At 38.9% G+C, this 64,226-nt stretch overlaps 1 protein-coding gene and 1 non-coding gene across 3 annotated transcripts; one reads left to right on the top strand and one right to left on the bottom strand.

Annotated features, from left to right (window-relative positions):
* Nucleotides 1–23,809: 23,809 nt before the first annotated feature.
* On the top strand, nt 23,810–24,008 carry LOC115032081 (U2 spliceosomal RNA). The gene has a single exon (XR_003837715.1). It is a non-coding gene; the product is annotated as a U2 spliceosomal RNA (small nuclear RNA).
* A 23,836-nt stretch (nt 24,009–47,844) lies between these two features.
* LOC110301631 (olfactory receptor 8B8-like) lies at nt 47,845–54,156 on the bottom strand. Of its 2 annotated transcripts, XM_085828246.1 has the most exons (2): nt 54,143–54,156; nt 47,845–48,781 (listed from the first exon to the last, which is right to left on the bottom strand). In XM_085828246.1, the coding sequence occupies exons 1-2, from the start codon at nt 54,154–54,156 to the stop codon at nt 47,845–47,847; spliced, it is 951 nt and encodes a 316-aa protein (XP_085684372.1). The 2 variants fall into 2 exon arrangements, with proteins under 2 accessions (XP_085684372.1, XP_021027838.1); XM_021172179.2 differs by lacking the exon at nt 54,143–54,156 and having other exon boundaries at nt 47,845–48,786.
* Between the last annotated feature and the right edge of the window lie 10,070 nt (nt 54,157–64,226).

Here is a 64,226-nt window from a genome sequence, read left to right as displayed (position 1 = left end):
GCCCTATAAGTTAGGAATCATCACTCTCTTCTATACCTATTATCCTTAGGTTTGGTCTTCTCGTGTCCTGGATTTTCTGGATGTTTTGGGTTAGGACTTTTTTGGTTTTTGCATTTTCTTTGACTGCTGTGTCAACGTTTTCTATGGAATCTTCTGCTCCTGAGATTCTCTCTTCCATCTCTTGTATTCTGTTGGTGATGCTTGCATCTATGGTTCCTGATCTCTTTCCTAGGTTATCTAACTACAGGGTTGTCTCCACTTGTGGTTTCTTTATTGTTTCTAGTTCCATTTTTAGATCCTGGGTGGTTTTGTTCCTTTCCTTTGCCTGTTTGATTGTATTTTCCTATAATTTTTAAGGAATTTTTTTGTGTTTCCTTTTTAAGGACTTCTAGCTGTTTAGCTGTGTTCTCCTGTATTTCTTTAAGGGAGATATTTATGTCCTTCTTAATGTCCTCTATCATCATCATGACAAGTGATTTTAGATCTGAATCTTGTTTTTCCAGTGCATTGGGGTAACCAGGACTTACTATGGTGGGAGAATTGGGTTCTGATGATGCCAAGTAACGTTGGTTTCTGTTGCTTATGTTCTTATGCTTGGCTCCTGCCATCTGGCTATCTCTAGTGCTACCTGCCCTGGCTATGTCTGACTGGAGCTTGTCCTTCCTATGATCCTGGTTGTGTCAGAACTCCTCCAAGTCAAGCTGTCTCTGTGATCCTGTGATTCTGTGATCCTGTGATCCTAAGATTCTGGGTGTGTTTAAGCTCCTGAGAGTCAAGCTGCCTTTGGGACCTTGAGATCCTGGTGTGACTAACCTCCTGGGATCCTGGGATCCTCTGATCCTAGGTATGTTAGAGCACCTGGGAGTGGAGTTGTCTCTGGGTGTTGTGGGGCTGGCTGTGGAGTTTCGCCCAAGGTCTGCTCAAGGCTCCAGCCCAGACAGACCGGCCTGTTCAGGTGTTTTGTGCCTACAATTTGTCTACATGTTTAGTCCGTTATCATTGACATCACCAACTTAGAATTTAAATTTTTACCCATAGAAGGAGATACAGAGACAAAGTTTGGAGCTGAGACAGAAGGAAGGACCATCCAGCGACTGCCCCATCTGGGGATCCATCCCATAAACAACCACCAAACCCAAACACTATTGCATATGCCAGCAAGGTTTTCCTGACAGGACCCTGATATAGCTATCTCTTGTCAGGCTGTTTCAGTGCCTGGCAAATACAGAAGTGGATGCTCACAGTCATATATTGGATGGAACACAGGGTCCCCAATGAAGGAGCTAAAGGGGTCTGCAACCCTATAGGAGGAACAACAATATGAACTAACCAGTAGCCCCCAGAGCTTGTGTCTCTAGTTGTATATGTAGCAGAGGATGGCCTAGTCAGCCATCAGTGGGAGAAAAGGCCCTTGGTCTTGCGAAGATTATATGCCCCAGTACAGGGGAATGCCAGGGCCAGAAAGCCGGAGTGGGTAGATTAGGGATCAGGGCGGGGGGGGGGAAGTAATAGGGGACTTTCAGAGAAGAAACTAGGAAAGGGGATAGCATTTGATGTGTAAATGAAGAAAATATCTAATGAAAAAAGAATTTGAATTTTTTCTTTTTTTCAGTTTTCTCAATGTTTGTTTAAATGTATTTGAAGTTCTAAGTTGACTTCAGTCATTCATTCTTGCTCTCCCTCTCCTTTCTCTTCTTCTCTTCCTCTTTCTTTCATCCTCTCTTTCCTTTCTTACTCCTGACCTCCTCTTGCTCTCAGCACTGTCCCAGGGCCTTGAACATATCACACAAACATTCTGGAATTGACAAGAATTATTGTAAAATGTCTCTAATAATATTTGGTTGTATATTTCATGTCCTGATGTCCATTGTGTCAAAACTTAACATACTACTCCAAACGTTCAATGATTGGGATTTGTTCCTCATTTTTTTCTACAATTACTTTTTTGAGATATGATACATACTTGGATATATTTATAAGGAAAAGTATGATTCTATGATGCATGCATGCAGAGCATAGTAACCAAATTAAGGTGCTTACAAGTGTTCCCATCACCAACATTTCTATATTCAGGGAATATATCACATGCTTTTACCCTAACTAGTAGTTACCCTATTAAGCTCTAGCAAACCATCACCAATCCTCCTACTTGTGTGTTTTGGTCCTTGTGCAACATCTTCCCACCCCTCTTCTCTTCTGTGCCTCCCAGTCTCTGATAACTGCTACTCGATGCTGGCCTTCTATAAGATTGGTTTTTCAATTTAATGAGTAAAAACGTGGAGCTTGTCTTCCTATGAATGTATTCTTTTATTTAACATAATGACCTCTATTTCCACCATATTGCCCTAACTATGGATTTGATGATTGTGTGATCGAATTGTATTCTGATTATATTTTTCTTATTCATCTAAGGAATGATGGAGACCTTGGTTATTATATAGCCATTATGAATGGTGCTATAGTAAACAATAAAGACAGATATCTCTTTGATACAATAATTTTAGTCTTTGGGCTGCTTACCCAGTAATGGGATTGCTGAATCATATGGTGATTTTATTTTTAGTTTTTAAAAAAAAATCTCCATAATGTTTCCCATAATTTTTTTCAGGAAAAAAAGCTGTTTCCCATTTAGTTATGATTCATTTTTAAATATACATAATTAAATTTCTCATCACCTAGTTTAACTTTTCTGTCTCTTAACTGGCATGTTTAGATTATTTGTATTTATAATTGTTGAGCAAGCACCACAATCTTGCTATTTGTTTTCTATTTATCCCATCTTGTCTGATTTTGGTTACTTTTTCTCCCTTCTTTTCATGTCTTCTTTTAGTTTTGTTTAGTACTTTGTTTTATCCTTTTAGTTATTATCTAATCTTACTAGTTGTTACTCATAGTTTTAGAGATGTAACTTCATCTTAACAAGCTTTATTTTGAGATAGCATTGTGGCCAACTATGCATGTGTGACATTACTTCCATTTCCCCTTCCATCTTTTGTGCTATTTATTGTTCTCCATCATATTATAAACACTGATGGGGGCTCTAACTTTTTTCTTTACACTGAATTTTCTTTTTAAGACTGTTCTATATGAAATGAACACTAGTATTTTATGTTTAAGTACTTTAGAGTACTCATAATCTGTACTGCTCAGATAGACGACTTCAGGAAGCGTGGGGTGAGGTCACTTGTAAAGTAAAACACATTATGCTGATCCCCATCTAGCTTCAAATGAATGACACTCAAACTATGATTTATTTATTAGGCTCTGCACTGGTGGATGACCCCTAATCTAATTCTCTAACCCTAGACTGGCTACTTCACTCACTCTGCCCCCCAAATGCTTGCTGTTTGAATCTTCCTGGGTTATTTCTGCTCCAGCAGTCTGATGTTATGAGGAGGCATTTCACTCTGGCATGTGCTGCTGGTCCATCATGACTAATGGCGACCTCCTTTCTCTGCATCATCTCCTCCATAATGCTCCTTCTTTCCCTTTCTCTTTTCTCCTTCTTCTTGTAGCCCCTACCTGCAACCCTCCAGCCAGGTAACTGAAAACCCACCTTTCTCTATTCCCTCTAGCAATTGTCTGTTGCCAGCTTTATTTAACCAGTAGTTTTAAATTGGGAAGTAAGTTTTGCACAAAAGATTGTGTATGTAAGAATTCGCTCATTTGGGGGCAATCAGATCTTGGGGTACAAAATTTAGCATATGAATACAAGCATCACCAGACCAACCCCCAACAGTCACCCTTATTTAAAAAGACTTGATGATCAGTCACATTTACAACAATGTAGCTTCTCCTTCCGACAGACTGACAGTAAAGCAGGCAGAACATTAAAGACCAATGTGAGACTTAAGATATTTAAGGATCTGGCAGCTGTACCATCAGCCTTGCCAGTCAGGTGGTTGTTTAAGCTTCCTTTAAATCCCTTATTTCCTCTGACAGATGGTGTAACCTGTCTTGTCTTAGTATCCACTTCTCAGAGGACCTGGACCAACGCAAATTGTATCAACTGTGACACAATGAAAAACAATAAGACAAGGACTGGAGACTGAACCATTCTCAGCTGGGTGAAAAGATTGTCATACAGACTCACAAGCTGGGTAAAGACAGTGGCTGGCACTCTACAACATACTCAATAAAGATTTCTTGAGACAACAAAGAATTATGACACGGTAGACACAAATGCTGTTTAAGGTACAACTTGCACTTTTGAAAATAATACCCTTAGAGACAAAGGAGCTGAATGATTAGTACTGGCTTGTCTGCCAAACAAAAAATGAAAACTGATTCACCATTACTATTAGCTATTAATAAAAAGTAAATTTCTAGAGTCTGGATGTTGGTATTCTGTCTAATCTCCACCCCCACAGTTCCTGGCAGCAGCCAGGTATGCTCCTCCCGACAGTTACTTGGCAATAGCCAGGTAGGCATGACCGTATAAAAGGGGCTTCTTGGCTTCTCTTCTCTCTCTTATGCTCTTGCCTCTCTCTTACCTCTTGCCCACTTGATCCCCACTCCCTTGTCCCATCTCTCCACGTGACCATGTCCAGCCTCTACTTCTCATATACTCTCTCCTTCTCTTTGCCTTTCTCTGCTACCCTCTTAACTCCCTCCCAATTCCCTAAATAAACTCTGTTCTATACTATACCGGTGTATGTGTGGTCCCTCAGGGGGAAGGGATGCCTTGGCATGGGTCCACTGTGGTAACCCCTTCCCCCACACCATGCCAGAACATATTCTTATAGCTCTTTCTCTTTTTATGATCACAACACTGAATGTTTCTCTGAGAGACTACAAAAAGTTCTTTACTTCCTACCTGAGCAATAGGCTGAGATTTAATAATTAGAGTTGAAAAGTTCAAAAGATGTTTTATTTTTCCCCCTTTCCTAATAAAAACATCAAGGTACACATAATTATACTCATAATTTACCTAGCAACCATTGACATATTAATGCCTCATATAGAGATGTTTAACATCCAAATATCAGAGTTTATCATTCTATTTCTGTGACTTATGAAATTTTTATCCTTTCTAGGGCATTTGGGGGATATCACGGAGATGTGTAATAATGTGGGGCAAGCACTTTACAAACAGTGATTTCTCCAAATACCACAATCATGAAATTGTCTATTGATACGTATGATAAAGGCACATGCAGGTTCCTATTAGCTTAGGAAATTTTATTTTAGTTAACAACAACAAAAAAAAATAGACAAAGTCAGTCTAAACTAAGAATATATAAAAATAAATAATCAAACATGATAGTTGGTAACCTAATTTTAAAAAAATAGTAAATCAACTTTGAACAGAAGTACTCTCTGAGCTGTTGGTCAGGGAGGCTTTTGAGGCCTACCAAACAATTCCTACTGCTGATGATTGCCCACTAGAAGAACTAGATGGTAAGACCCTACTGCTGAAGGCACCAAACATTTTTTCTTAAAGGTTATAGAGAAATGTAGGAACTGAGTTGGAAATCCTTATCCCTGATGGCTAGGTTCAGAGTGTCAGGAGGTAGTTATATGGAGTACTGAAGGAGAATGGTCATAAAGTCTTAACCAGTTATGCAATGCCAGCAGCTTCCTGGAGTAGAACTTTAGCTCTCAGTGGCAAGAAGAATTGGAATATATAATGCAGGAATCGTTCCAGGCTCAGCCAATTTGAGGAGAAGTCTGTGTTGCAAGGCAGGAAGTATGTGTAAGAATCATAATGTTGCAGGGCCATCTGAATGGAACCCAAGGAAAGGCAGAATGAGGACCTATTAGCCATAGTTCCAGTCTTGCAACTGTCAGTTCTAAGAACAGAATCATAAATTGCCAGGCTTTGGGTCAAGACCTGGTAATTATGGGGAAGGCTTATGTTTCAGTTGGTGATGGTGCCAGAAGGTTCTCCCAAACAAGGTGGATCCCTGTGGCTTTATCTTTCCCTCTCATTAATGAGGTAAAGAGGGGAAATCGGATGTACAAGCCCAGGCCACCCATTTAGCTTAAGTTCAATTCCGTTTAAATTTGCTTAAGTGCAGTAAAGCCTTCATTTTGATGTCCAGGTTGAAACTTGGCCAGAGTTACAACTCAAGCACAGTGGTCTAGCTCCAGGTCAGGGTTCAATCACTTCCTTATTTACTGCCACAAACTGTACTACATTTGGTGTTATATTGCTTCTTGATATATACCTTATTTGAATGGACATTGTAAGTGCTTTTGTATAATCAGGTGTGCACGTTGTTATATGTGCATGTGTATTTGAATGTCCTGCAAATGTCTTGCTTAGTTGTGCTCCAACTAATTTTTGAGTCACTGACCATAGAGTTCACTAATTCATCACAACTAAAAAGTCAGGGAGATCTTGGGTTCTACTCGTCTCTGTATTCCCCCAACACTGGGTGTTACAGACCAGTCTGCACCACCATTCTCCACTAATATGTGATTCTGGAGAATCTTCAGTGGCTGCTGTAGCTTATTAGTTTTGCCTGGAGGTAATTCCCCAGTGACCTAATTAAGAAGCAAGAAAGATAATAACAATTGTAATGGAAATTTATCATACTTTCTCTTATAATTTGTGTCTGTAAAATCTTCATCTTGCCAGTTTTGTCAAAGAATAATTTCTTATAGCAATCTAAAATCTTACCTCACTTTTTGTACAAGTTTCCATTTTGACTTCAGTTTTACAAAGGGTATGAAATGTAGACTGAAACTCTCTTTTTTTCATTATGGATATCCATAATAACTGGATATACAGTTATTTTTCATATTACTTATAGAGAGCAGAAGTTTTTCCTGTTGAATTATGTCTGTGTCCCTGTCAAACTCAATAATAATTTGCTTTTTCATCTTTTTATTTATGTTTGCAAATCTCAAACAATGAATTTGAACATAGTCACTCTACCAGCCCACACAGCTTCCAGAACATGTATTTTCTTCTTTTCCCATAAAATCCAGTTTACATTAACCAGCCTGTCTTGGGACCGGTTCAGCCTATTAAGGGTCACACTTATTTTTGAATTGTTCTTTTCTATAAATCTAAATGTGTACACATTATTTTAATTTCAGCTTTCTATTTCCCCAAGATGAAGTGATTGTGGGGTTTTCTACATAAGAACTTCACTTGATATTATCAATAAATATGAAATGTATCTTGCTATTGTCTATCTTCCCTCCTCCTAGTAAATGTTTATTCCCCGCTGTGGTCTGTCTGCTTCTGTTCTCTCTCCAGCGCCTCCTGGTACTCGTTTATACTATCAATTTGCCTAGAATTAATTTTTTATGCATGGGTATCATCTGTTCAGATCTTAGTCCATAATCCATTTATAATGTGAATACATTTCTGTACCCACACTATAAATCGAGACATAAAGGGCCAATTCTTCAAAGTGCAACACATTCTGTAATCATTATGCCAATCAAAATTCAAAGCATTTCCAATATCCAGAAGGTTCCCCCACAGCTACTCTTTGCAGTAAAACCATCCTCTTTCCAAAGAGTTATCATAATCAGCATTCTACCTTTACAGGACAACTTTTCTTATTCCTAAATGTTAGGCATTTTAATCTTTGAATTATTTTGTTCAAGAACATAGGTTTACCATATTGTGCATATTTTATTTTTCTGTACATTATTTTACTTTATTAATAATATGCAACAATTTATTTCTACCTATTTTGTGACAATTTTTTAAATAACAAGTTATATTTGGCTGTTCAACTGGTAACAGAATGATTAGAACTATGGGTTATGTTCTATGATAATATTAGTTGACCACACACACACACACACACACACACACACCCCACTACAAATTCCTCTATACATATGTATAAAATAAAAGTCATTAGTGTACCTTCAAGTTTAGTTTGCTAATTAATGTTACATCATTTTTCATTAAATATTTATCAAACATATCATACATATGTATATTTTAAGTGATCAATATCATGGTAGAGAGTCTGTTTTTCTGTAGATGATACAATTATGCCTTATTACTTACTGAGTTTCCACAGAAAATAAATTCAGAAATTGTACAACTGTCCATTTAATAAAAGTTGAGATCATTTTTTTCTGCAAAAATAGTTATGTGTTTTCAGGGCTAGAGAGATAGCCCTGTGCTTAAGATTACTTACTGTTCTTCCAGAAAATCTGAGTTCAGTTTTGAGCATCCATATCAGGTAACTCACATCTGCCTTTAACTTCATCTCCAGGAGATTCGACATCTGTTCTGAACTCTCAGACAGCACCTGTACACATTCACATGTGGCATATATTCACAAAGACACATATGAATATACATTAATTTTAAAACATTTATATAATCCATTACCTATGTGGTCTATGTCCATTATTTTATCTTCAAGTCCTGATATTTTGTCTTCTACTTGAAGCATTCTCCTTGTTTTTCCCCTGCATTTTCTACTCAAGTTATTCAGTTTTTCGATTTCATCCTCATTACAGCTTGAGTTCCCTTCAGTATTTCTTTTTATTGAATTTGGTTTTCAAATCCTGAGCTGTTTTCATCATTTCATTCAGCCTTTGTGTTTGTGTTTTCTTGGTCATTGCTCAGGCATTTATTCTCTTTAAAGTCAGTGAGCTGTTTCTGTGAGTCCTTGAATTTTTTGGTGAAGTTTATGCTTCTTATTTTAAGCACTGTGTCCTGGGATTCATCTAGGTACCTCTTATTGGAGAACATTCCCATTATGGGAACCAGATCCTTTCTTGACCTTTATGTGGTTTGTGGTTTTGCAATGAGAACTGGACATAGGGGCTTATTTCTTTGGCTCTGTTTCTAATGTGGAAAAAACCCACAAGCTTGGCTGGTAAACAGGATGTGCCACCCAGCTCAAATCTCGAGATTGAGCAAGGCACAAGAAAAGCTCACCAGTCTGGGCCAGAGCTCTGGTGGATCATATACTTAATTTGTTTTACTTTAATTTTAATATATTCTGATATTATATATGAGGTTTATGGCATACTGGAAACATATTGCTATGAGTCGTTACTATGAAGCAGATCCACAGCCATGGGTGGAGGATGGCATTGCAAGCAGAGGCCCTACAGTTTTTACAAAAGAAAACAAAAATCCTAGAAGCTCAGTAAAGCCAAGCTTACTTCAGTCCAGGGTGAATTCCTGAGTGTATGGAAGACACATAAGATTATTGAGGTTACAAAAGATAGTGATCCCACCCCATACATTTTACTCTCAGAAAATAGCTGTAAAGTAAGACATGTGATGCTCAGAGAAGATGGAAAGTCCCAGTTCATGTTGCACAGAGATGCTTGCACATACATGTTTATGTGTATACTGTTGACAATAACCACATTTGATGAGCTGGACCCTCTGTTGGATGAGATGTCTAGAAAGAAACAATCCATGTGTTGCTTATAGTTTTATGCTGCTGTCTTTGCACCAGGAAGTGGACCTTGCTACCAGCCCCCCATCTGGCATCCCTTGAATCCTTGGACAAAAGACACACACGCACACACAGTTTGTTCCTTTTCAACTTGCCTTAGGAAACAGTTGCTAGGCACTACTATCTCCAGCCTGGAAAAACATTAATAATATTTTTATCTCTGCTCCCCCCCCCCCATATACTCTAAACTCCAGTGGCTAGTTCCACATAACCCCTGCCAAACATCCTTGACCACCTGCCTGGCCATAGGCCCCAGCTCCTCCCGAGACCTCACATGGATGCTGGCTTCTTCTCCCTCCAAAGCACGGCCAAAACTCCTTCTCTCCTTCCTTGAATCTGCCTTTTCCTCCTGGGATGCAGAAGTCCCACCTGTATTTTCCACCCAGTAATCGGTTCTTGGCTTTCTTTACTAACAGATCAAGAACCAATTGGGGAATAGGATCTTAACATCAGAACTGTCCCCTATTCCATTTGGTCTGGTTAGGCAGAAATAATAGGAACTATGAGTATGTGTAAGATGCAAAAATCACAAAGGATCTCAGGCCAAGTAAAGGAAATATAATTATCATGTATATGCTAACATGATTAAGAAAAAAAAACAAGAAAGGCACCCTCATGTGTGTAGAGCCAGCATGCAGCACCCCCATGAGATAAACTAAAAACACTCAACTTAATCACAAAAATAATACTGCAACAAAATTGGATAACAGAAGCAAAATGAGAAAGAGGTGGGTCATGTGCATGTGACATATGACAGACAAGAAGGCCAGAAGCAGGTAGGAGACATTCAAGACCCTAAGGCGATTCCAGTATGTTGAAAAATACCAAGTCTAGTCAGAAATGGAAGTAGGCCAGCATAGGTGGGATACAGTTAGTGATTCCAGCTCAAAATGTCTGGATAGAGCAGAGGAAGCCAGATTCCACCAAGAGCAACAACTCTGTATGTAGCCTTTCTTTTCACAGGCAAGTGGTTGATTCATAATTAACAAAACCAAACTCTCCCCCAACAAATGAAGCATCAGAATATAGTTACATATGCTGTTCTGAATGTTGCTCATGACCATGTATAAAAAGCCAAAATACAAGAGGAAATGAGAGAAGTTCATTGCACAAATGATAAATGACTAATTCAGATGTAATGTTTCTGGGCTTAATGCCAGGTGAGAAGTGTGCCAATCACTATGCAGTGCCACAACCACCCACATCCAGATACTGTTCTCCTTTTGATGCACTCCAGATTGGAGTAGCCTTTCACAAATGCCCAAAGGCCAGTCCCTGGTGCTACTCTCCAGAGAGTTTACTGGTCAGAAATGTACAGAAAGCCTAGAAATTTTTATATCCTGAAGTATTGCTGAAGGCTGTGATTGACATAGGCAAGCCATAAATACTCCAGATGCCTGAACCATGCTCAGGACAATTCTGGGACATGCCATACTCTCTTCAAAGATTCCATGCAGTTGGGAACTACAGTTAATTACTGTTCTGAGGGTTTGTTTCATATAGTGACTTGCTTAGTATTTGTGATGGTTTATATATGCTTGGCCCAGGGAGTGGCACTATTAGAAGGTGCGGCCCTGGTGAAATAGGTGTGTCACTGTGGGTGTGAGCTTTAAGAACCTCATCCCAGCTGCATAGAAGCACTACTAGTTAGGGATTTACTGCTGTGAAAAGACACCATGACCAAGGCAACTCTTATAAACAGATCTTCCTTCTTCTACATCCTTTTATATGGGATGCCATTAGAAGATATAAACTAGGTTTAGGGTGAGTCTCCACACCTCAAATAATCCAATTAATAAAAACCTCCAATCAGTGTCCAGCAGATGGGTTTTCATTAATTCCAGATGTAGTCAAGTTGACAACTAGGACTAGCCATCACAGCTACCAAAGAAGTCAGTGGAACATGAATCTTCAACTTGACTGGAGAACTCATCTATACTCCTTCCATGAGAAGACAGAAATCAAATAGAAAGAGTTGAGAACAGATTGATTGCAGAAGCAAAGGGAAAATGAAACCACTTGAAATTTTCTTTTTATTTATTTATTTTTTTTTATTACGTATTTTCCTCAATTACATTTCCAATGCTATCACAAAAGTCCCCCATACCCCCCCTTCCCTACCCACCCTACCCATTCTTTTGGCCCTGGCATTCCCCTGTATTGGGGCATATAAAGTTTGCAAGTCCAATGGGCCTCTCTTTCCAGTGATGGCCGACTAGGCCATCTTTTGATACATATGCAGATAGAGACAAGAGCTCTGGGGTACTGGTTAGTTCATCATGTTGTTCCAACTATAGGGTTGCAGATCCCTTTAGCTCCTTGGGTACTTTCTCTAGCTTCTCCATTGGGAGCCCTGTGATCCATCCAATAGCTGACAGTGAGCATCCACTTCTGTGTTTGTTTGGCCCCGGCATAGTTTCACAAGAGAGAGCTATATCTGGGTCCTTTCAGCAAAATCTTGCTAGTGTATGCAATGGTGTCAGCGTTTGGAAGCTGATTATGGGATGGACCCCTGGATATGGCAGTCTCTAGATGGTCCATCCTTTCATCACAGCTCCAAACTTTGTCTCTGTAACTCCTTCCATGGGTGTTTTGTTCCTAATTCTAAGAAGGGGCACAGTGTCCACACTTTGGTCTTCATTCTTCTTGAGTTTCATGCGTTTAGCAAATTGTATCTTATATCTTGTGTATCCTAAGTTTTGGGCTAATATCCACTTATCAGTGAATACATATTCTGTGAGTTCCTTTGTGATTGTGTTACCTCACTCAAGATGATGCCCTCCAGGTCCATCCATTTGGCTAGGAATTTCATAAATTCATTCTTTTTAATAGCTAAGTAGTACTCCATTGTATAAATGTACCATATTTTCTGTATCCATTCCTCTGTTGAGGGGCATCTGGGTTCTTTCCAGCTTCTGGCTATTATAAATAAGGCTGCTATGAACATAGTGGAGCATGTGTCCTTCTTACCGGTTGGGACATCTTCTGGATATATGCCCAGGAGAGGTATTGCTGGGTCCTCTGGTAGTACTATGTCCAATTTTCTGAGGAACCGCCAGACTGATTTCCAGAGTGGTTGTACAAGCTTGCAATCCCACCAACAATGGAGGAGTGTTCCTCTTTCTCCACATCCTCGCCAGCATCTGCTGTCACCTGAATTTTTGATCTTAGCCATTCTGACTGGTGTGAGGTGGAATCTCAGGGTTGTTTTGATTTGCATTTCCCTGATGATTAAGGATGTTGAACATTTTTTCAGGTGCTTCTCTGCCATTCGGTATTCCTCAGGTGAGAATTCTTTGTTCAGTTCTGAGCCCCATTTTTTAATGGGGTTATTTGACTTTCTGGAGTCCACCTTCTTGAGTTCTTTATATATATTGGATATTAGTCCCTTATCTGATTTAGGATAGGTAAAGATCCTTTCCCAATCTGTTGGTGGTCTTTTTGTCTTATTGACGGTGTCTTTTACCTTGCAGAAGCTTTGCAGTTTCATGAGGTCCCACTTGTCAATTCTCGATCTTACAGCACAAGCCATTGCTGTTCTATTCAAGAATTTTTCCCCTGTGCCCATATCTTCAAGGCTTTTCCCCACTTTCTCCTCTATAAGTTTCAGTGTCTCTGGTTTTATGTGAAGTTCCTTGATCCACTTAGATTGGACCTTAGTACAAGGAGATAGGAATGGATAGATTTGCATGCTTCCACATGATAACAACCAGTTGTGCCAGCACCATTTGTTGAAAATGCTGTCTTTCTTCCACTGGATGGTTTTAGCTCCCTTGTCGAAGATCAAGTGACCATAGGTGTGTGGGTTCATTTCTGGGTCTTCAATTCTATTCCATTGGTCTACTTGTCTGTCACTATACCAGTACCATGCAGTTTTTATCACAATTGCTCTATCATAAAGCTTTAGGTCAGGCATGGTGATTCCACCAGAGGTTCTTTTATCCTTGAGAAGAGTTTTTGCTATCCTAGGTTTTTTTGTTATTCCAGATGAATTTGCAGATTGCACTTTCTAATTCGTTGAAGAATTGAGTTGGAATTTTGATGGGGATTGCATTGAATCTGTAGATTGCTTTTGGCAAGATAGCCATTTTTACAATGTTGATCCTGCCAATCCATGAGCATGGGAGATCTTTCCATCTTCTGAGATCTTCTATAATTTCTTTCTTCAGAGACTTGAAGTTTTTATTATACAGATCTTTCACTTCCTTAGTTAGAGTCACGCCAAGATATTTTATATTATTTGTGACTATTGAGAAGGGTGTTGTTTCCCTAATTTCTTTCTCAGCCTGTTTATTCTTTGTGTAGAGAAAGGCCATTGATTTGTTTGAGTTAATTTTATATCCAGCTACTTCACCGAAGCTGTTTATCAGGTTTAAGAGTTCTCTGGTGGAATTTTTAGGGTCACTTATATATACTATCATATCATCTGCAAAAAGTGATATTTTGACTTCATCTTTTCCAATTTGTCTCTTTGATCTCCTTTTGTTGTCGAATTGCTCTGGCTAGGACTTCAAGTACAATGTTGAATAGGTATGGAGAGAGTGGACAGCCTTTTCTAGTCCCTGATTTTAGTGGGATTGCTTCATGCTTCTCACCATTTACTTTGATGTTGGCTACTGGTTTGCTGTAGATTGCTTTTATCATGTTTAGGTATGGGCCTTGAATTCCTGATCTTTCCAAGACTTTTATCATGAATGGGTGTTGGATCTTGTCAAATGCTTTTTCTGCATCTAACGAGATGATCATGTGGTTTTTGTCTTTGAGTTTGTTTATATACTGGATTACGTTGATGGATCACTTGAAATTTTCTAATCACTCTTTTTCAGAAGGAAAATGCTTAGAATTCAGAACATAATTTCCTTGAAAAAGTACACTTTATAAATCAGTGTATCTCTAGTTCACATGAAGAATCTTAGGAAGTAGCAGCTAAGTGGGTAGCCATGAATGGTTACCATGGGGCTGGAGGAGACTATGTGGTAACTATGTGTTCTGATACTGGCTGCAGACCAGAAGCAGAAACATTACCTGAGAATTTTTTAGGAATAAAAATTTGTTAGTCCAGGACAGCAAAATGGCTTAGCAGGTAAAGATGTTTGCCATGGAAACTTGGCAATAGAGGTTTAATGGAAGAATCCCTGGAACACATATCAAGGTGAAAGGGGAGAAATTATTCCCCACTTGTCTTCTAACCTCTATATGTGTGCCATAGTATGTGCATCTACACATGTACACACATATACACAAAAAGATAATTTTTAGCTTGTTTAAAAATAAGTACCACTCAAATCCTACCAAACTCAAAACTCTAGAGAAGGGAATCCTAATATTCATTTTAGATATTCTGCCAGGTATTTCATTACAGAGGTTCACATTTATTCATGGGTTCAGTTATCCATGGTCAACAATGGTTCAAAAAATCAGCTGTGAAATGTTGATTGACCAACTGGTAAATTTAAAATAACTCTTATTGTTCAATCTCCTGCTACATCTGTGGATTGTGTATGTGCAAAGTCAATCATCCATGAAATAAAAAATGTTTTTAGAAGACACCTGAACATGTATACACTTTTCCTAAATAAGATAACACTTTTATTATATGTGTTTCATACATAATCTAGAGATGGTTTAAATTATACAGGAAATTTTGTATATAGATTTGCATATATTGTATCCAAATACTGCATCATTTTGAACAAGAGACTTAACTCCAAAGCTCCAAGCAGAGCTGGATTCTCATATCCATGGTAGGTTGTGGAACTCATTTCCATGGATTCCAGGAAACAATTGCATATCATTTTGACTCTTCTATATTATTATCATTGTTATCAATTTTTAATGTGCTGAATCTATAAATTAAATTTTATAAAAGATATTTGTACATAGGATAAGCTTTGAAGGGCAGGGCTTTTATGCACACTGAAATTTGAAAAGCCCTGATGTAGTCCTTGATCCCCAGAGGTGAAATGGGGTATATAAATTTACCTAATTTAAATTTAAAAAACAGGTGTGGGTTTTGTCTCAAGGGAAAGTAAGAAAAGCAGTGAAAATGATAGTTTGTGTGAAATAAAGATGTTCAGTTATAAGCACAGGATCATAAAATCCACCAGCTTTAATGAAACAGATATTGGGAAAGCCGGGTTTGATGAGGACTATAATCTCAAGATAGGACTGTGCCTGGAAATTTGTCTACAGCTGAAGAAAGAGAGCACCATCTATCTGTGATGCCTGGACCATAGAGTGATAAGTAAAGAAGGGGTTCCTCTATATTTGTATAGATCAAAGCTCTAAAAAGAAACCCAGAGACATCTGCTTCACATGCTCACCTAAACACCTCTGTAATAGCACACTTTTACTTCTGTATGGAATTTTATTTAAAAAATATGGCACATCCCAAGATAGAAGCATAAACCTCCTTAGACTCAGCCAAGGGAACACGGTTGAGTCAAAACTGGAATCCCTGCAGAGACATTTAGTAGTACAGTCTAGGCCCTGGCAATCACTCAGTGAAAGTATCTATTCTCTCTGCAGAACAATATATCTGTAGTAGTGGCTTTTTCAGTGAAATGCCTACAACCTTTAAAACTTTCAGATTCTATGTTATTAAATAACAATGAAAACTTACCCTCCACACCAAAAAAGGACTAAAAACCAGTACATGAAGGAGAGAGAACAGAGTAAATGTCATTTTACCATTGGCTCTATGCAAGCAATGATATTCTGCATAGAGACAGCAGGGAAGAATCACACGTAACCACGGTGACATTTTTCTAAAGATACCTCAGTTTGGGAGGCAAGATTCAGTTCATATTCTCCATTATTTTGGCTAATGCATAAGTTCACTATATGAATGATTCATACTTCTATTCAGTAATTATTCTATATTTCCATAATTTCTGCATTTTAAGTACACATAAATATTAAATTATACTCATCTGCTAAAAGTGTTTTCCTCCAAAACATGGTATTAACTAAAAGATGAAACTGTTTATATAGATTTGCCTTCTTAAATAATGCTACATATATTTCCCATAAAAATTAGAAGGAAGGTAGTGTTTAAAATTGCAGTGGACAGAACAGGTATAATTTCTGTTCAGACAGCTACTAACATGCTCCCCACTTCTACCCTTTCCTCATCTCAACTGTATTATATAATGGAATCAGACAGAATTTAATGTTTGAGATTGGCTTCTTTTTCACACAGCATAATTCTATTGAAATTCACCCAAGTTGCAATGTGCATGAATAGCATGTTCCTCCTTGGAGGAGGAAGGTGTGATATAAAAAGGCAATGGAAACAAGAGATCCTTGTGGCAATGAATTGTTATGTATCTTGGCTGTGCCGACAGCAATATTTTGGTTGTTATATTGTACTGAAGTGTTGCTAAACCATCCCAGTTGGAGAAAGTGAAGAAAAGGGTGCCTGAGATCTTTCTTTGTGTCTTACAGCCAGCTGGGATTTTGTGCAATGATACAATAATGAAAGACTCAATAACAAGTCGTTAAATAACTAATTGAGGTTATTACAGTGTGCTAAAGTCCACCTCGTGGCTGGAAAAGAAAAAGTTAGTTTTTGTACATGGTTTCAGAAGTTTCAGTCCATGGTCACTGGGGATATGTTTTGTTGTTGTGATTGTGGTTGGTTGATTGATTAGTTGGTTGGGGTTTGAAGTTTTGGAGGTTTTTTGTTTTGTTCTTTGTTTTGGTTTGTTTGATTGTTTGTTTGTTTGTCTTTCTGAGTATACCATGGTGGGATCATATGCCAGATGTTAGCTATTTACCTCACAGCAACCAGGAAGCAAAGAAGAAAGAAGAGGGTCCAGGATCCTGATATCTCTTTCAAAAACACAAATTAGTGACCCAAGCTTCCTTCAACAAGGCCCCACATCCTAAAGATTCTAGCACCCCCAGAAACTCCATGCTTTGGGACCATGACTTTAGCATATAAGACCTAGATGATGTTTCAGATCAACACTAATCAATCGTAAATTATGTAAATCTTAGACCAAAAGGTAGCAACTACTTTGAAATCCATTCCTGATTAGAAGACAGAATAAAGCCATAGCACTAAAAGTCCTCACTGTTGTTTAATGCTGCTATATTAAAGGTATTATAAAATGTTGATTCATAAAATGGGGGAAAAGATAAGTGTCAAAAAAGTTGGAAGTAAATAAGTACAAAATTTGTAGGTTTTTAAAGTACTCACTATAAAGAAATAACATTTAAGGTGACAGTTAAGCTAATTATCCTGATTTGATCATTATACATAGATTGAAACATCACACTGAGTTTTATAAACACTGTTATTATGTCAATCGAAAAGAAAAACTTAAAAATAAAAATATCTATAAGTGACAAATTATATTACAAATTATAAAACTAACATATTTATTAGTATAGTTCGTATAATAAAATAATAGGAAACCTAATAAAAGATAGGACCCTTATTAAAATTACAACAGTAGCATACCCACACATATAACCAATAGAATATATGCAAAAAATAAATAAAGCAAATTATTAAACATTGCCAAAGATACTGATAGAAACCTGAAAAAACAAAAAACAGAAAGCTGTGTCACACTTCACAACTAGAAGCTTTAAAATCCGAAGTGTGAGAACACCCTTGTGATGGTCTGAATATGCTTGGGCCAGGGAATAGCACTATTAGAAGGTGTAGCCTTGTTGGAGGAAGTGTATTAGTGTGGTGATAAGCTTTGAGGTCCTCCTACTAGTTGCCTGTAAGCTAGTCTTCTGGTTCCCTTCAGAATAAGATGTAGAACTCTCAGCTCCCCCAATGCTATGCTTCCCACCATAATGATAATAAACTGAACCTCTGAACCTGTAAGCCAGCCCCAATTAAATATTGTCCTTTATGAGAATTGCCTTGGTCATTGTGTCTCTTCACTGCAATGAAACCCTAACTAAGACACCCCACTCCCTAGTCTACTTGTCAACCTAGGAAAAGATTTTTAATGCATTTATACTATCAGATCTTTCATTGTATGAACTATACTAATAAATATGTTCATTTTATACTTTGCAATTTAATTTCTCAACAAATTTGTCAACCCAAATTAATTACAGAAGTTATTGTTAAACATTAATGTTTGGCAAATCCCACCCCCAAACAATAGAGTAAGTAGGAAGTTGCCCTAACGATATAAGAACATAATGAAGTTTCTATAGTTAAAACAGTGTGGGATTTGCTTACTGGTAGACTGATAGTCCAATGGAGCAGGATGGAAAACTCAGAAATAGTCTAACATCCTTGACATTTACTATGTGATAAAGGCAGGAGCTCAAAATTAGAATTAGATGAACATTTTTGTAAATGGCAATGGAGTAAATGAAAAACCATATGGAAAAAGATAAAGTGGGATCCATTTCTACCATACATCAGCATAACTAAAATAAACCAAACATCTACCTGTTTAAGCCATGAAATGATACAAACAGAATGGAATTCTAAGTAAATTGCTTCACCAACTATGAAGCCATAAAGCATTTCTAACTATGGTTAAAATGTCATAAATTATAAAAGAATAAATTTAATCAAGAGAAAATTTTAAGACAATAAAAGACAAGTCAAAAGCCACATAACAAAATGAAAGGAAAAAATGTATCTTTTACCTGAGGTAAAAAGTTTATTTCCCTAATATACAAATGAAAACAAAAGGATAAAAATCTCAGAAGAAAATGAGCAAAGGATACAAAAAACCCTGCATATAAGAATTTGGTAGCTAGTTGGCCATCACTGGAAAGAGAGGCCCATTGGACACACAAACGTTATATGCCCCAGTACAGGGGAACACCAGGGCAAAAAAAAATGGGAATGGGTGGGTAGGGAAGTGGGGGGGGGGAGGGTATGGGAGACTTTTGGGATAGCATTGGAAATGTAATTGAGGAAAATACGTAATAAAAAAATATTTTAAAAAAAGAATTTGGTAGCTGCTGAATATTAAAAAGTGTTCTCATCTTTCTCATAATAAGAGAAATGCAAAACAAAACACAAAAAATTTGTTCCTCAGTTATCATTTTGAAATGTGAAATATTTTAAGAGATACTACATTAGAGAAATTAAAGCAATCATACCCATTTATTTCTAAGGAGAATACAAATTCCATATATTTAAGGCAGTTCCCATCAAAAAGAGCAGTTTAAAAAAAAAAAAAAAGAAAGAAAGAGAGAGAGAGAGAGAGAGAGACAGAGAGACAGAAAGAAAGAAAGAAAGAAAGAAAGAAAGAAAGAAAGAAAGAAAGAAAGAAAGAAAGAAAGAAAGAAAGAAACAAACAAACAAACAAACAAAGAAACAAAGAAAGAAACAAAGAAAGAAAGAAAGAAATTTATGAGCTAATTAAATTTAATTAAAATGTTAAGGGTCTACTGTAGCCAAAATAATTCATTGAACTTAATAAAGGTGATTTAGCCGATTTGCTGGGCAAGATATGCCCACAGATACAGTAGTGGCATTAATCCTGGGAGTAACCAGCCACTTTCTGATTTGATTTAAGGCTCATTCCAAAAGATGCAACTCATATCTTAAACCATTGTTGGTTCAAGAGCACGTGATTAAACAAATCATAAGCCCTAGGAGTGAACCTCTACTGTGCTGCTAAACAGACATAGTAGAAAATTGACTTCTAATGACGTATTTTTATACCAATAGATAATAAATCTCTCAACACTTATAAGAGATGTTTCAATTGCCACTAAGCAGTGATTAACACAGAGACTTACAACTGTCAAAGCACAAAGAATAAGATTCTACAGAAAGCTCAGCCCTAAATGGGACATCAATATCATATCCCACCCTCCTAAGAATTAAGTATAATTGTAAAGAGAGGATAAAAAGACTATAAGTGCCAGAGATGATAAATGAACGCAAGTAAAGAGTGTCTACTGTACCCAGCAGGACTGCTACATGAATGAACTTACAGCAGTATAACAGCATTAATACCCTTGTACATGTTCAAACCAGACTAAGCCACAGCACTGTGATAGGAAGTAGACTACCCCTAGCCAAGGATCTATTGGCATTGGAAAATTGCTAGGAAAGGAGCTGGTGTTCTTCGGTAGTGTTGCCCCTATTAGGTCAACCATGCTCCAGTGAAAGATCACACACTGAAGAATGAAAGGCCAGCACAAATTGGATTTAATTGGTTAGGAAAAAAAGGTACACACAGCTGAGTAGATAGGGAAAGAAGGGATGGTGAAGGTAGTAGGAGAGGACCTGAATAAGATTAAAACATGCTGTGCAAAATTCTTCAAGAATTAATTTTAAAAAATTAAATGTCCCAATTTCTGTGTGTATGTGTGTGTATGAGTGTGTGTGTGTGTGTGTGTGTGTGTGTGTGTTTATGTCTATCTATTCTGCTGCTTCTATTTGTCATCTTGATGTTAGTTTTGATTGTTATGCAAGAGTCTTAGTTTTAGTTATCCCTCCACATATTCCTTCCTTTACTCCACCTTCTCATTGCCAACCCCAATTAAGCCTTCTTCCATTAATCTTTATCTATCAAAGATAACCACACTAATAAAGAAGACCTTATTAGCCAGGCAGTGGTAGCTCATGCCTTTAATCCCAGCACTTGGGATGCTGAGGAAGGCAAATTTCTGAGTTCAAGGCCAGCCTGGTCTACAGAGTGAGTTCCAGGATAGCCAGGGCTATACAGAGAAACCCTGTCTCAGAAAAAAAAAAAGTTATTAAACCAATGTAGAGGACATAACTATAAATTTTTTATTCCTTTCAAGATATGTTTTCTTCATATATGTATTTAATATAATGGTTTATCTTTAAGAATTTCATATATGCATATAATATATTTTAATTATATTTACTCCCACTAGTATTGTTTTTATCATATTTGTTCCTCTTCCTAAGTCCTTCCAATTTCACCCTCTACTTCCCCCACCCAAGCTTCATTTACTTCTTTTTTTAATGACTCATTGAATTTAATTTATGCTGTCTCTGTATGCATGGGTATAGGGCCATCAATTGAATCATGGTTGATCTACAATGAGCCACATCATTAAAGAAAATTGACTTCAGTCTCTAGAAGCCATCAGCTTTCAATGATTCCTCTGGTAGAGGAAAGAGCTCACCAGCCTTTCTTCTTTCCATGCTGGAATTTTGACTGGTTTGTTGTTGTACAAGCAACAGCAACTGCTATGAATCGATTGCAACAGTCCTGTCCTGTCCAGGAGACACTGTTTCATGGTAGTCCTCAAGACGTTCTGCCCCTTCTTCTACAATGTTCCCTAATCATTGGTGGGAAGGGAGAAATATAGATGTTCCATTTGGAGCATAGAATTCCACAGACATGATATATATTGGACTAGTTGTGAGTTTCTGCATTAATTACTGTCTATTGTACAAAAAGCTGTTCTGATAAGAACTTAGAGCTACAATGACCTACTTGTATAAAGTTATGTGTTTAATGCTCAGTTCAATACTATGTCCATTTAGCAAAATAACAGCAATAGCTTCACCCTGGAAGTCTATGAGCTCCCTGCCATAGGTTCTTGGCCAGATCCAGAACCAGGCATCCATTTCCTCTTGCAGATAAAGCCATCAAGGAGTATTTTATTGCTCCATAATATTCACATCACATTTGCACCCATGGATATATCTTGCCCAGTTGTCATTATTGTAGCTCATAGAATTTATAAGTAAGACTTATATTATTTATGAGTCAGACTTTTTGGTGATTCTTCCCCTCTACACACACAGTCTGAATAGTACCTTCTATGATAGCAGCAAGGAGAAAGCTTTTGAGTCAGTACCAGTTTATTTCTCCATTTCCTGTGACCAAACAGTGATATCTTCAGCAACAGAGTCTTAGCATTAAGTTATGGTGGGCAGCAGCAGGAGCAATAGCCTATTTTGCTTGACAGGGCTCCAGGATACTCCTGACATCATCATATATATTTAAGTTCACATTCCTTATCACATATATATCTCTTTTTACAAGGTATATTCCACCACCCTGTCTCACAAGGGCTCTGCCCACCAAGTCAGAGGACACCATGTTTACTCCTATATGAAGCCAAACATGCCTCTCTCACACACATTAAAAATGCATCCAGTACCAATCTTGTCACTTTGCCAAAGCCAAATCAACAAAATATTTCACCTCCTACGCTTTTGCAAAATGTGATATATTCAAATTATCCTGAGAAAAAAAATACAAAATTACTTAAATGTGTTAGGTCAACTAGCATGTGAAGTGAAATCTTCCAAGAAAAGGGGAAGGCAAAAACTATACTTCTTAATAAAAATCGTAATAAATTAGGATTCAAGCCAGGATTCCAATGCCAGCCCCAGGTACTTTTGTTCTTGGTTAACAGCAAATTTTTAGTCTCCAAAGTTTACCTACTTTGTGATTTAAAGAGGTGAGTTGAAATGATATCTAAATACATTTGGCATCAACTCTTCTGTAATTACAAAATCTATATCTTAAAATAAGAAAAAAATCATGGATTAAGACAAAGATAAATCCATTGAGAGAAAGTTAAAATTTCCTCTACATAGAAGATAGAAGACACTAGAGCTTGGATTACTTATTGAAAAAATAATACACAGTAATGAAAAAAGTCTTTTGGATCCCCTACTTGATTTCAAAAAAAAAAAATCATAGTGCATTGTCTGAGCTAGGAAGATGGCTCAGCTGTTCAAGAGCATGTGCAGGTCTTCCAGACGACTTGAGATCAATTCCCAGATGCCCTATACACATGTATACACACAAACACACACACACACACACACACACACACACACACACACAGAGAGAGAGAGATTTTTACAAGTAGATATTCTGTTAAAGGTTTTTTGCAGGGAGTTTGATACTCTTATTCTTCAAATTAATGGGTTAATTATGGACACAACCTTGGTAGGGAATTGGGAAAACAATTCTCCCACCCCCACCCCCAGCTAATGTATTAAATGCAATTTTAGGTACATCAAACTTTCTCATCCAAAGAAGAGAAAAACTATAATTGTGTGGGACTTACTAGTACTCAATATTTTTAAACTGCCTCTTTTTGAGCTAATATTAAAAGTTCTGGAAGAGCATATAAGAAATAAAAAATCAAAAGCCATTTGTGGTAGCATAGTCCTACAATCCCAGAGCTTGGGAAGCAAAACCAGAAGGATCGACACAGGTTGGAAGTCAGCCTGTTTTACATAGCAAGTTCCAGGTTACCTGAAGCTGCAGAGTCTTTAAAAAGAAGTGGGAGTGAGAGAGGGAGAGAAGGAAAAAGGGAAAAAGAAAAAAAGAGCAGGAATGATGGAAAGGGGAGGGGAAGGGAGGTCAGGGAAAGAAAGAAATCAAGCAGGCAACAATGAAAACCTCAATGCCAATGGCCACAGTAATTTTAAAAAACTATTATTATTGACATAAGAGCCATTGCAGACTGCTTCTTGACCTCTTGGCTAGAATTAAATGTAGTATATACTCTCATTATCTAAACATATGGTATATCCACTATCCAGGACAATACCTTAAATAGGTTGTTGGAGCTGGGAGACAAAATAGTGAACTATGGAGCTTGTTCCATCCACTCTATGAATGGACCTGAAATTGCAGTATTTCTACAAATAGTACACCTCTCTAGGTTGGGGACATCTGAAAACCTGGCGTTCATCAATGTATCCTCTTATGATGATGGTTAGCTGATCAAAATGGCACTTAGTGACCCTTCAGTGCCAGATGAATTAATGAGTGAAGAAGCATATGAGACAAGAAGTCCATGATTGAGGAATGAACATGGTACCTGCTTCAAATAAAACAGTGTGAAGTAGCCTGAAAAAAAAAAATCTATTGCAGGGCAGATCAAGAAAGAAAATGATGTCACATTCAATGATTGATGATGCTATCTGAAAACAGATCAGAAAACACTATTTCCTATGCATGCCATAGCTTGAGAACTCATTATCAATACACCCAACTAAGTAGTGAAGTAAACAAAACTGAGAAAACATGGTGCTATGTACACCAGAAGGTCATACATGGCTAGTTACTTGTCATATAACACTGACAGTGTGAAAAGCTCAGATAATAAAAGTTTAGTCATACACCATATATCCTGCAAAGAAAATCACCTGAAGCAAATTCATTCATTTTCAGGGCATGATATTTAAAAACTAAAAATTCTTAAAGGGTGCTGCCATAGGGTGCAGGTGGGCAGAAGATACCCAGGAGCCACTGTGTTGAGTAAGTAAATGGTAGAGAGATGGGAGAGAAGAATGGTTTGAGCACTATGAAGAAAAGTGAAACTGAAGATTTGAAGATGATACGGAATAGCCTGATGTGAGTAGCCTGTTCTGCCACCTAAGGCCATAGTAATATCCTGGCTCAGCCTCCCACTAAGGGCCATTTCTGGGTCCCTAGCCCTGCAGCATCAGGGCTCTCTGTCAATGTCTATACTCTTTTTTTTATTAGATATTTTCTTCATTTACATTTCAAATGTTATCCCCTTTCCTAGTTTCCTCTCTGAAAGTCCCCTATACCCTCCCCCACCCTGCTCCCCAACCCACCCACTCCCACTTCCTTACCCTGGCATTCCCCTGTACTGGGGCATATTATCTTCACAAGACCAAGGGCCTCCCCTCCTATTGATGGCCAACTAAGCCATCCTCTGCTACATATGCAACTAGAGACACAAGCTCTGGGGAGTACTGGTTAGTTCACATAGTTATGTTACCACCAAAGGTCATGAAGATGTCCCTGGTCTGTGTTGCTGCCTTGGAGCCATGTTGATGTTCCAAAGCTGCTCAGAGATGGTCTTGCCCCTCACTGGCTGCAGCACTCAGGTGATCTGGCCCCTAGGGTATAAAGTCATGAAAACTGGCCCCACATCTTGCCATGGCAGTGCTAGAGACCTGGCCCCAAGGGTGTAAAAGCAGAAGATCTTGTCCCACCCCTTGCCTGCTACCACTAGCTGGCCTTGTTCTTCCTTAGAGCAAAGCAGGAAAGCTGACCCTGGCAGGGTGGGTGCAGGAGAACTGACAGGCTGACCAACTCAGCTGCCAACAAGGCCCAGATGCAGAGCTTTGAGTTAGCCCACCCCAACATCTACCTCATCTATGAACTGCTAGAGTTCTTGAAGGCACTGATCCTGAAGAAGCAACATTACAGGATCTCCATGACACAGAATATCTGAGAGAAGTCTTCATGAGGATCCAGTATTGATAGTGTAGCAGAAGCCAGAGGCCTCAAACCAGACCAATGACTCACTGCTATGAACACTTGCAAGTAAAGCTGTTTGAGGAAAATGGTATACTATATAACACATTGTGACACACCACAGATTCCAAAGAGAGATTTTGTTTAATTGTGGATGGGAGGTTGCAAGGGCAGAGGGCAAATATGAAAAGACAAGGAGATGAATAGGGTTGGGATGCATGATGTGGACTTCACAAAAGGAACAATGTATATGTATATTATATGTATATTTTAATCTCCAAATGATCATATTAAAAGGAAATAAGTACTCAGAAGCCTGTGGGTGAGAGTTCAGTCCTATCAACATGATCAAGTCTAGGTTCCCACCATTGTAATGGAGAAATCTCAGTGCAGTAACAATGGGTTCTGGGTCCCAGCTGGTCAGTGAAGCCTGGGGAGGAACCTTTTATGGAGGAGAAGATCCTAACTATCCATCTCCCACAGAAGGTTCAGAGACAAACAGACAGACAGACAGACAGAGAGTCCAATCCCTCATTCTTGAAAAGAGCATCCAAAAGATTTTAGAGCTTCAACAATATGGTCTTTCCCTATCCTTGTCTTTCAGTTTCCATGTTCCCAAAGTGCTTTTATTCTAGGGACTCTCAGTGAAATTCATCTTGAAGCCTGAAGGTTGGTACAACTAAGATGTCTAAATGTCTAAATCACATGATTTAGACAGAGTAGCAATTAAGATATGATAGACAATTTACACACACCAACTTGTATTGGGATCCCCTTTTATGTAATCCCTTCCCTCTGTACCCAAGAGGACACTGGTTAAAGCCTGAGTTCCCATCTCCAGAGTGATTCTACAAAGATAGAAGCCATTTGACTCAGTCCAGACTTTCCATCCATGTTATAGACTGCAGTAAGCAGAGCATGGAGATGAAGTTATGTAAAGCAAATGTAGCTGCTTGTATTCTCATGTTAATTATGCTCACCAAAAACCTGTTTGCAGTGTCCCACATGAAAGACACTAAGAGACCCTGCCCCCAGTTGGTTCTGATTGGTATATAAAGATGCCTGATGACAGCCAGTGGCTGGGCAGGGGAGACAGAGGTGGAAATTTTAGGATTCCCAGGCTAGGTACAGAGGAAAAAGAAAGATCCATCATGCCAGGAGAAGATAAAGGAGAAGAGAAACAACTCCTGAGAAGATGCAGGTCAAAGAGCATAGGCACCATGTAGGAGCCAGGGAAGAGCAGCCCCAAGATCCCCCACCCCCACCCCCACCCCCACCCCCACCCCCATCCCCACCCCCATCCCCACCCCCACCCCCAGCTAGGTCTAGGACAGCAAAGGTGGAATATAGATTTTTAGAAAGTAATAACTAGAGGTAGACTAGCCATGTGGAGGTTAATTAAGTGTCCCAGCCATCAAGCTGTTTAAGGCATATCAAAATATGAAGGGTATCCTGTCTGTGTGTGTGTGTGTGTGTGTGTGTGTGTGTGTGTGTGTGTGTGTGTATTTCATTTGGGGAAGCCAGAACATTAAGATGGATAATGAGAAACTCGCTACCACAACCAGGATTGAAATGAGTAGATTAATTGGGTACAGCTACACCCAAAGTCTTGTCTTGCATAACCACTATTGGATGATAATAGTAATTGTGTAAATGTGTGAAATTACTCATTAAAAGCTAAGTCTCTGAAGGAAGAAATGGAAGAAGATATTAGAATATGGAAAGATCTTTCATGCTCATGGATCAGTAATAGTAATAGTAAAAATGGCAATTTTACCAAAAGCAATCTACAGAGTCAATGAAATTTCCATCAAAATTCAAACACAAATTCTTTGCAGACCTTGAAAGAACAATTCTCAATTTCATATGGAAAAACAAAAACAAAAACAAAACAGAACAGCTAAAATAATCCTGTACAATAAAAGAACTTGAGGTTTTATCATCCCTGACTTCAAGTTGTACTACCGAGCGATAGTAATAAAAACTACATGGTATTGGTATAGCAATAGACAGGTTCATCAATGGAATCAAATAAAAAACCCATATATAAACCCATACAACTATGAACATCTGGTTGTTTACCAAGAAGCCAAAACCATGCAATGGAAAAAGCATCATCAATAAATGGTATTGGTCTAACTAGATGTCTTCATGTAGAAGAATATGCAAATAGATCCATATTTATCACTCTGCACAAAACTCAAGTACAAGTGAATCAAAGACCCCAATGTAAAATCAGATACACTAGATCTTATAAAACAGAGAGTGGGGAATATCCTTGAAACTTATTGGTACAGGAGACAACTTCCTGAACAGAATACCCATAGCTCAGAGATAAACAATCATATCAGTGAAATAAACAATTAATAAATGGTACCTCTTGAAACTGAAAAGTTTTTGTAAGGCAAAGGACAGATACCATCAATAGGAAAAAATATAGCCTATGTATAGGGGTAGATCTGATGCTAACGTCCTGTTCTCTAATTGGTTTCTGATCTATCAGTAAAGAAGCCAGGGCCAAAGAATAGGTGGGACTTCCAGGCTCCCCACAGGCAAGGGGAAGATGCAGGAGAGAGTAGGGATAGAGTTTTCCATGCTTAAGAGGGAGAAAAGCGAACCAGACATATATTGTGCTGAGATTTGGGATGTCAGTCTGGGACTGAAGGTAGCAGAGCAACTGAAGTTGAATACAGATTAAAGGGCTGAGTTGGGAGTTCTGGGAAGGATACATTAGCCAAGATAAATTGGGAGCGCCCAGCTATTGTGTCAATAAGGCAAGTTGAAATTGAACAACTGTATGGGTCTGTGTTTTTCATCTGTGGATCCAATATTCTCTGGGCTTGTAGCACAGTCTATTCCCAGAGCTTAGGTGAGGTAACTAGAGTTACACACAATGGATCTGTAATGCATTGTATTTGTAATAGCCAGAAACTAGAAATAACCCAGATGCCTCTCAACTGAAGAATGGATAAAGAAAATGTGGTTCATTTACACAATGGAATATTACTCAGCTAGTAACAAGAACAATCATGAACCTTGCAGGCAAATGAAAGGAACTAGAAAATATCCCGAATGAGGTAGCCCAAACCCAAAATGACATACATGGTATTTACTCACTTATAAGTAGGTATTATCCATAAAGTATATGATAACTATGGTACAATCCACAGACCCAAAGAAGCCAAATAACAAGGAGGGCCCAAATAGACATTGGATGGAGGGAGAGAAGTAAGTGGAAGATGATATGGTGAGGGGAACAGTGTTGGGGAGTCAGGTATAGGCAGAGCAGAGGAGAACAAAAATCAGTAGTGATGGGGGTATCCCTAGGATGTCTAAGAGGTCTGGGTAAAGGGTTCTGGGCTCTCTGGGCTCCAGAGAGTCTATGGGGATAATTCTAATTGATACTCCTAGCTGTGAGGAGTATAGCCCCTAAAGTCTCAACTGCTTGTCGCCAAACAGGACTCCCAGTGGATGAATAAGGACAGCAACCCACCACAAAACCTTCAACCCAAAAAGTGTCCTGCCTACAAGATGTTCAGGGACAAAGGTAGAACTGAGACTGAGTGAATGGCCAACCAATGACTGACTCAAATTGAGACCCATCCCATAGATAAGAACCAATCCTTGACACTATTAATGAGACACTTATGCTTGTAGACAAGAGCCTAGTATAACTGTCCTCTAAGAGACTCCACCCAACAGACAATGGAAACAGATACAGAGACCCACAGATAGACATTAAATGGAGGTTGCAGAATAAAGAGTTGAGGGAAAGATTGAGAGATTCGTAAGGGATAGGGACTCTACAGGAAAACCAATAGTCAACTAAGCTGGACCCTTGGGGTATTCCCAAGACTGAACCACCAACAAAAGAGCATATATGAATTGGACCTACCCACCTCCCACACATATATAGCAGAAGAGCAGTTTGGCATTCATGCAAGTCCTCCAACAACTGGAGTGAGAGCTGTCCCTGAACCTGTTGCCTACCTGTGGATCCCATTCCCCTAACTGTGATGCCTTGTCTGACCTCAGTGGGAAAGGATACCCTTAGTCCTGAAGTGACTTGATGTGTCAGATTGTAGTGATACCCAGGGGGCCCTCCATGTTCTCAGAGTAGAAAGGGAGAGGGTAAGGGAGGGCATTTTATGAGGGAGGAAAGGGAGGGGGCTAATATCAGGATGTAAAGTGCATAAATAAATTAATGAATGAAAAAAATTAATATAAATGGAGGAGAATGTTTACTGAATGTGTCTAATGCTGTGTGGCATTACAAGTTTGTCCATTTTACAGGTGATGACCCTGGGTCTAAGCAAAAGGTACAAAGTCTCAAGGCCAGTGAGTTGGAATGGCTGGTGAACACTGAGCTTCAGGCACCTGGCTTTCAAATTCTATCTCATCTCCTCAGGACACTGTGTGTCAGTCAGGCACTTACCCCTTTCAGTTTATAGCTGCATGGCTTCCCTCTACAGCTTCTGAACACAAGTAGGTCTAAGAGAAAAGGAAAGTGAAGCTCCTGTCTGTTTCCGATTTATTAAAGACCAAAATCTCTAGTTTTCCTTGGTTCCCTGGCTGAACTGCAGAGCGTGCTCTCTGATCCTGCATTTTCCCTGAGGCTCCTGTACAGTCTCTGCACAAAACAACAGCATACGTTCCTGGTACTGTGGGTCACAGGGCTCTAAAGATTTTGACTCTGGATTAGAGATCTAGTAGAGGGCTCACAGATTTCACTGTCAGAAGTCTGCCCTCTCCCACACACCCACCCACATACACATACAAATACACCTTTGATAATACATCATGTAGCTTTTAATTAAGTTTTCTCATTAACTTGCATCTTTATATGCACAATTTAAAACAATGTAATGTGGAAAAATATTTTTTTGCTCTTCTATACTGAAGCACTTCTTATATACAAAACACCACATGTAGCCCAGGAACTTCATGTGAAAAGAAAAAGGATCCAAAGGCAATGTGCTAGTAATTCTGTCTTCTTGTTTTTCACAACAACTTCATAAGGGTGATCTATCATTCTTCACTTAAAATGGTAGAGCACCCAGATAATACACAACAGAATCTTTAGCCAACCCCACTGAGCTCCTTAAACTCAAGATACATTATTAACCACTAGCAGGTTTCTCTTTACTGAGATGCACATATTCTCACACCATTTTCAAGAAGTGATTTCTTAAATAATATAAATGAATATAAATATAGGGACTAGTAAAGTTTTCTGTGGAACCTGGGCTCATTGCTGCTGTTCATAATATATATTAATATATATATATATATATATATATATATATATATATATATATATATGCCTGATTACATAGACATAAAATAAATCTCTGAATTTAGGAAAATTTGACCTACAACATGAAGTATAGTTTTGTTCCAAAATAATGACAGAAACGATCTTGGAGAAGTTGACAACCCTTTACAAAAGCAGAAGTCCATCTTCTAAAAACCACAGTTCACTGGTCTGTGCATGTGTTGAGGCCAGAGGCAAACATCAGTGAGAACCTGCTCACTCTCAGTTCAGCAGTGACAATTGCAATCCATCATCAGTTAAATACACAGAATTGCCTGCATCCCAGAGTAACTCTGAAGGATTCCAATCCCACTCCAAAGAAGAAAGGGAAAAAACAAACTTAAAATAAGCCCATAAGGCAGGCTCCTAGGATCCAAGTGTAAAGAAGACGTTGGAGGTTCTCTGGAAGCGCTGAGGGGATTTTTGTCTGTTGCTTCAGAGACAGTTGCCATGACAACTTCATTTCCAAATGAATCTTAGACAGGCTTCTCTAAAGCCATGCTACCTAATGACTTGCTCCAGTATAAGCAGCAAGTAAAAACACAACTATGTTGACATTTTTCTCCTTTTTTTGCAATATCGACAGCTTCCAAAGCTTGAGTCTCAGAAAAGTGACTTCCTTCTTTTATTTATTTCTGGTTTAAACTGCATATTATTTCAACATTGTAGAATTTAAGATGTTTTGCATATAATATATTGTGCATATATGCATATGTACGTGTATAGCTCTTAGGCTCCTAGGCTTCATTCAGGAAGACCATGGATTTCAAGTACAGTCCAGAGTCTTGCATTACAAGAAGCACAAACTACATAGAGCCCTCACCCCTTCATTATAGTGTCTTTGCTATAGGAAGGTACTTTGCACCCTACAAAAGAAGAAACATTAACACCAACCCAGCACGAACTCTTTGATCTACAATGGTATCCTGCCAGCAAGATATGCTAGTACGATGGTGGCGCAAAGCTTGAGAGAGTAACCAACCATGATCTGATTTAAACTGAGGTTCACTCCATGAGATAGAATCCAAACCTAACATTGCCTGGATGACCAAAACTTGAGACTAGATACCCAAGGGACCTAGAGGAAAAACAAATGCTACTGGTCAAAACTGGGGGGGGGGAAATAACAATAAAATGACTCTCAATGACATTCTGCAATACTCACAGATCAGTGCCTTGACAGCCATGGCCAGAAAAGCTTTCTGCTGCAGCAGATGGGAATAAATACAGAAACCCACAACCAGACCAACTACAGAGAGTAAGAAGCCTTAGAATACTCAGTCCTAAGTGGGATGTTTCCATACAATCACTCTGACCAGAGGTCAGGGAACCCTGAAGAAGAGAAGGGAGAAAATGTGTAAGAGCTAGAGTGGATAAAGGACACCAAGGAAGCAAGGCCCTCAAGATCACCAGGATGGGTGCACCAGGATGGATAAACTCATGGAGTCTGAGGCAACATGCATAGGGCCTGTACACATCTGTCCCGTATGGGACCCTAGAGCTTAAAGGAAAAATGAACACAAGCTCCACCCCTAGCCCAGAAGCTGTCTCCACCTGAATATGAAAGTTAGTTTTCTCCAAATGAGTCTCACTGGAGAAACAAACCACTCATAAGGGTAGGCTCTGCCCAGCAGTAAATGCCAACAAAACATGAACTTAACAGCATCTTAAGAGGCTCTTTGCCCCACATGCCATGTCAGGGCTTTTCTTTCTCTTATTTTTCAATTTTTATTTTATTTATATATTTTTATCTCTTTTTACCTTACAGGTCTTTTGAATATGTGTTGTGGCATACAGTTTAATGTTTTTATGGGATTCCAAAGTATGCAAATGAGTGGATCTCTGCATCTAGATCTATTTCTAGTATCTTCTCTTAGTCTCTTTTCCTGTTTGTTTTGTCCTGTACCAAATGTGTTAGTTTTGTTTTAGCTTTTATTTTATTTTATTTTACTTTATTTCATTATTATCCCTTAAAAGCCTATAGTTTTTCTAATGAGGAAAAGAAAGCAGATGGATTCTAATTGGAGGAGAGGAGAGGAGAAACTGGGAATAAAAAAGAGAAAAATGTAATCAATATATTATGTGAGGGGAAAACTATTTTCATAACAGAAAAAAGAAAAAAGAAACAGCACAAACCTGACCAGAAAGAAGAATGACACCAGACAGAATTCCATTGTCATGGCCACACCTCAGACAGCATTGAAGTGGAAACATAAGAGTTCTTTGGAAAGTCAATTGTGTTGGATGGTGTTTTACTGGGACAAACATAAGGAGTGTTTTCCTGAAGTTAACACAGTGGAAAAGCTAAGGCTGACTGATGAAAGAACCTTTCACTGAAGCAGATACAGCTGAGAGGATGTTCTGCTAAACCAAGCATGTAAAAGGACTCATGATGAAGGGTTCTTTGAGAACAACACACATGTATTGGTCTGTCTTACTTTCCATAATTTTGCTCCATTTGTTGGAACTCTAAGGACTTGGGCTGATTGGATACACATGCTGACGCAAGACCCATGCTGAGGCAAGACGCATGGAGGACATGATTTTTGGAGGTATGCATAGGACTTGATGGACAGTGATGTAGGCTAAGCTTGGCTTGCTTATAGAGCTAGCTGTGCAGTGCTTGTGGATCTTGCTAATCTTTACTTCCTTGAGAGAGGCACAGCAGAGAACTTCTCTTGGTGTCCCTCTGGGTCCCTCCTGCTGACTCATGCAGAGGTTAAGGCCTGGCTGTATCTGCTAGGTAGTGCCACTTCATGTTTGCCACCTTGACTCTACTGAACTGGACTGCTGCTGCATCCAATGAAGTGTTTGCGAGTGGATCTAACTGCCACTGCTCACCTGTGAACTGAACTTCCAGTTTCCAAACAACATAGACAGGAGTTGCTCCAGGGAACCTTTCTAAACAGGTCCACTTCCCCCATATCCTTTCTTTCCTACTACCTCTGGTGGGTCATGGGATAAAAAGGAGGTTAAAGTGTTTAAGAACCATCATTCAAAATAGGATTTGAAAACACTAAAGTTACAAAGCATCTGAGAAAGTAAGTAAGACTAATCTGTTCTGTCTTAAAGTGAGTGTTCCTACTTCAAATAATCTAATCTAGATAAACCCTCATGGGAGTACCAGAGACTTGTCCCCTGGGTGATTCTATATTCTTCCTTGTTTACAGTATTAACCACCACATATAGAAAGCAAAATTCGATTTTTGGCTTCAGAGTGAAACTCTATCTCACAAAAGGAAAAAGAAAGAAAGAAAAAAATCAAGATGAGTGAACATGTTTTCTCTGGGGTAAGAATCTGGAACACCTGGGTCATAGAGCAAAGTATTAATTCTATAAAAAATTGTCCAAATGTTTTTTTAAAAGACACAAAAAGACAATTTTTAAAAAGAATGCTTTCAGAGTTAGAACTCAAAAAATAAGCAGAGAAGACAGAAGCAACTTCAGTGAAGCAGGGGGGCCTTTAAGGATACACTTGCATTTTGTTAAATCATTAAGGGCACAGTTATTCCACCCAGCTTTTCATCAGGTTTTCAGATATACCATATTTCCTGAAATCACACATTTTTGAGGGGGGGTTTCTTGTACACATGGTTGACAGGTCCATTTGGATTAACTCATGGGAGGGGACCATAGCATGTCTTTGAAATCATGCAATCTTTCGGGTATTAAGAATGGCATGACTCCACAGAGGAACAGAAATAGAATTCAAATCCCATTCTTGTGACCATATATCACATAACACATATGGGGAAGATTTAAAGAAAATTTTAAAATGATAATAAATGTATAAAGTACCTATGCTTTATCAGGAGAAAATAGCCTTTCCATCCTGGGCCTCAGCAAGCCCCAGCTACTCCACTTCCCCACTTTCACATAGTATTTTAAATCTAAATGGGGGAGGAAGTGATAATGATGCTTCCTCCCTCCTTCACATGATATTTCAAATTCAAAGGAGTGAACTTGTGATATTTTCCCATCCTTAAAGTTAGTGAGTTAACAGGGAAATGGGAAATAGAGTCCAAAGTTGATTTGAGGGGAAGAGTCCATCCCCGGTGACCTCCAAACTGCTAAAGCCTGATTAAGCACCAAACAAACTGTTCTATAATTTCAACAGTACCTCTATATGCAAGGCTCCTGCGTTCATGAATTTAGTTCAAGGACTTTAATTAGGTTCTTCCATAGTTGCCAGTATTTTTTTTTTCTGGATATTTCTAAAAGTCTATCTTACTGTCATCCCAGAACCTGGATACAACAATGAATATAACTTTCCCCCATAAAGCAGATCTCTCAATAGCCACTCTCTTTATTATTGGACTATAATCAGTGTAAGTTGTCATACTTATTGTCCCAGGAAAATTGTTACTAGCTCCTTCAGCATCCTAATTAAGTATTTAGAATAAGAATTTTAAAGTCGAGAAAAGCACCGGGGCAGCTGGGGCGCAGGGTCAACTGACACTCGCCAGCTACCCACAACACCCGCCACAGGATCTTAAGACTTCTGGTGAGTGGAGCACAGCTTCTGCTCCAATCCAAGTGCTCGGGACCTGAGACTGCATTAGTTAGGGAAGCAGAAACCGGCCTGAGTAGGGCCACAGGCCTCATCCGGCTGGATCAGCGCTGGGGTAGCAGGAGAGCAGGGTTGCCTGACACCCGACCCCCGCCGCAGGATTTTGGGACTGCTGGTGAGTGGAACACAGCTTCTGCTCCAGTCCAATAACGCGGGACCTGAGACTGCTCTGGTTGGGGAGAGAGAAATCCGGCCTACATAGGGCCACAACCCTCTTCCGGTCAGAAAAGCACCAGGGCAGCTGGGGCGCAGGGTCCGCTGACACTCGCCAGCTACCCACAACACCCGCCACAGGATCTTAAGACTTCTGGTGAGTGGAGCACAGCTTCTGCTCCAATCCAATTGCGCGGGACCTGAGACTGCATTAGTTAGGGAAGCAGAAACCGGCCTGAGTAGGGCCACAGGCCTCATCCAGACGGATCAGCGCCTGGGGAGCGGGAGAGCAGGGTTGCCTGACACCCGCCAGCTACCCACGACCCCCGCCACAGGATTTTGGGACTGCAGGTGAGTGGAACACAGCTTCTGCTCCAATCTTTAAACAGTGACAACGATAACAACTAACCCCAGAGATTACCAGATGGCGAAAGGTAAACGTAATAATCTTACTAACAGAAACCAAGACCACTCACCATCATCAGAACCCAGCACCCCCACTTCGCCCAGTCCAGGGCACCCCAACACACCGGAAAAGCTAGACACGGATTTAAAAGCATATCTCCTGATGATGATAGAGGACTTCAAGAAGGACTTTAATAACACACTTAAAGAAATGCAGGAGAACACTGCTAAACAGGCAGAAGACAATAAAGAGGAAGCACAAAAATCCCTTAAAGAATTGCAGGAGAACACTGCTAAAGAGTTACAAATCCTTAAAGAAAAACAGGATAACCTAATCAAACAGGTAGAAGTCCTTAATGAAAAACAGGAAAACACATCCAAACAGATGATGGAAATGAACAAAACCATACTAGACCTAAAAAGGGAAGTAGACACAATAAAGAAAACCCAAAATGAGGCAACACTGGAGATAGAAACCCTAGGAAAGAAATCTGGAACCATAGATACCAGCATCAGCAACAGAATACAAGAGATGGAAGAGAGAATCTCAGGTGCAGAAGATTCCATAGAGAACATCGGCACAACAATCAAGGAAAATGTAAAATGCAAAAAGATCCTAACTCAAAACATCCAAGAAATACAGGACACAATGAGAAGACCAAACCTACGGATAATAGGAGTGGATGAGAATGAAGATTTTCAACTCAAAGGACCAGCAAACATCTTCCACAAAATTATAGAAGAAAACTTCCCAAATCTAAAGAAAGAGATGCCCATGAACATACAAGAAGCCTACAGAACTCCAAATAGACTGGACCAGAAAAGAAATACCTCCCGACACATTATAATCAGAACAACAAATGCTCTAAATAAAGATAGAATACTAAAAGCAGTAAGAGAAAAAGGCCAAGTAACATATAAAGGCAAGCCTATCAGAATTACACCAGATTTTTCACCAGAGACTATGAAAGCCAGAAGATCCTGGACAGATGTTATACAGACACTAAAAGAACACAAATTCCAGCCCAGGCTACTATACCCAGCCAAACTCTCAATTAACATAGATGGAGAAACCAAAGTATTCCACGACAAAACCAAATTCACACATTATCTCTCCACGAATCCAGCCCTTCAAAGGATAATAACAGAAAGAAACCAATACAAGGACAGGAACCACGCCCTAGAAACAACAAGAAGGTAATCCCTCAACAAACCTAAAAGAAGACAGCCACAAGAACAAAATGCCAACTTTAACAACAATAATAACAGGAAACAACAATTACTTTTCCTTAATATCTCTTAATATCAATGGACTCAACTCCCCGATAAAAAGACATAGACTAACAAACTGGCTACACAAACAAGACCCAACATTTTGCTGCTTACAGGAAACTCATCTCAGAGAAAAGGATAGACACTACCTCAGAATGAAAGGCTGGAAAACAATTTTCCAAGCAAATGGCATGAAGAAACAAGCTGGAGTAGCCATTCTAATATCTGATAAGATTGACTTCCAACCCAAAGTCATTAAAAAAGACAGGGAGGGACACTTCATACTCATCAAAGGTAAAATCCTCCAAGAGGAACTATCAATCCTGAATATCTATGCTCCAAATACAAAGGCAGCCACATTCATTAAAGAAACTTTAGTAAATCTCAAAGCACACATTGCACCTCATACAATAATAGTGGGAGACTTCAACACACCACTTTCACCAATGGACAGATCATGGAAACAGAAACTAAACAGGGACACAGTGAAACTAACAGAAGTTATGAATCAAATGGATCTGGCAGATATCTACAGAACATTCTATCCTAAAACAAAAGGATATACCTTCTTCTCAGCACCTCATGGTACCTTCTCCAAAATTGACCACATAATTGGTCACAAAACAGGCCTCAACAGATACAAAAATATTGAAATTGTCCCATGCATCCTATCAGATCACCATGGACTAAGGCTGATCTTCAATAACAAAATAAATAATAGAAAGCCAACCTTCACGTGGAAACTGAACAACACTCTTCTCAATGATACCTTGGTCAAGGAAGGAATAAAGAAAGAAATTAAGGACTTTTTAGAGTTCAATGAAAATGAAGCCACAACATACCCAAACTTATGGGACGCAATAAAAGCATTTCTAAGAGGAAAACTCATAGCTCTGAGTGCCTCCAAAAGGAAACTAGAGAGAGCACACATTAGCAGCTTGACAACACACCTAAAAGCACTAGAACAAAAGGAAGCAAATTCACCCAAGAGGAGTAGACGGCAGGAAATAATCAAACTCAGGGGTGAAATCAACCAAGTGGAAACAAGAAAAACTATTCAAAGAATCAACCAATCAAGGAGCTGGTTCTTTGAGAAAATCAACAAGATAGATAAACCCTTAGCCAGACTCACTAGAGGGCACAGGGAAAGCATCCTAATTAACAAAATCAGAAATGAAAAGGGAGACATAACAACAGATCCTGAAGACATCCAAAACACCATCAGATCCTTCTACCAAAGGCTATACTCAACAAAACTGGAGAACCTGGATGAAATGGAGAAGTTCCTAGACAGATACCAGGTACCAAAGTTGAATCAAGATCAGGTTAATGATCTAAACAGCCCTATATCCCCCAAAGAAATAGAAGCAGTCATTAATAGTCTCCCAACTAAAAAAAGCCCAGGACCAGATGGGTTTAGTGCAGAGTTCTATCAGACCTTCAAAGAAGATCTAATCCCAGTTCTTCACAAACTATTCCACAAAATAGAAACAGAAGGTACTCTACCCAACTCATTCTATGAAGCCACAATTACTCTGATACCTAAACCACAAAAAGACCCAACAAAGATAGAAAACTTCAGACCAATATCCCTTATGAATATTGATGCAAAAATCCTCAATAAAGTTCTTGCTAACCGAATCCAAGAACACATCAAAACAATCATCCATCCTGACCAAGTAGGCTTCATCCCAGGGATGCAGGGATGGTTCAATATACGGAAATCCATCAACGTAATCCAGTATATAAACAAACTCAAAGACAAAAGCCACATGGTCATCTCCTTAGATGCGGAAAAGGCATTTGACAAGATCCAACACCCATTCATGATAAAAGTTTTGGAAAGATCAGGAATTCAAGGCCCATACCTAAACATGATAAAAGCAATCTACAGCAAACCAGTAGCCAACATCAAAGTAAATGGTCAGAAGCTTGAAGCAATCCCTCTAAAATCAGGGACTAGACAAGGCTGTCCACTTTCTCCATACCTATTCAACATTGTACTTGAAGTCCTAGCCAGAGCAATTCGACAACAAAAGGAGATCAAAGGGATACAAATTGGAAAAGATGAAGTAAAAATATCACTTTTTGCAGATGATATGATAGTATATATAAGTGACCCTAAAAATTCCACCAGAGAACTCCTAAGCCTGATAAACAGCTTCGGTGAAGTAGCTGGATATAAAATTAACTCAAACAAATCAATGGCCTTTCTCTACACAAAGAATAAACAGGCTGAGAAAGAAATTTGGGAAACAACACCCTTCTCAATAGTCACAAATAATATAAAATATCTTGGCGTGACTCTAACTAAGGAAGTGAAAATCTGTGTAATAAAAACTTCAAGTCTCTGAAGAAAGAAATTATAGAAGATCTCAGAAGATGGAAAGATCTCCCATGCTCATGGATTGGCAGGATCAACATTGTAAAAATGGCTATCTTGCCAAAAGCAATCTACAGATTCAATGCAATCCCCATCAAAATTCCAAATCAATTCTTCAACGAATTAGAAAGTGCAATCTGCAAATTCATCTGGAATAACAAAAAACCTAGGATAGCAAAAACTCTTCTCAAGGATAAAAGAACCTCTGGTGGAATCACCATGCCGGACCTAAAGCTCTACTACAGAGCAATTGTGATAAAAACTGCATGGTACTGGTATAGTGACAGACAAATAGACCAATGGAATAGAATTGAAGACCCAGAAATGAACCCACACACCTATGGTCACTTGATCTTCGACAAGGGAGCTAAAAACATCCAGTGGACGAAAGACAGCATTTTCAACAAATGGTGCTGGCACAACTGGTTGTTAACATGTAGAACAATGCGAATCGATCCATTCCTATCTCCTTGTACTAAGGTCAAGTCTAAGTGGATCAAGGAACTTCACATAAAGCCAGAGACACTGAAACTTATAGAGGAGAAAGTGGGGAAAAGCCTTGAAGATATGGGCACAGGGGAAAAATTCCTGAATAGAACAGTAATGGCTTGTGCTGTAAGATCGAGAATTGACAAGTGGGACCTCATGAAACTACAAAGCTTCTGCAAGGCTAAAGACACCATCAATAAGACAAAAAAACCACCAACAGATTGGGAAAGGATCTTCACCTATCCTAAATCAGATAAGGGACTAATATCCAATATATATAAAGAACTCAAGAAGGTGGACTCCAGAAAGTCAAATAACCCCATTAAAAAATGGGGCTCAGAACTGAACAAAGAATTCTCACTTGAGGAATACCGAATGGCAGAGAAACACCTGAAAAAATGTTCAACATCCTTAATCATCAGGGAAATGCAAATCAAAACAACCCTGAGATTCCACCTCACACCAGTCAGAATGGCTAAGATCAAAAATTCAGGTGACAGCAGATGCTGGCGAGGATGTGGAGAAAGAGGAACACTCCTCCATTGTTGGTGGGATTGCAAGCTTGTACAACCACTCTGGAAATCAGTCTGGCGGTTCCTCAGAAAATTGGACATAGTACTACCGGAGGATCCAGCAATACCTCTCCTGGGCATATATCCAGAAGATGTCCCAACCGGTAAAAAGGACACATGCTCCACTATGTTCATAGCAGCCCTATTTATAATAGCCAGAAGCTGGAAAGAACCCAGATGTCCCTCAACAGAGGAATGGATACAGAAATTATGGTACATTTACACAATGGAGTACTACTCAGCTATTAAAAAGAATGAATTTATGAAATTCCTAGCCAAATGGATGGACCTGGAGGGCATCATCTTGAGTGAAGTAACACAATCACAAAAGAACTCACACAATATGTATTCACTGATAAGTGGATATTAGCCCAAAACTTAGGATACCCAAGATATAAGATACAATTTGATAAACGCATGAAACTCAAGAAGAATGAAGACCAAAGTGTGGACACTGTGCACCTTCTTAGAATTGGGAACAAAACACCCAGGGAAGGAGTTACAGAGACAAAGTTCGTAGCTGTGATGAAAGGATGGACCATTTAGAGACTGCCGTATCCAGGGATCCATCCCATAATCAGCTTCTAAACGCTGACACCATTGCATACACTAGCAAGATTTTGCTGAAAGGACCCAAATATAGCTGTCTCTTGTGAGACGATGCCGGGGCCTAGCAAACACAGGAGTGGATGTTCACAGTCAGCTATTGGATGTATCACAGGGCTCCCAATGGAGAAGCTAGAGAAAGTACCCAAGGAGCTAAAGGGATCTGCAACCCTATTGTTGGAACAACATGATGTACTATCCAGAACCCCGGAGCTCTTGTCTCTAGCTGCATATGTATCGAAAGATGGCCTAGTCGGCCATCAATGGAAAGAGAGGCCCATTGGACTTGCAAACTTTATATGCCCCAATATAGGGGAATGCCAGGGCCAAAAGAATGGGAATGGTGGGTAGGGAAGTGGGGGGCGCTATGGGGGACTTTTGGGATAGCATTGGAAATGTAATTGAGGAAAATATGTAATAAAAATATTAAAAATCAAAAAAAAAAAAAAAAGAATTTTAAAGTCTTATTCCTCAACACAATCTGGCTTTTCTACTTACCAACAGTGTTATCTTGGGAAATTTGTTTTACCTTTCTATGCTTTTCTAATTTTTGAAGTTAAAAATGGGGAAAATAATCAAAATCCAAAGGAAACTTTAATGACTAAGTGAGACACTGTTTGGCACAAAGAATGCACAAAGTACATTTATCACTACTATTATTATTAGAGAGTATATATTTTAATTACTTTACATTCAGGATTTTTATTCAGTAAGTAAAATAGACTGATTATGGTGACATACATCTGTAATCTCAACCCCTAGTAGGTAGAGGCAGGATGATAAAAAAGTCAAACCACTTGCTACAATATAGCGAGTTTCAGATCAGCCTATACTACATGATACCCTGATTTCAATAAATAGTTTTAAAATAATACAAATAAAACTTCCTCCATTCTCTCTAGTTTTAATAGTGCTTGAAGATGCTATGTAAGTTACTGTGCTAGCAAAGACTACAGTCTGTATCCTGAATACTGAAACTCTAACCTGACAGACATGACTTACCCACTGGTGCAATGGCATGACTCTTACAGAAGTGTCCAACTGCTTTCTAATGAGATTAGAGGCCTACTCCACAGAAGGGATGTCACAATTGGTACTATAAGCCTGGCCAGTGGTCCATTACTCAGGAGATTTTAGGCCCGAGAGAGTAACTTACTCTTGTAATGTTAAATGATCATGTTGTTCAACTGCCTTCTAAATAGATAAATTAGTGTTGCTTTGAACTTTGGTTAGGAAGCATTTTTTTTTTTTTTGCTTTTTTTTTTTTTTTTTTGCAGTTGGCAGCAGTTAATGAAGTGTTCAGAATAAGTGACTTAGAGTTCTCAGCCATTAACAGGTCAGCTATGTCAATCACCCACCCAAAGGATTGGGGGACATAACAGAAGACTGGGCAGAAACAATGTAAGAGTTAAGGGATGGGCAGAAGGTGTGTGAAAGGCTGTATTCTGGATATAAAAAGGCTGATACTCTCAAGAACTCACAAGTACCTGTCATTATCTTCAGAAGACCTGTGTAAGACCAAGCCAGTCAATATTCTAGCATGCATGGAGTGTAGAGGCTTCTGTTCTCATGCTAATTATGTTACCCAAAAACCTGTTTACAGTGTCCCACAGAACTAAAGGAAGCCTATCCCCTACTTAGTTTTGACTGGTCAATAAAGTTTCCTGTGGCCTATGGCTGGACAGAGGCTAGACTTTTAGGACTCATAGGAAGGGACCAAGAGAAGAAGGAAGAGGAGTTTCCACCATGATGAGGTGGTAGGAGATGGACCATGCTGAAAAAGTGCAGGAGGGAGAGAGAGCCAACATGTAGGCTCAGGAGGAAATCAGCCCCAAGAAAGCTGCCCCCCAGATGCAGTGCAGCAAAGAAGAAATATAGATTTAATAAGTATTCGCTCAGGGATATCGGAGGAGAATGTGTGTTAGCATGTGGAGTTAAGGAGTGGCCCAGCCATTGAGGCATTTAAGGTATTAAAACTATAAGGCTGTGTATGTATGTCTTTCTTTCAAGGAATCTAAAACATTGGGGCAGTAACAACAAGCATGTACATACCAACCAGGAAGTATAGAGCAGATTAATATACTACCACAACAATGGAGAGTCACAGATCCCATCCCTCATTGAGAAACTACTGTCAGTTAATGGCTGTCAGTGGAAGTAGAGTTATTTTTCTTTGGTGATCTAGCCACTGGCAGGTTGCCCATGCTCCAGTGGAGGACACTACATGCATGCTAGCACAGATGAATAAAAGGCTTTATTCATTATCAGAAAACAGCCTACTAGATAATAAATACTACTTTGGCTCCTGGTACTAGCTCTAGGTAGTTATCTATTAATGGTCTTCTGGGTTATTCAAGATGTTGTATCTCCTCCAGGGCCAGAGATACAACTCAAGTTTCATCTTTGGTCCAGTTATATTGAGTTTCAGGAATTTATTTTTGTATTTCATATCCTCTGTTACTCATATGTCGTCATAATTTTTGCAGTCTACTTTTAATAAGCATTCAACCTCTCCTCTTGCCCACCACCCACCAGAGAGGTCGTGAAAGAGAAAAGTTATTAGGGTATGGAGGAAGTATACCTGTTTGGCAATAGCTCTTTGTGGGTGAGCGCAATCCTCTTTGGCAGCAGTTCAGTCCCTATCATAAACCAAATATGACTCAGCAGCTGCAGACCAGTTCTCCTCTAGGCAGGCAGACAACACACACAGACCAGCAGCTTCAATTCAGTCCTCTCAGCAGGCAGATATCAGACACGAAGCAGTAGCTGTAGTTCAATCCTGAAGAAACTGCAAAGCTAGCCAACTGGCCTAAATGAGCTGCCACAGGAATTTCATAAGCAGTTCTTTGGTAAGTTTCTCTCAACTCTGATACCACAAGTGGAGCTCAACAATGCTATGTAAGTTGAACCAATGCATGTGTGTCATTAGTGAAGAATAATGAGGTGGAGCAAACTAAACCAATGTCCCATGCTCATCTCCCACTGTCTGTGAGATCATATTTATACTCCTTCATCAAACATCCTTTCACGTGTTTGGTATATCCAAAAATCCTTTCACCTGTGACTGCCTCAGGAAAACATCCTGTGTCTGTTCCAGCAAAACATTCTTTCACCTGTATGCCCCAGACAATCATCATTTGACATAACTGACTTGTCAAGCAAACCAGAAGTTTCCACTTCACTCATAGTTGTACATGGATACATGTAAATATGCCTTATTGAGGTGTTATTGGAATTCAAGTAAATGGAACCAATTTCTGTAACCAGCACAGCAATTTTAATAAATTATGTATCCATGCAATCAATATGTGCTATTTCATTTTTCTAAAATATTCGGTACTATAATGAGTAGCCCCTCCCTCCATTGTGTGACATTATTTCATGAGACACATAAACAAATGTTTACTTGTTCCTGATAAGGCACCAATGGCAGAACAAGTAAGGATACTACTAAATCCAACTTGGTGAGCCGATGAGTGTATTGGAGTTACTTCCAGGAGCATGGATAAGGAATGACAGAACCAGAAATGGCTCATATATTGTTGCATCACAAAGACCCTACTGCAGTATAGGTGACACCTCATGAAAGGTGGGAATTTGGAGTTCACAGCACAATTCTCAGCCATCTTAACAGATGAAATGTGAAAGAAACTCTCTTCCATGCAGCACAGTTGGTGTGAGTCTCTTCCAAGCAGCTCAGCTGGTCTCTGTTTCTTTCTGGTGGCCTGGTCTATCTCAGTCTCTTCTAGGCAGCTTAGCTTGTCTGATAGTGTCTCTCCAAGATGCTCACTGCTTATAGACATGTGAGGAGAGAGAGTTCTAGGAAAGCAGGTCAACTTTAGGGACTTCCTGCAATAACTCAGTTTTTAACTTGTGGAACTTAAAGAGCTCCCCTACAGGATGGAGAGTCTTAACTCCCTTAGAACACCATGTGTCTTAAGGAGCTTCCCTCCAAAGTGGAAAGTTTTCATAGAAGAGGAAGTTGCTAAACCACACCCCAAACTTCAGTTCTAAGCAACTACAGACTTACTAGGTTTTTTTGCCTATATTTAAAGTTATAAAATGTATAGCCACTTAAATGTGATGTTCCTTTCCCTCAGGATAAAGTTCTGGGCTTTGTTCACCACTTAGGAAAACTTTGGATTGCTTCCAATTGAAAGCTAAGATAATAAAGATGCAAAAAAATGTACCTATGCAAGCTTTTACATGTTACAGCCATAAATGAGCACCTCATGCCCTAATCAGTACTTGGCATTGTCAGCATCTTTAACTTACCAAATTGCATTGGATGTCTAAAGGCAAGGTGAATTATCTCCATTTCCCTTATCATTTATAATATTAATAATGTCATTCACACTCATATCCTTAACCTGATTACACATTGTTTGTTGAGTGACTCACTACCAAGAGAATTTGAACCATGTGCAAATTAAGGTTTCTGCCTTTCCTGGCTGTGGAGCTGCTTACCTACCACATTTCCCAGCGATAGTTCATTGGTGTCCCACCACCTCTTCCTGTGACCACAGCCAGGAGATAAGCTTCACTTCTCTCTCCTGACACTTGAAGATGGATGAAAATGGGGGATAGGAGCCTCTTCCTCAAGACCCACTTCCACACTGCATATCACTTCAGTGCACTGTGTTGTCATATATTCAGGTGTCAGCTTCCAAGGTGTTATACTATTGGATGAAGTACTTCATTTTCTAATTAAAGATGAGGATAAGAGAAACAGGCAGGAAAGCTGAGTCTGAAGGTTTGGGTAACCTGGGTCAAACAGCCAACTGCTGCTCCATAATTGTGCCAGGCTCCAGTGAAAAAACAAGAACATAGAGACATAAACAGATGAATAAGTGACTTCCAGACTCCCCTACTCCTCTGTTCTAGCTCAGGGTAGCCTCAAAGCCATTCTTCTGTCTCAACAGATGTTTCCCCAACATCTATGCTAATTAGTCTGCTTTGGTTAACTCCTATAGCAAATCGTTTGTCACTGCAATCTGGGTAATCCTGGAGTAAAAACACAACAGCTATAAAATTGTATATTATATCAAAAAAAAAAACCTTAATCTCACTGAGCAAATAGGAGGGCAACAAGCCCACCAGAGCCATTCATTTGTAAGACTCCTATTTCTTTGTGCTGAGTGAAGTAATCATAGGAAAGAGATTAGACCAACCAGACCTATCCAGGACTCTATTTTACTTGATTTCTGATGTTTAAATTACATTTTCCCCAAGTTTCTTTTCCCTGTCACCCAAAATGAGAAAATAGTTCAAGAAAGCTGGAGAAAGAAGAAATTGTTTCTGTTTAATAGATGAAGAGAACCAAAAGACTATTTTTCATTGATATTTTTAAAAATTCATATTTCTAGCCAACTAACACTTAAGAATCCCAAGAGAAAAAAGTCTTCTCACCGTGACATCAAAAACACAAAACGAAAAGTTAAAAATAAAAGTGTTAAATCACTAAAATAAGTTTATCTCATCCATAAAATTCAATGCAAATAAATTGTCTCTTCTATAAAGAATTTTTTGATGTTGCTTTGATAAATAAATGCATGTCCTCAATTAGTCATTGCTCCCTTAAGCTACCTAGAACCTTACTTGGTTATCCTGAATCACAGATTGCTCCATCAAGGCTTAACTACCTAAACTCACATCCCCCAAAAGTCTAAATGACATTCATCTGTCTTAAAATAATATATACCTTCACATTCACTGTCTTGATAAATGCTAAGCCTTTGGAAGTCCTATTGCAAAGATTCATGTTGTTGAGTTCCACAGATGGTTGCAATCTTAATGATAACCACATAACACAGGCTTATTTTTTCCTTTTCACTTGGTCTAGACCAACTTTAAAAAGTTGTTTGTATTGCCTCTTGATAATAATGATGATGATAATCATGATCATGATTATTATGAAAAATATTTTTGACAAGTTATGGCTAATTGTTGTAAATAAAATCAGATTTTAATGTGTTGTCAAAGTTGTAATAGGGAAATTAGCAAAAGAAAAAAGCACAGCATAAAAAAACACAAGGCAAACTGAAATCCAACCACCTAGATTTGAATGTATTTGTGAAATCAGTTTTTACTTACTAGGTAACAATATATTTCTGAGTTCCCAATAGTTGATAATTTAGACAAATTAATTGCTTTGGAGGCCTTTTCAAGAATAAGTGGTCTGCAGAATTATAAACTATACATAAAATTAAGAAATCTGGGAAAAGTTTAGGCAAAGCAAAGGTCAGGAAGAAAAGAGCTGTATTAAACTCTTGTTCAAAAGTAAACATTTGAAACTCTTCTTTCTGGGCTGAATGCTGTTCACTGGTAGAGGAATTGGCTGGTATCCATGAAAATTTTAGGTTAATTTTCTAGGGCCATGAACTTTTTATGCAAAAAGACAAAAATAACCAGACCTTGAGCCCCTCATGGCAACACTGCACCTTCTTATGAACATTGCTCATTGACCAATCATACCACTAGAGCTCATAACACAGCTCCTCAAGAAAATATTCTCCTGTCCAAGGTTTTCCTTACAGCAACTTTGACATCCTTATTTCTCAAGCTATAGATCAGAGGATTCAACATAGGTACTACAATTGTATAGAACAAGGAAGACACCTTTCCTTGGTCAAGGGACAAAACAGAAGGTGGCTGGAGATACATGAAAGCTCCAGAACCAAAGAAAAGACAAACCACAATCATGTGGGAGCTGCAGGTGCTGAAGGCTTTGGACATGCCCTCTGTGGAATGCATTCGAAGAATGCTAGAGAGGATGAGGGCATAAGAAATGAAGATGGTAACAATGGGCACACCGATATCAAAACTCACAAAAATAAAGACTACCAGTTCATTCACATAGGTGCTAGTACAGGAGTGCTCCAGAAGGGGAAGAATATCACACATATAGTGGTTGACAAGGTTGTCAGCACAGAAGGTCAGCCTTGCCATGGATATGGTGTGGGCCATGGCTCCAACAAAACCCATTAAATATACACCAAACAAAAGGAGTAAACAAACCTGGGGAGACATGGTGACCATGTACATCAGGGGGTTACAGATGGCAACATAACGGTCATATGCCATGGCTGACAGAATAAAAGACTCAGAGATAACAAAAAAACAGAAGAAAAACAACTGTGTCATGCACCCTGGATGTGAGATGATGTTCTTCTTTGAGATAAAACTCATCAGCATTTTGGGGGAGATAGTAGAGGAATAGCAGAAATCTATTAAGGAAAGATTGAAGAGAAAGAAGTACATAGGGGTGTGCAGGTGAGAGTTCAGCCCAATGAGAGAGATCAAGCCCAGGTTCCCCACCACAGTCACCATATAGAAACCTAGAAACAGGAAGAATAGGGGCATGCGGAGTCCTGGCTGGTCTGTCAGGCCTGCAAGGATGAACTCTGTCACAGAGGAATTCTTGGCAGTCATTCTTCTCAGGAACACGGCCTGTGTGACAGAGAAGAAAACCAGTGAAGAAAAAGAAGAGTCATCACCATCCTCAGAAATCTATGGTCTCCCTGTGAAAATGGAATCCAAAGGAGGTTTGTACTATGGTAGGAAGTTATAAACTATGTACAGTGAGTAGAGGTGAACTAACTTCCAGAACATGGTAAGGGCTACACTTATCCTCCAGAATAAAGGGGTGAATATCTCTTAGATCCTTTTACCATACCCTACTCTACACTAGTTTCTGATACCTGTACCTCTTCTCAGCAATGAATCTTAACAAACAGAATATATCATAACTCTAGGTCAGCACTATAGAGTAACAATTTGAAGTTGTGTTTCCTACAATCTCTTAGCTCAACTACACATAGGCTTAGAAATAATAATGTTCTAAGCTAACACTTAGTTAGGGATTACTGGGGAAAGGACTAAGCATAGAGCATAGACCATAGAGCAATCCACACTTTACAAAGGAGATATGGAGTTACCAAAGTCACAGACCCTCCGGACTTCAGGCAGAAGGGGACATCTAGCAGACCCAAACAGAGCCTGCATTACTAACCCTTGTTTCATGGCTGCTCAGGGTCAGAGAGGCACATACCTTCCTTGACTTGCAGCAGGGATGTTCTGCCTACTATCTTTCCTCTGATGTGTTCTGAGGAAGAAAAAGACCTGGTCAATAGAAGACAATAGCTTGGAGCTTAGATCTTCTCCTTTCTTGGATCAAAGCTCAGGCTGTTTTATCTTATAATCCTCCCTGTTCTGACAATATTGACTAACAGTTGTTGTTATCCAGTGTCCCCTGTTATTCCTGCCTTTGAATAACAGAATAAGACTGTCATTCTTGTTTGAAGTTCTCAAGGGCCTGGTTATGAAGACAGAGGATCTCTTAGGACTATTTCCTAAGAGTTTCACTCCCTAAGGAAGAAAAATGTTTGATTCTTCTGTAGAATTCTTTGTTTGGTTTTAGAAACAATACCCTCTAATAATAATTATGTGAGCAGGGATGATCCTGGGCCCTGTAACTGATCCAAATCTCCAAAGTCAGAAAGTGGAAAATTACTAGAAATACAATAAAATAATAAGTGGGCCAAGATCTAACAGTAAAATTATAATCTGTAAATGCAGAGCAGTGTGGTCTGGAATTAAAAGGATTTTAAAATAGCCACTTGAATTACATTTTAAATTTACATTGGAAAATGATCAAACAAATGATATATTATAACAGAGTATAAGAAACATCAAAATATCTAATGAAAATTTCAAAGCTGAAACTTTTTATAGAGGGTTAGGGATTCATTGAGTTGATTTAATGTCAGGCTGAGTAAAATCACACTAAGTATCAGTGAAACCAAAGACAGAACTAATAGAAATCAGCTATACCAATTCTATGCCATACACAATAGTCACACACACACACTTAAGAATCCTCTAATCAAGAGAGTTGTGGAAAGACCTCCGTGTGAGAGCTGGTCTTGCTTGTTAACTTGAATCCATCTGGAATTAACTAAAACCCAAGCTGCTGCTGGGTATAGTTGTGGAGGCTTTTTCTCGGTTGATCATTTGAAGTGGCAACGCCCACCCTAAGTCTGGATCTTTTGAGGTGAGATAATCCATTGTAAATCTGGACCATACCTTCTGGTGACAGTCTATATAAAGAACATGAAAGAATGAAAACACTGGCTTCTTGCTTGTTTGCCATTACTGTCTCTGGCAAATTCATTCCTCCATACCCATTAGAGGCTATTTCTTCAGGATCCCAATGTATACTGAAAACCAGCTGAGACATCCAGCCTCGTAGACTGAACAACTACTCAAATACTGGATTCTTGGACTTACTTTCAATAGACAGTCACTTTTGGACTAGCTGGCAAACAGTCTGTAAGCCAAAGTAATAAATATTCTCTCTCTCTCTCTCTCTCTCTCTCTCTCTCTCTCTCTCTCTCTCTCTCTCTCTCTCTCTCTCTGTGTGTGTGTGTGTGTGTGTGTGTTTGTGTAGATATAGATATTTTTGTTCTATTATTCATTTTCTCTAGAGAATCTTGACTAATACACTCTATGATAAAAATTTGAAGACACTAAAGTAATTGACGAAGACACCAGAAGATTAAAAGACCTTTCATGCTCATGAGCATAAGAATTAATCTTGCAAAAAATGAAAATGTCCTACTGAAAGAAATCTGCAGATTCAAGAAGGTTTTAGGGCCCTTCTTTAAAGATATAGATAAGGTAATCTCAAAAATTATATGGAAACCCAAACTAAAAAGAATTCCTGAACAAAAGGTATGCTGCTGGAGTTACCACCATCCATGATTTCAAATTACATTACGAAGCTATCATAATGAAAAATTAAATTAATAAAACCATGGCACGGGCACAAAAACAGACAAAAAAGATCAGTGAAACTTAAGTAGAGAGCTCAGATATAAATCCATCCAACTACAGCTACACAAATATAGTCATCAAAATAAGAATAGCCCCCATAAGTTCATATATTTGAATATTTAATCATTAGAGCCTAGCTCTATTTGAGAAGAATTAAGAGGTATGGCCTCAGAGTAGGTTAGGTTTTTTTTTTTTTTTTTTTTAAGGAAGTTTGTCACTGGAGGTAGACTCTGAGATTCCAAAAGCCTATGCCAGGTCCAATTGTCCTGGAGCCTGCAGATCAGGATGTAACTCTCAACTACTGTTCCAACAACATGTGTGCCACCATTTTCCCTGATATGATGATACTGGACTAAGTCTCTGAAACTGGGACAAGCCCTCAATTAATTGCTTTAATTTTTAAGAGTTACCTTGGTTATGATGTCTCTTCACAGGAACATAACAGTGACTAAGACAGTGTGTTGGAATAGTTTTATGTCAACTTACACAGACAAAAGTCATCTGAAACAAGAGAATCTCAAGAAAATGCCTCAAGAACATTTGCTCAACTATGTTCATAGCAGCTTTATTCATAATAGACAGGAACTGGAAACAACTTAGATGCCCCTCAACCAATGAATAAAGTTTTTAATGTGGTATGTTTACACGATAGAGTACTACTCAGATGATCAAAAAAATGATATTACAAAATTTTCAGGCAAATGAATGGAACTAGAAAAACTCATCCTGAGTGAGGTAAATCATACCTAGAAAGACAAACATGGTGTGTACTCATGTATATGGGCTGCAAAGTAAAGGATAACCATGCTGCAATCCACAGACCCAAAGAGGCTAACAAGAAGAGCTTAAGGGGTGTGTGTGGGGGGGGGAGATGAAAGGAACTTCCTGGGAAGGGGAAGAACAACAGACTTTAAAGGTTGACTTGGTGAGGGTGGGGATGTAAACAGTGATGAAGGGAAAGAGTACTGGGAGAGACGTCTGGAATTGGGGGACATTTTGAAAGTAAGGTAGCAACCTAATGGAATCTATGAAGGTAACACTAACAAAGACTCCTAGTTATGGGGGACATGGAACCTGTGCTGCTACTCTCTGTAAACAGGCAAGGCCTCAAGTGGAGTGATTCGGACACCAACCCAGCCAGTAAAACCCCTGACCCACAGTATATCACTCCTGAAGCATGTGCTGAGACTGGAGCCTAGCATAGTTTTAATCAGCAAAACCAGAGAGACTTCATCTAGCAACTGATGGAAGCAGATGCAGAGTTCCATAGCCAAATATGGGCAGAGCTCCTCTGCAGAGTCCTGCAGAGGAAGGGGAGGAAAGACTGGAGAAGTCAAAATGATCAAGGACACCACAAGAACTCACCCCCACCCCCAAATCAACTGACCAGTACTCGAGGACCCACAGAAATCAAGGAGCCTGGCTGAGTCTGACCTAGGGCCTCTATTATGGTTGTATAGCTCAGTGTTCTTGTGAGATTACTAACAGTGGAAGCAGGACTATCTCTGACTCTTTTGCCTGCATTTGACACCCTTTTCCTCATACTGGGTGGCCTCGTCCAACCTTGATGTGAGAATATGTGTCTGGTCTTACTGTGGCTTATTATGCCACATTTGTTTAATATCCCTAGAAAGCCTGTTTTTTTCTGATGGAAGGGGAAGATGAGATAAATCTGAATGAAAGAGGAAGTGGGAAAGGGGAAACTACAGTCAACATGTAATATATGAGAAAACAGTATATTAAAAATTTTCAAAAAATCTTCCAGTAAATGCATATGTACATTACAAAATTATTAAATCAGGATAATGAGCATTTATCTATCACCTCTAACATTTGTTATCTCTGTGTGATGAAAATATTCAGAGTCCTCTCTCCTAGTTATTTACAAATATATGCTACATCATCATCATTATTATTATTATTATTATTATTATTATTATTATTTAAAGTTTACTGTGCAATAGAATGCCAGAGCTTGCTCATCCTTTTTTCTATTACCTGTATCCACTGGCAAATTCTTTCTATCCCCTTCCTCCACACTTCCCAACTTCTATTGGCAATATTCTACTGCTGTCTTCTGTGAGATCAACATAATCAGAGTTCATGTGAGGGAACTCACATAGTATTGCTCTTCTCTACCTAGCATTTTATTCCTCTAAGGATAAGCCGCTAGCAATTAACATTGATTTTCTCCTTTTTAATCTTTATTTGTTTGTTTGTTTGTTTGTTTGTTTGTTTACCATCCAGATTTTTATCCCCCCCTTCCTGTCCACACTCTGACTGTCCCACATCCCATACCTCTTCCCTATGCTCCTGTCTCCAAGAGGATGTCACACACACACAAACACACACACACACACACACACACACCCTACCCAACCAAACCTCTAAACACCCTGAGGCCTCCAGTGTCTTGAGGATTAGGTGCATCTTCTCTGACTGAACCCAGACCCAGCAATCCTCTGCTATATATGTGTTGGGAGCCTCATATCAGTTGGTGTATGATGCCTGGTTGGTAGTCCAGTGTTTGAGAGATCTCGGGGTTCCAGATTAATTGAGACTTGTGGTCCTCCTACAGGGTTGCCCTCCTCCTCATTTTCTTCCAGCCTTTCCCTAATTAAGCCACAGTGGTAGCAGCTTCTGTCCATTGGTTGGGTGCAAATATCTGCATCTAAATCTTTATGCTGCTTGTTGGGTCTTCCAGAGTGCACTCATGATAGATCCCTTTTTAGGAGCGCTCTATAGCCTCAGTGATAGTGTCAGGCCTTGGGACCTCCTGCTGGATCCCACTTTGGGCCTCACTCTGTATCTTCTTATCCCGAGCTATCGTTCTAGCCAGCAAGAACACACTCGGACAACTGGAATCTTCTGCAGCAAAAAGCTTTATTGCTTCTTCGGGAGTGAAGACCCCGACCCTGGAAAATGGCGTTGCTTATATAGCCCTCAGCCATGGCTTTTCAGCACCTGATGTGGCATGTCAGCTCCTGATTCGTTGCTCGCCCATCACCCCATTACTACACCCCGATATGGGCAGTGACTAGGCGTGAGTTCACTCTCTCACCTGCCTACAAGGCTTGTTTACTAGTTAGGCACAGCGGAGGCCAGCGCCATCTTATAATGGCGATTGCTCGCGGCACGGCTCTCCACATCTTCTTTTCCTCAGGCACCTCTCCATTTCCATTCCTGCAGTTCTTTCAGACAGGAATAAATATGGGTCAGAGTTTTGACTGTGGAATGGCAACCCCCTCCCTCACTTGATGCCCTGTCTTCCTACTGGAGATGGGCTCTATAAGTTCCCTCTCCCTACTGTTGGGCATTTCATCTAAAGACCCTCCCTTTGAGACTTGAGAGTGTCTCACCTCCCAGGTCTCTGGTGAATACTGGAGGGTCTCCCCAACCTCCTACTTTCCAAGGTTGCCTGTTTCCATTCTTTCTGCTAGCCCTCAGGGTTTCAGTCCTTTTCCTTCACCCAATACCAAGTCAGGTTCCTTTCTGTCAACACCCATCCACTTTCCCTCCCAGGCCCCTCCCTCCCTCTCCACTTGTTATTGCTTTCTTCTTCCCTCCTACCAAGTGGGACTGAGGAGTCCTCACTTGGATCCTTCAACTTATTGACCTTTTTGAGTTCTGTGGACTGTATCTTGGGTATTCTATACTTTCCTTTTTAAAATTTATTTTTATTATTATTTTTTTGCTAATATCCGCTTATTAGTGAGTACATACCATGCATGTCCTTTTAGGTCTGAGTTACCTCACTCAGGGTGATTGATATTTTCTAGCTCCATCCATTTGCCTGCAAAACTCATGATGTCCTCATTTTTAATAGCTGAGTAGTATTCAATTGTGTAAATAAACCACATTTTCTGTATCCATTCTTCAGTCATGGAACATCTAGGTTGTTTCCAGCTTCTTGCTATCACAAATAAGGCTGCTATGAAAATAATGAAACACATATTGCTGTGGCATGGTGGGGCAGCTTTTGGGTATATTCCCAAGAGAAGTAGTGCAGGGTCTTCAGGTAGACCTATTTCCAATTTTCGGAGGAACCTACAGATTGATTTCCAGAGTGGTTGTACCAGTTTTCAATTCCACCAGTAATGGAGGAGTCTTCTCCAAATCCTTGCCAACATATGTTGACACCTGAGGTTTTGATCTTAGTCATTCTGATTAGTATAAGGTTGAATCTCAGGGTCATTTTGATTTGCATTTCTCTGATCAGGACTTTGAACATTTCTTTAGGTGCTTCTCAGCCATACAAGATTCCTCTGTTGTGAATTTTTGGTTTAGTTCTATACCCCATTTTTTAATTGGGTTGTTTGGGATTTTGGTGGTTAGCTTATTGAGTTCTTTATATATCTTGGATATTAGCCCTCTATCAGATGTGGAGTTAGTGAAGATTTTTTTCCCCAATCTGTATTTTGCTGATTTGTCTTATTAACTATGCCCTTTGACTTACAGTAGCTTTCCAGTTTCATGAGGTCCCATTTATCAATTCTTGATCTTAGAGCATGAGCCATAGGATTTCTGTTTAGGAAATTTTCCCCTGTGCCAATAAGTTCAAGGCTCTTTCCCACTTTCTCTTCTATTAGATTCAGTGTATCTGGTTTTATGGTGAGGTCCTTGATCCACTTGGATATATGAAAATCCATTAATGTAATACACTATAAAACAAACTCAAAGAAAAAATTGCATGATCATCTCCTTCGATGCAGTAAAAGCATTTGACAAAATATAACAACTCTTCATATTAAAAGTATTGGAGAGATCAGGAATTCAAGGCCCATCCCAAAACATAATAAAAGCAATTTACTGTAAACCAACAGCCAATATCAAATTAAATGTAGACATACTTGAAGCAATCCCACTGAAATCGGGGACAAGACAAGGATGCCAACTCTTTCCATATCTATTCAATATAGTACTCAAAGTGCTAGCTAGAACAATAGGACAACAAAAAGAGATCAAGGGGATACAAATTGGCAAAGGAGAAACACAGAAATCACTATTTGCAGATGATATGATAGTATACTTAAGAGACCCCAAAAATTCTACCAGAGAACAGTTTCAGCTGATAAATAACTTCAGCAAAGTGGCTAGATATAAAATTAACTCAAATAAATCAGTAGCCTTCTTTTATACAACTGATGAACAGGCTGCGAAAGAAATTAGGGAAACAACTCCCTTCACAATAGCCACAAATAATATAAAATATCTTGGGGTAACTCTAACCAAACAAGTGAAAGGCCTGTATGACAATTACTTCATGTCTCTCAAGAAAGGAATCGAAGAAGATCCCAGAAAATGGAGAGATCTTCCATGATCATGGATTTGCAGAATTAATACAGCAAAAATGGCCATCCTATCAAAGGCAGTCTACAGATTCAATGCAATCCCCATCAAAATCCCAATGCAATTCTTCAAAGACATGGAAAAAGCAATTCTCAAATTTATCTGGAAAGACAAAACCCAGAATAGTGAAAACAATTCTTAGCTATGAAAGATAGGCTGGGGGAATCACCATCCCTGACCTCAAGTTTTACTACAGAGCAATAGTGATTAAAAACTGCATGGTATTGGTACAGAGACATAAACATTGACCAATGGAATACAGTTGAAGACCCAGAAATAAAACATTGATATCGTTTATCAAAAACTCTGCAAGAATACTGAATTTGTTCTCATTGAATATTTTTCCAGTTACATTCTTGCCAACAATATAATCAGACCCTTTCCCTTGTGTTTTCTAATAATTTCTTTACCAATTGAGACAATTTGGTGCTAAAGTTGCCATCCTGATATTTTAATTTATAGTTCTTCATTTATGTAGTCATCTCAGTTACTTTTCCTGAAACTGTGATAAATCACCATGACAAAAACAACTTAAGAGTAAAGATTCCTTTAAGGCAGAAGCTTAAGGCAGCTGGACATATTGCATCCACAGCTGAAAAGCAGAGAGAGATGATTGCTTGTGTGCAGCCTTCTCTCTCTTTTATTCAGTCCAGGACCCCAGACATGGAATGGAGCTACCCACAGTGGGTGGAGCATACCACTACAATTTACCTGACCATTATAATCTCTCACACTTATGATTATAGGCTCACCTAATCTACTTACAAGTTTGTCATAAAGCTTGTTTACCAGGAAAATACCTATCCTGTCAAGTTGGTAATCAGCATCAACCAATACACAAGTTATGTCAGTGATCTTGATCAGGTTCATTTTCTCTTCCAATTAAAAAATTAAAAGGCTGGGAAAAAGTCTTCAGTTCCACAGATAGCAGAGAAGAAATCTTAAACAGCACAGACAGAATCAGCAATTAAAGGAAGGTGATTATTGGGCTGAGGAAACATATATGCATCACAGTCACACAGGAAAAAAAGAAAAGAAAAAAAAGGGAACTCTCTTCTAGAGACCTGCAGTCCTTAATGTCTCTTAAGAGCTTTCTTCCCCTAATTTGGGTTTATTCAATTTGTAGAAATATAAAATGGTTGATTGAATGGGAAATGTTAAGTGACATGTCCTACTCTGTCCTGAACTTATTGAACCATCTCATCAGCCAGTGTCCTGCTGGTGGGAGTCCAAGACTACATGATATTTGGGGATTGTTGTAGTTTTGTTTTGATTTCCTTTTTATTGAAAATAGATTCATATCTTACACAATTAGTCCTGGTGATGTTTGGCTTTATACTAGGTCTTTGAACTATCGAGTCTTTCATTCTTCATTACCCAAGCATTGTCAGGAATGTGTTCCTTCTCATGGAATGAGCCTTAAGTAAAATCAGACGTTCAGCTATTCCCACAAGTTCAATGCCACCATCACCTTAAAATACTTCACAAGCAGGATAGATTGCAGGTCAGAGGTTTTATGGCTGGGTGAGTGTCCACATTTTTTTTTTTGGTAGACTACAGAGAACCTTCCTGTATAAAGAGACTAAAACATGGGTGTGAAGACTCTATATAGGTAACTTGACCATGTTCACTGAATTCTGTGGATTTGGTCCTTGACAATGGGGCCCCAATGCAAGTTTGTGGAGAGCAATCTTTTGTTTTAGCATCAACCTGGGTTGTTTGAGGATTTCCACAGGACCCCTTAGCCAGCATATCAATTAAATGTAACCCAGTTGCACCAATGGAAGCTTTGCCTAAAAGAGATGGCCAGTTAAGACATCATATCCCCCATTGCAAAGATTCCTCATTAGGATAACCTTCACAAATTCCAGGAAGTTTCCATGCACTAGGTTTCTACATCCTCCCCCAGTTTTCCCCAATTCCATCTATTTCTCCCTCCATCCCATCTCCACCTGCCCCACCCCCACAACCTGATCACACTTCCATTCACCCCAGTACAACAATAAAATCCATTTCCCCTTCTCAGGGATATAAATACATCCCAACCTTGAGCCCTTCTTGTTATTTAGCCCCCTCCTCTTTGCCTAATCTCTCTGGGTCTGCAGACTGTAGCTTGGTTATCATTTACTTAATGGCTAATATACACTTGTAAGTGAATGCATACCATATATGTCTTTCCAGGACTGGGTTACCTCACTCAAGATGATTTTTTTTCTACTTCCATCCATTTGCCTACAAATTTCATGATACAATTTCTTTATTTATTTTTTTATTTTATTTGTTAGATATTTTCTTTATTTACATTTCAAATGTTATCCCCTTTTCTGGTTTCCTATCTGAAAACTCCCTTATTCTCTCCCCCCTCCCCCTGTTCATCAACCCACTCAATCCTGCTTCCTGGCCCTGGCATTTCCCTACACTGGGGCATAGAGCCTTCACAGGATTAAGGGCCTCTCCTCCCATTGATGACCAACTAGGACATCCAATGCTACATATGCAGCTGGAGCCATGAATCCCATCATGTGTACTCAATGTTTGGTGGCTTAGTCCCTGGGAGCTCTGGGGGTACTGGTTGGTTCATATTGCTGTTCCTCCTATGAGATGCAAACCCCTTCAGCTCCTTGGGTCCTTTCTCTGGCTCCTCCATTGGGGACCCTGTGCTCAGTCCAATAGATGACTGTGAGCATCCCCTTCTAAATTTGTCAGGCACTGGTAGAATCTCTCAGGAGACACCCATATCAGGCTCCTGTCAGCAAGTACTTGTTGGCATCCACACAGTAGTGTATGTGTTTGGTGATTATATATGGTATGGATCCCAGATGGGACAGTCTCTGGATGGTCATACCCTCAGTCTCTGCCCCACACTTTGTCTCTGTAACTCCTTCTATGGGTATTTTGTTCCCCCTTCTAAATAGGATCGAAGTATCCACACTTTGGTCTTCCTTCTTCTGGAGTTTCATGTGATTCGTGAGTTGTATCTTAGGTATTCTAGGCTTCTGGGTTAATATCCACTTATCAGTGAGTGAATATCATGTGTGTTCTTTTGTGACTGTGTTACCTCACTCAGGATGATATCCTCCAGATGCATCCATTTACCGAAGAATTTCATAAATTCATTGTTTTTAATAGCTGAGAAGTACTCCACTATGTAAGAGTACCACATTTTCTGTATCCATTCCTCTGTTGAGGGACATCTGGGTTCTTTCCAGCCTCTGGCTATTATAAATAAGGCTGCTATTAACATAGTTGTGTGTGTCCTTATTACATGTTGGAGCATATCCTGGGTATAAGTCCAGGAGTTTTATTGCTGAGTCTGCAAGTAGAATTATGTCCAATTTTCTGAGGAACCACCAAACTGATCTGCAGAATGGATTTACCAGCTTGCAATTTCACCAGCAATGGAGGACACATCCTCGACAGCATCTGCAGTCACCTGAATTTTTGATCTTAGCCATTCTGACTGGTGTGCGATGGAATCTCAGAGTTCTTTGATTTGAATTTCCTTGATGACTAAGGATTTGAACATTAATTTAGGTGCTTCTCAGCCATTCAGAATTCCTCACTTGAGAATTCTTTGTATAGCTCTGTACCTCAATTTTAGTTATTTGGTTCTCTGGAATCTAACTTCTTGAGTTCTTTTTATGTATTGGATATTAGCCCTCTATTAGATATAGCATTGATAAAGACCTTTTCCCAATTTATTGGTTGCCATTTTGTTCTATTGACAGTGTCCTATACCTTATAGAAGCTTTGCAATTTTATGAGGTACCATTTGTCAATCCTTGATCTTAGAGCATAAGCTATTCGTTCAGGAAATTTTCCCTATGCCCATGTGCTCAAGACTCTTCCCCACTTTCTTTTCTATTAGTTTCAGGGCATCTGGTTTTATGTGGAGGTCCTTGATCCACCTGGACTTGAGCTTTGTACAAGGAGATAAGAATGGGTCAATTCTCTTTCTTCTGTATCCTACAGCCAATTGAGCCAGCACCATCTGTTGAAAATGCTGTCTTTTTTCCACTGGATGGTTTGATCCTTTGTCAAAGGTCAAGTGACCATACTTGTGTGGGTTCATTTCTGGGTCTTCAATTCTATTCCATTGATCTTTCTGCCAGTCATTATACCAATACCAAGCAGTTTTTATCACAATTGTCCTGTAGTGCAGAATGAGGTCAGGAATGGTGATTACTCCAGAAGTTCTTTTATTGTTGAGAATACTTTTCCTTATCCTATAGGTTTTTTTGTTATTCCAGATGAATTTGCATATTGTTATTTCTAATTCTGTGAGGAATTGAATTGTAATTTTGATGGGGAAATGCACTAAATCTGTAAATTCCTTTCAGCAAGATGGCCATTTTTACTGTATCGATCCTACCAATTCATGAGTATGGGAGATCTTTCCATCTTCTGAGATCTTCTTTAATTTCTTTCTTCAGAGACTTGAAGTTCTTATCATGCAGATCTTTCACTTCCTTAGTTAGACTCACACCAAGGTATTTTATATTATTTGTGACTATTCTGAAGGGTGTTGTTTCCCTAATTTCTTTCTCAGCCTGTTTATCCTTTGGGTATGGAAAGGCTACTGATCTGTTTGAGGTAATTTTTATCCAGCTACTGCACTGAAGCTGTTTATCAGGTTTAGGAATTATCTGGTGGAATTATGGGGTTCACATTAGTATACTATCATATCATCTGCAAATAGTAATATTTTAACTTCTTCCTTTCCATTTTATATCCTGTTGATGTCCTTTTGTTGTCTAATTGCTTTGGCTAGGAATTCAAGTACTATATAGAATAGGTAGGGAGAAAGTGGGCAGCCTTGTCTAGTCCCTGATTTTAGTGGGATTGCTTCCAGCCTCTCTCCATTTAGTTTGATGTTAGCTACTGGTTTGCTATATATTGCTTTTACTATGTTTAGGTATGGGCCTTGAATTACTGATCTTTCCAAGACTTTTGTCATTAAGGGGTGTTGGATTTTGTCAAATGCTTTCTCAGAATCTAATAAGATAGATGATCATGTGGGTTTTGTCTTTGAGTTTCTTTATATAGTGGATTACGTTCATGGATCTCCATATATTGAACCATTCCTGAATCCCTCAGATGAAGCCTACTTGATGATGACAGATTATCGTTTTAATGTGTTCTTGGATTCAGTTTTTGAGAATTTTATTGAGTATTTTTTTGCATTGATATTCATAAGGGAAAATTGGTCTGAAGTTCTCTTTCTTTGTTGGGTCTTTGTGTGGTTTAGGTATCAGAGTAATTGTGGCTTCATAGAATCAATTGGGCAGAGCACCTTCTGTTTCTATTTTGTGGAATAGTTTGAGGAATATTGGTATTACGTCTTCTTTGAAGGTCTGATAGAACTCTGCACTAAACCCTTCTGGTCCTGGGCTTATTTTTGTTGGGAGACTATTAATGACTGTTTCTATTTCTTTAGGGGATACGGGACTGTTTAGATCATTTATCTGATCCTGATTTAACTTTGGTACCTGCTATCTGTCTAGAAAATTGTTCATTTCATCCAGATTTTACAGTTTTGTTGAGTAAAGGCTTTTGTAGTAGGATCTGATGAATTTTGGGATTTTCTCAGTTTCTGTTGGTATGACTCCCTTTTCATTTTGGGTTTTGTTTATTAGGATACTGGCTCTTTGCCCTCTAGTTTGTCTGGCTAAGGAATTATTTTTGTTTATTAGGATACTGGCTCTTTGCCCTCTAGTTTGTCTGGCTAAGGAATTATCTACTTTGTAGATTTTCTCAAAGAACCAGCTCCTACTTTGGTTGATTCTTTGTATAGTTCTTTTTGTTTCCACTTGGTTGATTCCAGTCCTCAGTTTGATTATTTGCTGCTGTCTACTCATCTTGGATGAATTTGCTTCCTTTAGTTCTAGAGCTTTCAGATGTGCTGCCAAGCTGCTAGTGTATACTCTCTCCAGTTTCTTTTTGGAGGCACTCGGAGCTATGAATTTTTGTCTCATTGTGTCCCATAAGTTCATTTTCATTAAACTCTAAAAAGTCTTTAATTTCTTTCTTTATTTTATCCTTGACCAAGGAATCATTGAGTAAAGTGTGGTTCAGCTTTCACATGTATGTAGGCTTTCTATTATTTATGTTGTTATTGAAGATCAGCCTGAGTCCATGATAATATTATAGGATGGATGGGATTATTTCAATATTTTTTTATCTTTTGAGGCCTATTTTTAGACCGATTATATGGTCAATTTTGGAGAAGGTACTATGAAGTGCTGAGATGAAGGTATATCCTTTTGTTTTAGGATAAAATGTTCTATAGATATCTGCTAAATCCATTTGTTTCAGAACTTCTGTTAGTTTTACTGTGTCTCTGTTTAGTTTGTGTTTCCATCATCTGTCCATTAATGAGAGTGGGGTGTTGAAACTTCCCACAATTATTTTGTGTAGTACAATGTATGCTTTGAGCTTTACTAAAGTTTCTTTTATGAATGTGGATATGCACACATGAATACACATACACAGAGCTGTTGATTACATGAATGGATAAATGTAGTTTAACTCAAGGGATGGCTACTTAGATACTGGTTGTACATGGCATTTAAATTTGATAAATACACTTGTAATTGAGTTTTGTGTAGAGTGAAAAGGTATGTGTCTGTTTGCATTCTTCTACATGCAAACATTCAGTTTGACCAGCATCATTTGTTGAAAATGCTATTTTCTTTCAGAGTGTATTTATGGCTTCTTTACCAAAAATCATGTGTCCATAGGTGTGTGGATTTATGTCTAGGTCTTTGATTTGATTTCATTAATTAACATGTCTATTTTTATGCCAATACCATGTGGTTCTTACTATATAGCACTGAAGTACAACTTGAAACCAAGTACAGAGATACCTCCAGAAGTTCTTTTATTATTCAGGATTGTTTTATCTATCCTGAGGTGTTTGTTTGTTTGTTTTTCCATATTAACTTGAGTATTGTTTTTCAGGTATAAAGAATAGTGTTAAAATTTTGACAGGGAATGCATTGAGCCTACAGATTGCTTTTGGTTGGATGGTCATTTTCACTACATTAATCCAGCAAATCCATGAGCTTCAGTGATCTTTCCATATTCTGATATCTTCTTCAATTTCTTTCTTCAAAGACTTTAGATTTTTACCTTTTATGTCTTTCACTTGCTTGATGAAAGCAACCCGAGGATAATTTATATTATTCGAAGATATTGTGAAAGATGTCGTCTCCTTTGATTTCTTGCTCAGACCACTTGTCATTTATATACAGGAGAGTTACTAATTTTTTTTAAAGTTAATCTTGTATGAAAGTGTTTATCAGCTGTAGGAGATCCATGGTGGAATACTTAGGACCATTTATATATACTATCATAACATCTGCAAATAGTGATACTTTGACTTCTTTCTTCCCAATTTGTATACACTTGATCTCCTTCAGTTTTCTTACTGGTCTAACTACCATATTGAATAAACATGAAGGGCATGGACAACCTTGTCTTGTTCCTGTTTTGTTGTAAGATTATTATTTTTTCCTCTGTTTTTTGTGGTTGTTGATAACCTAAGGTTGGTGGTTTTCTTCTAGTCCTTTCTGTATGGCTACATTTGTAGATAGAAAATGTTTAAATTTGACTTTATCAAGAAATATCACATTTCTTCTATCTATGGTGAGTGAAAGTACTGTTGGGTATAGTAGTCAGTCCTGGCCTTTGTGATC

Source organism: Mus caroli, unplaced genomic scaffold (assembly GCF_978045245.1).
Source record: "Mus caroli unplaced genomic scaffold, Mus_caroli_1 scaffold_11, whole genome shotgun sequence".
In the NCBI taxonomy this organism is placed as follows: domain Eukaryota; kingdom Metazoa; phylum Chordata; class Mammalia; order Rodentia; family Muridae; genus Mus; species Mus caroli.
This window is presented reverse-complemented; position numbering and strand designations above follow the sequence as displayed.